This window comes from Saccopteryx bilineata, chromosome 6 (genome assembly GCF_036850765.1).
Source record: "Saccopteryx bilineata isolate mSacBil1 chromosome 6, mSacBil1_pri_phased_curated, whole genome shotgun sequence".
Lineage (NCBI taxonomy): Eukaryota > Metazoa > Chordata > Mammalia > Chiroptera > Emballonuridae > Saccopteryx > Saccopteryx bilineata.
The window spans coordinates 159,150,547-159,222,635 of NC_089495.1; positions in this window are offsets into that span (position 1 = coordinate 159,150,547).

Below are 72,089 nucleotides of genomic sequence, written 5' to 3' on the forward strand. Positions count from 1 at the left end.
GGTATTTCTCAGGATTTTTTAGGTGTCAACATATGGTTTCAATTTCTCTGAAATCTATAGCTGAGCTTGTTCTCAGAGAAAATGCTGCCAAACAGGACTTGTAAATGTATCTTGAGGTAAAACCTAACATCTCGTCCTTTCCTATAAGGCTCCTTGGCTAATGCCTGCATAACCACCTCAGATGGAAAATCGCACCATTACCCAAATGAAGTTTTTTCTACTCGAAAGGGAAACAGGTTTCCCTTTCTTATACACTCTTAACCTATACTCTAACAGGGTCTTTTTTTTTTTTCATCAGGAAGATAAAAAGGTAGACATGTTTTCTACTTTAAATAATTGCCATCATGAGCAATTTCATATAATCTACTGAACTATAGGAATCAGGCTACCAAAATTGATCAAATAGAGTATTTACAGCAGAGGAGATTTTTAAATCATTCTGAAATTTCTTTGTATGATTATTCTAAAACAGAAATAAGACAAAAAAATTTGCTTTTGATTTTTCATTAAAATATTGCTAGAACTTGTGACAATGCTGTATTTCCCGCTGCCCTAAATATTTGTATAGAATTGTTTATCTTAAAGGTACATTTCCAATTCTCTTTTTGTGCATTTACTTAATACACATGCAAAATTTTCTGTTTATCTTTAGTGTGTATGTGTGGATGCATGCATGTATTCATACATACATCGTATGCATGTATTTGTTTTTTAAAAAAAAATGTAACTCTGGAATGTAAATTTAAAAGCTCAGTTTAACATTTGTATGTTTTATCTATATTATAACCAAAATCCAAGTACTGTATGGTTCCATTTTATGCTTAAGGAGATAGCTCCTTAAATGATAAATTCTCAGGGAACATGTAGTTCTTGTTGAAGCGAGTGGGCTTGTTTTGAATTTGTGTACCATATATCCCTGGATAATATGCTCCTACCTATTGCTGGTGAAGAAATTATATGATTCTTATAGGGAAAAGGTTTAAATTTTTTATTTTTGTCTTTACGTAAACAAGGAGACAAGACGGATGAGAAAGGGAGAGATATTTGTCTATGAAAATTTCCCCAAAGTTCCAAATGATTATCCTGATGTCGTAAACAATCCAGCCATCCGTTAAACCATATCCCTCAATTACTCGAGATTGACATGCTTGGCCACCTTCACACTATTATTATTTTGTCTCGTTCGGATGGTGTTTATGAAAGGTGTGTATAGAGACAGACTAAATAGAGCTGCACCATGCTGTGCTTCACTGAGGACAGACAGGACTGCCCTCCCCAGTATTAGGAAGATGTCCTAGGAAGACAGAGAGGAAAACAAGTACTTGTATCTGTTTAGTGTTTTCTTTCTAGTGATTAAAATAGGTAGGTTACAGGTAGAAAAATACCTTAAAACACAAGTAAGCACAGATAACAAATGAAAACTCACCTAAGTCACTTCAGAGGTGTGCGAATATTCATGCGTGTCTGACCTCTTTTAAATAAATTGGACTCATGATCTAGCTGCTTTTGTTAAAACAGGAAGATGGGTCAAGAGCACCTTTCCTTTCTAGCAAAGACTTTTCAGTTTGTTGTTGTTGTTTTTTTTAACAGCATTAGGTTAAACTAATTATAGCGATGACATTTCTGGAACCTGCCACATTGTATTTAGTACAACTGTCAGATTTTAAGTTATTTCCAGTCCTGTAGTTATTTTATTATTATTATTTTTGAAAAGTCACAATAAAAACACTACTATTTATTGAATGTTTATGATGTGTCCAACACAGTTCTTAGTGCTCTGCATGGATAATCTAGTCCAGGAGTTGGCAAATGACTTATAGCAAGCCAATCCACACCCCCGCCTGTTTTTGTAAATAAACTTTTAGTGAGACACAGCCACACCGATTTGTTGACATACTGTCTATGGTAAAGTTGAGGTATTCCAACAGCACCAGATGGCCTACAAAACCTAAAATGTTTATGTGCTAACTTCTGATACAAGTCCAGCAAGGCTCTCCGTCATGATGGAAGGGTTCTATTTCTGCTCTTTCCAATATGGTAGCTGTCTGCCCCAGGAGAGAACTGAGCACATGAACTGTGGCAAGTGTGACTGAAGCACTGAAACTCTAACCTTATTTAATTTTGATTAACTTCAATTTAAACAGTCACATGAGACTTACCAGATAAGACAGATCTTTAAGTCCTGGTGTGTAATATCCCAAAGCCTACTCTTTATGTGTGATTCCTGAAAATTTCTTGAAGTCTAAAGATCTAGTAGCTCACAATGCAGTAGCTTAATCTTCTGCAGTTTTATTATTTTTGCATTCATGTTTTGTTCACTTACTGATAGGTGGCAAGTTATTAATGCTGTTCTTAACAATGGAAGTTACTTAACGACAGGTTAAACTAATTAAATTTTTTTACACTGAACAAAATCAGTGTAAAAAATATCAGTGCAACACACAAACAAAATGTTACTTCTGTTGCTTCTTTTATTCATGTTTGGTTATTAGAATGAATGAGGCACAAAGATAAAAAAAAAAACCTCTGAGTTTTTTGCAAAATAACAAATCAGAGAAATGTGAAAATTCTTACCTAGTCTCTTTATTACACCATAAATATCATTTTACAAAGAAAAAAAATCTTATTTTTAGGTTCAATTTTTTTTTTTTTTAGCACACACAAGTGCAAGAGACAGAGGGACAGATAAGGATAACAGACAGGAAGGGAGAGAGATGAGAAGCATCAACTCATAGGTGCAGCTCCTTAGTTGTTCATTGATTGCTTTCTTATATGTGCCTTCACCAGGGAGGCTGCAGCCAAGTCTGTGACCACTTGCTCAAGTCAGTGACCTTGGGCTTCAAGCCAGCAAGCTTTGGGCTCAAGCCAGCGACCATGGAGTCATGTGTTTGATCCCATACTCAAGCCAGCGACCTCAGGGTTTTGAACTTGAATCCTAGGCATCCCAAGCTGACACTCTATCCACTGTGCCACTGCCTGGTCAGGTTTAGGTTCAATTCTTAATAAGACCTAAAAGGTCTTTGTTTTTTTTAGTTTGATGTTTTCTTTTTCTTTCTTTTTTTTCCCCCCTCTTAGATTCAGTTACTTGTTAGGAGAAATTAAAAGCATGAAATTGAATAGTTATTTTTTCCCATCAGTAACCAGGGCTGCAATGTGTCTTACATAATTCTAGATCTTCTTGCCTTCATGATTTTTTTCTTCCAATAAATAAAGAAATAAAGGAAGGAAGAAAGAGAGGAGAGGGAGCAAGAGAAAGATAGGGAGAGAGAAAATAAGAGAGAGTGGTATAAAATAATATTTTATAATTGTATTGGTATGAAAATGAGTATTAGTATTATATATTGAAGCATTTTTTTTACCTTAAAGTATATTTTGTTTTTCCTGATTTCAAAATAATTTAAAACAGTTTTGTGAGTCCCTAAAATGATTATGGGTCCTGGTCCCTTGTCTCTTTTTTTCCCCATAAGCCATAGGTCCCACAAAGTATGAATTGCCTTTCATGGCTAGATTTTAGTAGTTGCCTCTACCTTCCAGAAATCTATCCTGTTATTTGTAAAGAATTCTTCTGGGATAAATTTCAATGTATCCTTTAAACTCAAAATATTTGAAAGGGTTAGATAAGCAATGGAAATTAATTAATTATGATTGATCATAGTTAATGCACAATTTTATGGAGTCACTTCCAGAGAATAGCAGTGATGGGGAGAAAGGTTTGGGATAGAGGTTGGGGGGAAGGAGGCCACAAGGGTGTGGAACCAAACTGGCGGGTCTTTGTCATCTGCAAAGGGGGGATGATAGTCCCAACTCTCCTTTGTTTGTTGAGAAGCACTCATGACTTAATAAATGATGACTTAAAAAAGTGCCTGGTAAGCACTTGATTAAGTGCTAGCTCCTATCGCTAAAAATACCCTCTCTCTGGATTGAATGAGAGGAACCCTTGCTCTTGAGGGGGTCACATCCAATGTGTGGATTCATTCTGTCTCACATGCTGATGTCAGTGGTCAGTAATAGCTGCTTGTTTCTGGTCGTTGAACATTCTGAGTTTTTTATTCAAGTTCACAGAAGAAAAAATAAATAAATAAAAGCATGTCCTGAGTCAAGAAGAAGTTATATTGCCATACCTATCATGCATTTGCATTCTTGGTTTAATAAGATGAAAAAAGACACCTAACATTCTGTTGAATTATTTTTACAATTAATGATCTCCCCTAAAACATAGCTTCATGTGACTTAATACTCTTTTTTTCCATAGGGTTTATCTAGTTGAGCTATTTCCAGAGAATATTCAGTCAATGATTTGCTCTAAGTTTGATATACAGTATTTTCTTTCCAACCCAAACACAATGTTTTTAGTTTTACAAAATCAAATTGGGAAATTATAAAGGAGACATAAAAGAACAATCACTAAGAAGTGATGAGTGTATTTGGGAAGAAAGGCCAGCTTTTCTTACAGCTGTCTCTTTCTGACTTGGCTCTCTACAGCTGTGCCCATCATGCATTTCAAGGCAAAAATGCTTGGCTTTATACTGATTGGAAAGCCCAGGTCTGTTTGCTTCAGTCTGCCGCAAGCAATTGGAGGCAAACAGATGCTTCGTAAATGAAGAATGACCAAAATGGCCCTAATACATCAGCCTAACCAAAAACAAATGCCCTCTCTGGATAGCCATTTACAAAACTACTGACAATGCAAATGTTGATCAGAAAAACAAATCTAGAAGATACAATTCTTTTAACTTCAATTAATCATCCATAAATCTATAGAGTTACCTGGCCTTGAGTATGTGCACACATGTGTACATCTTTATCAATCTCCATCCACATCTCCTATTTCATTCCCACAATAGGTAAACATCTGTTGGAACGATATCGTTCTGAGTTTCCTTGAATTATAGCAAAAAGTTTAACTTTGGGTATTATTTTATCATATTTCATGTACAAAAACATTAAAAATGGAAAATTCTTACCACATAATTAATATTTATATAAATAGAATTCCTCCATATATAACTAGACAAATAAATCATTGAAAACTTAAAATGTATTCTTTAACTCAACAACTATACTGTGCACTTTAAATTTATACTTTGTGACTAATTTAACATTACTTTTTCCAGTTTAGCAAAAAATAACAGTAACTTAGCCACAGTCACTTTACTGATGAGATACAGAGATACTAAAGTTAGATTATCATTTGATTTTTATTAAATGCATTTTAATGATTGAAATGTTATTTTGGCAAAAATACATTTATATGGATTTTTAGTGATAAAGTTGGCTAGATGTAGTCTTTGGAGCCTTAATTAGCAGAATACAGTTATAAAATATGAGTCCCTTGTTTAACGTACCACAGCCAAAGTGTAAAAACAATTCAACAGAATGTCATACAAATCAGTTTTATTAAAACATTTTTTCTAATTACCTTTCCTCTGATTTTCTAGTTTAAAGACATCTCAAGGAAGCAGGGACGTGGGTGCCAATTAAGTATAATTTCAATCTACAGTCAAGTGCTGTTAATATTTAAGCACACTTCTTTTTAGGTAATTTATTCACTTAAGTGGATTTTACATAATCATTACTATACAGTATATAACTTCCTACGGTGCTTTGACTTCCTGAACTGCAAGATACAAGCAGCTTCTATTGTCACCAAAACAAATTAACGATGAAAAACAAATTTGCACATAGGACTCTAACAGCTATATATAATTTGCAGGGCAAAAGCAGACTGGTTTCACATAAACAAATGGATGTGGTTGTGTTCTAATAACACTTTGTGGACACCAAGTTTTAAATTTTATGTAATACATGTCACAAAATAAGATTTTAAAAATGCTTTTTTTTAAACTATTGAAAAATGTAAAAAAAAAATGTTTAATTCACAAGCTGTACAAAAACAGGAGGCCAGCTGAATTTGCCATGTGGGTCTGAGTTTGCGGATGCCTGGTCTACAGCATTTTGACTTGCAATGTCTCTGAGTATTTCCCAAGCTGATCTCTCCTGGGGCAAAGCAATGCTGCTGTTTACCTGTTTTGTTGCAATATCAGAGTGTCTTATAACATCTGATAAGAGTATCAGTGGCTACTTTACTTTTAGTGGAAGCATTTAACAAACTGGAAGATTTTGGTGAAAGGAACCTCTAGAAATGAATTCTAAATTTGGTGTCTTCCAGGGTCTAAAACCAAGCTGATGTAGGGGAGGACAAGTTTTCCTCCACCCTGGCTAGAGTGAAAACTAAACTCATGAAGACAGGTTAACAGGAGAAAAGCACAGAAAATATAAGTTTTACGTGACACAGAAGCCTCCATGAAAAAAATGAAGACCTACCCTCCAAACAGTAAGACCTGTGTATTTCTATGCAAGGTTGGATAAAGTGTAGAAAGTTATAGAGCAGGGGTACCCAAACTTTTTACACAGGGGGCCAGTTCACTGTCCCTCAGACCATTGGAGGGCCGGACTATAAAAAAAACTATGAACAAATCCCTATGCACACTGCACATATCTTATTTTAAAGTTAAAAAAAAAAAAACGGGAACAAATATAATATTTAAAATAAAGAACAAGTAAATTTAAATCAACAAACTGGCCAGTATTTCAATGGGAACTATGCTCCTCTCACTGACCACCAATGAAAGAGGTGCCCCTTCCGGAAGTGTGGGGGGGCCGGATAAATGGCCTCAGGGGGCCACATGCGGCCCACGGGCCGTAGTTTGGGGACCCCTGTTGTAGAGGAATGTGATCGGTTAAGGAATATGAGGTAATTGTGGTGAACTGGGGGATATTTAGCAAGACCTGTTTGTTAGGATTCTTCTTGACATCCTTTTGTTCTCAAAGATTATGGTGTTCCTGTCCTCTGGGTACAGGGGTGTCACCTCTTACAAGAGGGTTTTATGGCCCTGATGTTTCAGGAAGGGGTCTCAGAAAAAAAAGGAAAGGAGGGGAAAGAGGTGAGAGTGAACTTTCTTCTTCTACTGTTTGCACCAACTTCTTCGGCTTAACACATCCAATATACCAAGCAACATATTTGAGGGCAGCATGTCCTGAACCCTATCTCTAATATATGAACCTTCATCTTAGATACCTATTGTTCTCTTAAGTAATTATTTTCAAAATGATAGATAACAAACAAAGAATAAGATATTCTGCTTCTGTTTAGGATATTTCTTAAGCTTAGAAATAAAAAAGAAAACATGTAGACTCCTGTGGAGGAAAGACACCAAGGGCACCGGTGTCTTCAAAATGCCCACAATGGCTGCAAACGAACATTTGAACGTGGGCTTCAGTAACTAGTGTCTTTCAGCTACTCTTTCCAGGAATAGTTGGCCAAAGATGGTTCCTGGAGGCTGGAGAAATTGTCCTGTGAATCATCAGCCAGTTGGGAGAATCTGGATTTTACCCAGAAGAACAAATAGGAAAAGCTAATGGCTATGGTCATGTGCAACAGGAGGTGAGGAGGAATGACCTTGGAGGACACACATCATGGCCATGATGGAAATGCACTGCCATACTATGCACCAGTCGCCTGTTATGGGTATTTAAATTATAAATACACCTTTACAATAATAAAGCCATCTACAAGTCTGTGTCTTTTTATTTTTCCTATTGTTTCTAAGGTAAAACAAGAATTATAGTGCTGGCTTCAATATCAGAGGAAAAGTTATTATTAAATTATCTAGTCATAAAAAAATTATCTAGTCATTATATAATAACAGGCTGATGGAATGAATTCAGCTGCAATTGATTTGATCCATGATGCAGAAATCTGTCATTAAGAATTACCAGATCCTGCTAAGGTTGTAGAATATTAAATCAACTACTTATTTTCCCAAAGCAATAAAATAACAATAACAACCTTCATAGAATAAATGCTGGTCATGTGACAGAGACTATTACCTTGTGCTAGACTTGTAACAATCCATAAACTAAAAATTATAATCCCAATTCTAAAGAAGAGGAAATCAAAACTTAAAATTTTAAGTAACCTAGATCAACTACATTGTCAATGAGAAAGAAAATTTTAACTTGGGCTAGTTTTCCCCTTACTATATTCTTTAATTAAAATAAATTTATTGGGGTGACAGTGGTTCACAAAATCATACAGTTTTCAAATGTATAACTCCACAAAACATCATCTGCACACTGCATTGTGTGTTCACTGCTCCAAGCAAAGTCTATTTTCATCCCCATTCCCTCCTCCATGGACCACTCCCCACCCCCCTCCCTGTGGTTATCACTACACTGTGGATTGCATCTATGTGCATTTCATATATATTTATACATATACATATATATATATATGGCAGATAAAATATATTATGCTCACTTTGTTAAAGATGGCACTGCCCACGTGGAAGCTTGTCTCCCAGGTGGTGATATTAGTTGCCCTTCCTGCTTGGGATGGGCATGATTGTTTTAATGTGTGTTGGTGGCAGGCTTTTGTGCCAAAAGGTTTTAAAAAGCAAGAGAGATCACATTGTTCCAGAGAAGAGTGATTGTGTTTTAGGAGGAAGGCAGAGAGCAGGGAGAAGAGCAGAGTAAGGCCACGTGGAGGAGAGGAGAAGCAGCTAGGATGGTGGAGTGATGAAGGAGAAGCCAGTTTGTGCAGAGTTTGTACAGAGAGAAGGAGATGGGAAACAGAGGTCAATAAGTCTGGTGAGCTAGAAACCTTTGATTCTAGGAAATTCGGATGAGTCAGTAGCTTTGTGAGCACTGAATGTGAGTGGGTTTTGGAGCCCAGTGTGTGTTTTACTTGCCCACCGGGTGCAAGCTAGGATTAAAGATGATGGCCCACCAGTTCTTGGCTCCATTGTTTCATTACCATCTCTCCGAATCAAATGAGAACCTGCATGGGCCAGCTGGCTGTGATGGTGGCTGTGGATACTGGCTTTACAATATATATATATTTGGCTGATCCCTTCACCTTCTTTCACCCAGTGTCCCCTTCCCCCTCCCGTCTGACTGCTGTCAGTCTGTTCCTGTGTATATGCCTCTGTTTCTATTTAATTCATCAGTTTTTGGTCATTAGATTTCAGATATGAGTGAGATCACATGGTGTTATAAAGTACTCAATCCACAATTTTGCAGGTTTTTGTAGAGGCATGTAGTTGAAATAAGTTTTTGAAAAGTTTTTTAAAGGAGGAAATTTATTAAATATGCCGGCAGCATATATCTTACACAGGGCAGTTCCAGAGTCCTAAATCGTGTGTCTCATTAATATTCTAGAGCTGGGTTATATACCGTTAATTATACATGGGTGGAGAAATAACCTGACATCACGGTGTAAGCCTATACTTTTTGTTTTCTCCTATACTGGTTTGGGGAAAGGATGAAGGGAGGGGGATGGGATACAATTCATTAGCAAGTTTATAACATTTGTCTATAGAATTCATAAAAAAATGCTTCTACATTAAAACTTACAAGGTAACACAATGGCAAAAATATCACTTTACATACTAAAAGACATTCCTATAAGTTTCTAGTGTTCATTTGCTATTCCTTTGTCTAGAGATACATACATTAATTACATGCTTTCAGGAGGGGAGAGGTAGTTTCCATGGGGACAAATGCCCATAAATGGTCCATTAGTATAAGAAGAGGTTTAATTTTTTCTTTTCTCTTCCGACACCTGGCTAGCTATTCATCCATTTCCCCATAGGTATGAGGGAAGGTCAGAGAATCCAAGTCTCCTTTCTCTTTCTGCATTTACAACACAATGTCATCGGCCATCTTGATTTTATGCTAATCATACAAGTACAGAGATCATTTGCAAAATCTCTCTGTATACCTAGCCCAAATTAATAAAATGTTCTTTAAGCTTCCTAAAATATTAATATTAATTCTGTAGCCTTTTGTACCTTACAACAATGGTATTTGTCTTTCTCTAACTGGCTTATTTCACTTAGCTTAATAATCTCCAGAACCATCCATGCTGTCCCAAAAGGTAAGATTTCTTTCTTTTTTATAGCCAAGTAGTATTCCTTTGTGTATATGCACCTGTATGGACAGAGGCCACCATCATGGCTATGCACATGCAGGTTCCCATTGGATTTGGGCAGACAGTAACAAAACCATGGATCCAAAAAATGGTGAGCTATCCCTTTATTAAAGTCTCATACTGGCCGATGAGCAAACACACAGGGAAAACACTTCCCTCCAGTTCTACAACCAGGAGAATCTTCTCCGGTTCTTCCTAGAATCAAAGGCCTCACCAATCTCAGCGGAGCTTACACAGCCCCTCACCTCTGGTTCTTCATCTGCACACCTTCTCTTTCCCTGCCAACATGGCTTCTTTCTCTGCAAAACTGGCTTCTTCAGCACTCTGCATTCTCTCTCTCACTTTGCAAACGTGGCTTTTTTTCTCTTTCTCCTTCTCCTCTCTTTTTTCAAAACATTCTATCCTGAAAACTTCTCCTCCAGCAAACATTAGCAAAACAATGGCCCTTCCCAAGCAGGAAAGTAATTTGCAATTTCACAGAGCATACATACCTGGCGCTGCCCAGCCCCCAATGCAAACTATAAGTGAACAAACATAAAAATCATATTTTACAAACTTATTTGACCGATAGTACCACAGCTTTCTTATCCACTCATCTACTGATGGACACTTGGTTTGCTTCCAGATCTTGGCTATTGCAATTAATGCTGCAATAAACATGAAGGTGCACATATTCTTTCAAATTAGTGTTTCGGGATTCTTCAGATATGTTGGTCAAATAAGTTTTTAAATATGACATATATGTTTGCTCACTTTGGGTGTGAGAGACAGACTGTGAGCTGGCAAAGTTATTATAGCCTAAGGCTTAGTTTTAAAACTAAGCTTTTGCCCACACCCTTGACTGTTGCATGATAGGGGGTGGAACACTCTCATGAGGAATCCCATTTATGCCTCAGATAAGTGACTTTGTATCAGAGACTTCCTTATTTGTATATTGGATTGGTTTTGATTTCTACACTATAAAATGGGGACAGACTGGGGGCTTGCTCTCTCGGTTCCTGCTACCACCATTGCAGGGGCCTCCCTGATCCCTTTCCTTCAATGGGAAAAGCAGGTTTTCTGCATTTCCCTTGTCTTCTCTTGTGGCTTGCCTGTCTTGGTGAGACACCAATAAACAGAATGGCCCACCATCCTCCGACTCCTCCATTTCTTTACTGTTTGCCTGAAAACAATGTGAACCTGCATGTGTATGGCCATGATGACGGCTCCTGGCCGTACAAGATATATTCCCAGAAGTGTAATTACTGGGTCAAAAGGCTACCATATTCTTAACCATTAAGTCACAGAAATAAGAATGGACCATTCATCACAGTGACTTAAAACTACTTAAACATCGCATTTGCAGAATTTATTTCCTGGCTAAATTTCATTCAATGGGCACCCATGTAAACAACAATGACCAGTTTCTCAGTATATCTAATGAATTCTTCAGAAAGCTCATCCCATCATTTTACGTGTCCCTACTCTAGTCCCTCAACATGTACAATTCAACCTCATCAGAAAATCTATCATTTCGAGAACAGATTCACAGGGAGAACTTACAGCCACTGTTATTTCCCCCTCCAGTATTAAAAGCCAAACTCTAACATGTTTTCTTTTTATACTTCCTAAAAGGAAGAGGAGAGGAAAAATGACCCATGAGAGAGCAAGAGAGAAAACTTAATTTGCATATCTTTACAGCCTCCTGGGGTGCCGGGCAAATGGAGAACAGTTGAAGGCTATAGAGTTCCTTTTCACAGGCTGGCCAGCGGAAATGAGCACTGATGTTAATTTGAAACAGAATGAGATGGCTACACTGAGAGGCCTTGAGGGAGCACACAAAGAAAGCCTTCTCTGGTCCCAGGCAAGGGGAGGCGAGGCAGTGTGGGTGTCGGTCCATCCTGTGCAGCTGATGTAGGGAATGGCCCATCCTGAAATCTCAACACCTGGACAAAGCTTGGGAGACGTGGAAAGAAAGCCAGACAGCCAGGTTCTCATAAAGACAAAATCCCCAATGCCTCTGCCTGCAGCTGGCACACTTAGGAAATGAGTTTAAAAAAGAAAAAAAAAAAATCTCATTTTAGAATGACTCATTTATCAACGTGAATAAAATTAAGCTAGCTAATAAATCTTTTCTAAATTCTTATTCAGGGTAGGCAGTTTTGCATTATTATGCAAAAGTATTATGGGGCATCGCAAGTTACTGGTTGCCATCAACCTGTTTTAAACCTAAATACAGACTGAGCACAGAGAAGCAACACTCTATATTTAAATCAATGGATCCTTCCTTGCAGAATTTTATTTGCCACTTTGTTTTTCCCCATTACAAAGACCATCTTCCCTTGAATATCTATGGAATTCAAAATGGAGTTCACTGGTAATTGTATGCAAATTGTTAGCATTTGATAACACATGTGATCTAGCTACCTTTCTGTGACCCTGACTGCACCACCCATCTCTTTGCCTTCCCAAATCATCAGAGTTGGCGTGTTCAATACACTGGCACTGGATGTCTCAGAGATGTGGGATGGAAGTACTGGCCCAGGGAAATCGCCATGTGTTCCTCCTGAGCACTGAGAGGCATACTTGGAAGCTGTGCAGAAAAGAAAACTTCCTATCTCAGAGCAGGATCTGATTTTCTCTAACCAGCACAGCCATGACATATAAACCCTTGATGCATAGGCTTGGCACGAGGTGAAACAGAATGACAATGATAGGGAGTCACTGTGTAAGTGTATAGTGCAAAGCCATTCGTTACAAAATAATGTACTATTCAGGCTCAGATCTGCTGCCATGGAAGCTACCTTAAAAATATTTTTTATAGTGAGATAATAATAAATAATAAAGAGAAAATAGTTCCTTCTGGTTGCATCATGGGTTTCTAGCCTGTATGATTCATGTACATTAAAAGACTAAATTAAATTAAAAAGGAGAAATAAAAAGAAAAAAGAAAACCTTGGGGCTCTCATCCTAGAAGCCTTTATACCTAATTTTGGGTTAAAATGATATACTTGTGGAATCAACAGTTATACACAAAAGAACAGCTCTCTCTAGACAATGTGCCATTGAGTTTGGGGCAGTGGAATTCTTCAGAGAAAGGAAGTATCTCTAAAGAAACTAACAATCCTGGCTGACCAGTCTGGGCCTTAAGGGTAGGATGGAACTTATATTGATAGAGAGGACTTGGGCAGTCCATAAAAGAATCTTTACGAGATAAGACATCCCGGTGAGAAGGAAGAAGTGTACAGGGTTGAGCCAGGCTATTGCAGGAGATGTGTGGACAATGGAGAGTTCCGTGAGGAAGGACTAAAGTTCTGTAATGGGAGTGGAGGGAATAGATGGGCAGATTAGCAGTGTTTGTGTGTACAGGTTTCTCCCTAAATTCTTCCCTTCAGCAAGCATGTTAATACAAGTAGACCTTTGATGCATGAAGAAGAAGGACAGACCTCTCATTGCACTTGATCCTCACTGGTACTCCTTGTGGAGGGCATTTTTATCTCCATCTAACAGATTCTTGTGAGGTCAGTTAGCAATGGGGGAAGGTTATGTGAGGAACCAGGCCCCAGGAACTTTGGCTAGAACCTCCTACACCCATGCGCGCCAAAAGAAAATTCCCAGGAGTCCTTTGGAAAAGAGTGACCATCTGCCAGCCAATGAAATATCATCACATCATATTAACTCGACTGCCTTAAATGACCCTTTAAATTTCCTCCATGCGGGTTCACCTATGTGACTTCTCTGGCCCCTGTCTCCCAGACCAAGAACCTCGTGGGGCAGGATGCGCTCTACTAAATAAAGCTTTTGCTTTTCCATACTTCGTGTCTACGCCCGTCCTTCTTCCTTGTCGGGGAAAAATACCTTACAATACTGAGAGTCACTCTTTCCCAGGATCGAGTGCAAGGTGCACATCCAGGAGATGGCAAAGCCCCAGAACTTGACCCAGGTCTGGCTCATTTCAGAACAATTTTATTCAGTATCAAATATTTGTCCTCAAACATTGAATGATTGCAAAATGTGGAGAACAATGGGAAATACATTTAGATAACTGGGAAGGATGCAGTTTTCTGACTGTTGAGAAAATGCAATCACAACACGTATGAGGGTAACCATATTACAGGGAGAATTCCGAGGACCTTTGTATAATCTAATTGTTTAAATCCATCAATTCTGACAAAATAATTTGGGAGACTGAAACTAAAAAATAATAATAATAATTAAAAGAAAAATGTGTTATAGGCTGCGTATTGGACCAAATTATACTGCCACATCTGTCCAGCTGAAACCTAAACTGTGGTGAATAAAATGAAGACATTAACATTTAATTACTTGCTTAAAAGAAAATGCCATAGCATGGGAAAATAAACTTTCACAAAATAAGGATTAGATTAAAACTGTAGGCTATCACCCACTGCTTCAGTGACTCCTGTGAGCTCCGACAGCTTTCAAATTGCTTAAATAGTTAGTAAGGTGACTGTAACATTGACCAGCAAATGACATAAATCCAGAATTAATTATAAAGACTTAAATAAACATCAAGAAAGTGGTTCACTGGATCCAGGTTTATTGTGAGATGTCGGCATAATGAAATTTTAATCAGTTTGTTTATTTAAGGAAGAATTAATTGCATATCATATTGCAAAAAATCTAGTACCGTAGGAACGTTACCTGACTTCAGACTATTATTTAAGTGGATCACTTGTACCTCAATTTTTTTGGACAATTTATATAGTTTTAGGGCTTTTTTCAGGCCTGTGTTTGACTTGTCACATTGACTCCAATTAAGCAATACGTAGGTGATCTCTCAGAAGGGCTCGTTCATTGTTAAGGGCACTGCCCACCTTTCCCACCTCTACATCTCCCAAAATGTTGTTCTCCCATCTAATTTGGAGTAAGTCATTATTTAGGGATTGTTTTTAATTTATGAAGCGATGAGGGGTGCCATACTTAACTGGATGCCCTTGAGAAAGTCCACAGATCAGCGCCGAAGTCCTCCACTTGCCAATTGACTTTTAACCTTCTTAGCTGACAAAACAGGATTTATTTCCACACAGAGAGAATGAGCTCAGCCTTTGACTAGAGACAGATTTTTTTGTGTGCAACCTGAGTACTCTGCATCTGAAAACCAACCATGTCCTAGAAACCCAGCATGGATCGAAGTTAGCACTAGCCACGGAAGGAACAAGTAGAGCAATAATGTTCAAAGTCAGAATCCCTGTCTTTATTACACTTCACTCAGGTCATTTCCTAACCAGTTTCCACCCAAGAAGTAATTGCCAATACACACATTATAGTTTAGAAGAGTACTGAGATTTTCTTTGCTATCAAACTTGATTCCCTTCTGGATTTGAGCCTGGAATTTAGTGTAAGTAATCTGAAAATGGAAACCAAATAGACAGAATCTTGTTTCACAAGAACAGAATTCTGTACATGACAGTAATTCTGTAAATTTTTATTTGAGCAAAGACTTATTGAAACCACCACACTCACCCACAATTTGACCAGGTAGTGCTTTTTGGTCAGGAATCCAAGAATGCATAGTATTAGCATAGTTTATTATTGAATCCTGAAGATGCCCAAGCACTGTTGTAAGTGCTTTATAAAGATTATTTCCTAGTTAGTACTCAAGGCAACTTGATAAGTTAGGTGTTATTATTATTCAAATTACAAAAAAAGGAAAAACTGAGTCTTCAAGAGTTAAATAACATCTGGGCATTAAAAATCTGTAGGAAATGGTATATGCTATTAATCATGCTTCTTATTTTCTATCCTTGATAATGTTTTGATCTTGGGGTTTGCAAGCCCAGGAGGGAAGAGACAGGCTTTCCTAGGGTTAGCTAATTCCTAGAGAGAGCAAATACTTGCCAGTGACCACACAATTGATGAACAAACCAACCAAGAGCCGTCCATGCCCCAACTGCCTCCTTTTTCAAATTCTCACACACCAAGCCATTATTTTCCCTCCTTTCAATCAGCCCAATGCCTGGTACAGAACAATTTGGGCCACCTCTGTCTATACACCAGAGTTTGACCCAATTTTTCTAACTACCCAATGCTAAACCTGCTCAGCTGTTTACCCTGTCTCATCCCTTTCATCTGGCTAGAACCACACGAAAATCTGTGTGCACCCCTTCCCCACACTCCATTGGCTCTGGGATGACCATGATGCTGTCAGGCGTGGCCTATCCCGCATGCCTACCACTCCCTCCTCTTAGGAACTGTGAGTAACAAAGCAATTTTTCAGTGAGCATCATCTCCTGATCTGTTGAACTGACCATACTGGACTACAGAATCCTAGGTCCATTATGAAACGAGTACCCAGGGTTGAGCCAAAGTCTTCTGACTGCTCAAACTTCCCCTTACCCCCTTTTTAAGCCCAAGGGCTGTTTTCTTCTTCCTCTGTACTTTTAACTTAAAAATAATTAATGCCTCACAGAAAAATCACAAAGAAAATCACAAAGATAGGTCTCATGTACCCTTCACCAAGCTGCTTCCAATGTGTACACCTTGCACAATGAAGGGATCCAGAACAGTCCTCCCCAAAATGTGTCCCTCTGGCATGTGAATATTTTGAGGTACAGGTAATTGAGACCCTGCAGGTTCATGAGAAACTGTTACTTTTCCCTTAAAGGTCTTAAATTAGGGGCCTTGCCCATAACAAGAGTTATTACCAGAAATCACTTTTTAATGGCCTATCTATAGGGCAAGGCAAATTTCTAATTACTGAACGTCTGCTTTATTTATTTACTTAATCATCCTGAGAAGGATCTTCCTCCCCTCTGAAGCCTCAAGGTTAACCTCATCCATAGCTCAGAAAGTCATCTATACCTCAGTTTCCCTTTTTGTCTCTAAACTTTTTATATCTGTGTGGCCTCTGACTATTGTATGGGGTGTTCCCATATGTATATATGTAATTAAATATGGTTATTTTCTCTTGTTAATCTGTCTCATGTCAATTTAATTATTAGAGCAGCTGAAGAAACCGATCAGGGTACAGGAAAGGTTCTTTCTCCCCCACAATATCTAGAATTCCAAATCAAAACTCAGAGATTACATTGACACAATCCACAGAATTTATACTTTGTCAAGTATTCATTTGTGTGTGTGTGTAGGTACATGCAATTTTATCACATGTGTCATTTCTCTTATCACCACCACAATCAAAATACTTTACTATATCCTCACCACAGGCTCCTTCCAATGATCCATTTATAGCCACACCTACTCCTCCCCATCCCTAACCCAGGCAAGAACTAACCCATTCTTCATCTCTATAAAATCTTATTTCACAAATATTGTATCAATAGAATCATGCAGTACATAACCTTTTAAGATTAGCTTTTTTCATTCAGCATTATCTGAGGTTAACCCAGGTTTCTGCACTCATTCCCTTGTATTGCTGACTAGTAGTCAATAGCACGAATGTTCCATGGTCTGTTTATTTGTCTGTTGAAAGGCATCACCATCATTTCCAGAGGAGGGTTGTTAGGAATAAAATAATGAACATTTGTGTACAAGTGTCAGTGTGATACATTGATGGGTCCCAGTAAAACATACCTCTTGATGTTCACACCTTGGTGTAGTCCCCTTCCCTTGATCGTAGGTTGGCTTTGTGAATCATATTAGCCAATAAAAGGCAACAGAAGTGACATTGTGCCAGTTCTGGCCTATACCTCAGACAACTTCTGCTCTGGTTTTCTTGAAAATCAACTATCCTGGGAACCCAGTGCTATAAAGAAATCCAAGCAAGTCACCCAGAGAGGCTTAGGAAGGAAGAACCAAGAAATCAGACAAAACTGTGAACCAAGGCCACTAGCCAATTTATACATCTGAGTTTGAGCAAATAAAATGGTTATTCTTTTATGCCACTAACTGTTTGGTAGGTTTGTCCTACCAAAAAAATAATGCATAACAATACATCCTTGGGTCAGAAATACACATCCTACTATAAGTTTGTCCTGAATCCATATTAGTTTTTCATTAATTTGTTACAACCATAGGCTTTTAAAAATAAATAAATGCATGCCCTAAATCATTTTCATTTTCTGTTAATCACTATTCTTGTATTATCTAAAGCTATTAATTAGTTGAAGAATCAGGACATAAATATTGTAAAAGTTCCCATTTTATTAATAATAAGCTAATTAAAAAATAAAACATTTTGCTTAAAGATAAAAATAAATAAATAAATAAATGCAGCTATCAACTACATGCATTTAAATAGGTAAAGTACAAAAATGTATTTATATAGCATAAGCATATATTCAATTGGGATATTTAAGCAATGCTTTAGATCTGGAGTCAAGAGACCTAAGATTAACCCACAGCACTATCATTAATGTGCATGGAAACATTACACATCATGGGGAATTGTCAGAATCAGATAAAAAAAAATTGATATAAATTTTTTTTGTACATTATGAGCCATTAAACAAATGTTACTTTTTATAGGCTCACAACCAATTTAGTTGTTGATTGATAAGTAAGTAAAAAGAAAACCAATGCTAATTATAGTTTAAGGAACACTAAATTTCACCTCACTATCAGTTGCATTATAAAACTCTCCCAGTGTGTTCAGATATTTTACAGAATATATTATATTTTTATTAATTTGTATAGAAATCCATGATTTTTAATACATTGGCCATATAATAAACTTCATTTGAAAATGCAAATGAATACTAATGATGTAGCTATTGAATAATTTGAATTCAACAAAGGATTCTAAAAGATAATTTTATTCTGTTGTGTATGTTTTTTTTCAGTTTAATAATATGCAGCACCAGACAAGAGAAATGAATAATTGAGCTTGATTGTACCTATACTCCTAGAATTTTAATCATTTTCATTTTTCTTTTTTTCCTGCCAACAAAGGAAAAATTGTGACTTGACATATACTTTCTAAATTTGTTTGTTTCTAGATTATTTTTGGTTTTCTTTTTGTCATTTAGTCTAAATGAAGTGTTGGTGAACGTGGTTACATTTTACTGGAGCTACTAAAAGAAGGGTTACCTAAAGCAGAAAATGGAAATAAAAGTTTACAACAAGCTTCATTCTGCTTTCTTTCTTTGAAGCTCAGTGGAAAGTATGACTGCATTTCACATTCAAGTCTTTGCATATTATTAAAGAAAAAAAATTATGAAGAACATGACAAGTTGAAAGGAAAAAGAAGGATCAGCCAGAAAAAATTCTAACTGTTGATTATTTCTCAAAGATATTCCCTTTTGTGGTCCATGGTGAAAAGCATCACGCATTCCGTCCAAAGTCATGTTTACCTAATGTCCAAAATCTGAAAAATTCAAACAGCGAGTTTCTTAGGGTTTGTATTGTGCTAACTAATCAATTTGGGGCCAATTTTTCTCCTCACCTAATTTCCCAGCTGTTTTGGTATTTATCACATGTGTTCTCTAGTCTTCAGAGTTGATTAAAAGCAAGTCAATGACACGACACAAATGGGAACACTTGATCCCATTTATTACAAAACTCATTTCAGAAAAACATGGTCACAAAAAATAGGTGAATGAAGAAAGACATTAAGGGAATTAAAATCCTGCCACATATCAATTATTTTGGGGAATTCCTCAATCTAAGAATTCCATGGCTAGGAGCATTTATTTTCTTATAGCTATTTTTTGACAAATTATACAGTTTCAAGTTTTTTTTGCTTGTTTGTTTATATCTTAGCCTGAAACTTCGTGTCTCTGAGAAAATTTAAGGCTAGAATCTATTTTTTGCCAATTTACATTGTTTATAAAAATGAGATAGTAGTGCAGAAGAAGAGGATAAAAATTATTTGAATCTGAACTAGAAAAATAATCAAATTCATTGTTCATTTGAGGGCATTTTGAAAATGGTTCAATTATAGAAGTGCTTCCTAACAATTTACCTATGCTAGCCTATGTTAAAGAAGCCACCATCTGAACATACAAATTGCATCCCATCATAAAAGCTGAGTAGAGAAATAATCCAAGCTGTTCATAACTTAGGTCAAAAGGCTGTACATGGCACATGATCGGGCATTGGTGTTAGAGGGTGGTTGTCATTAATAACTGTTTGGCTAATTGGGTAAGTTCACTGATTCGTCTTTGAATATGTAGGCATCACTACCTAGACACAGTTTATCCACCTCTGACAAAAAAAGAAAATGTCTCAAATGACCACAATTAAAAAAAAATAGCAGTGAAATTAAGATGAAAAATCTTTCATTCTCCAATAGTCCATTTATCTATCTACAACCCTAATAGATTAGAAATATAAATCTGACTTTGAACTTTAAGAAGTCTGTCTGGAGTTTAGATATATATTTAAGGGAAGTCTAGATCTCTCTTTGATCATAGGCTCTTCATTCACTGAGTGCTGTACATACAATATTACATACAGCATATTAGCACAGAGAGTGGGTGTAACTACGTGGCAATTAGCTAGTCAAAAGTCAGATCTCTTTAGTTTAATAAGATTGTTGAGTTGGAGAAATAAAGCAACTTTCAAAGAGCTAAAACTTTGCTGGATTAACTTTAAAATTTTTTGAAACCATATTTTTATACATGAATTTTAGTCATAAATATTAGAGCTATGAAGTCTACTCCATCGCTCAGATTATTAAAAAACAAAAAAGAAAATAGAAAAATCAAACCAAAAAAACTACTCACCTGTCTTTTCTCTTAATCCTTATAGTACTTTAAATTTTTTATCATCTAAATTGCTATTTTACCTGCAACTTTATGTAACTTTATTTCATTCATATTTTAAACAGTTTCTAAGCTCTATAATTAAATAAAACACCATTTCCTCAGTATTTTTGAAATGACACTTTTACTGTGAACAATGTAACTATATCTAATACCTCTCCTGACTCACTACAGGCTTTCAGCCTGTTTCTTACTCAAGTTACTGCTGTTACAACCAGTGAAATGTCATCTGTCTGCAACTTGCCTCCACCAGAAGCAGAAATCTCTCCCTTTTGGTCCCAGGACTTTTCTGCCACCGTTGCATAAGATGCTTGATGAAACCATCAGCCACTTTGACATATGCACAAACCTGGAAATGTCAATGAATAGCATCCTTGACCGAGGACAACCCTGGACCAAAGTGTGGGATGGGAGACTCAAAAAATACACTGCTCTTCTATCCTTCAATGAAGAAAATTTATCCTATGTGATTGTTCCCAGTGTCCCCAGTGAGATCAAGCCCCAGCTGCCCACTTGAATTAGCCAAATAATCTGTCCCTAGACTGGCTGACTCCTTCCTTGTTCAAGAATTCCAAGTTCCCCCCTCTTGTCCCTTGAGATGACTCCCTGCATGCAACAAGCTATCTAGACTCAAGGGTTTGCCTTAGACTCTGATTTTAAAGTGATTGCTATCAATCTGTCTGCCCACAGCTTTATAATACCTGAAAAAATAATTGTATAATATATGTTACTCTTTGAAAACTAACCTTGGCTGCTCTCAATGAATTAGCTTTTCCAGATTAACTTTGAAGCATGGAGGCAATTTCTAAGTCCTATTGATTTTTTTTTTCTTGTGGAAGAGACAGAGAGAGTCAGAGAGAGGGACAGATAGGGACAGACAGACAGGAAGGGAGAGAGATGAGAAACATCAATTCTTCGTTCCGGTTCCTTGATTGATTTCTCATATGTGCCTTGACCAGGGGGTTACAGCAGACCGAGTGACTCCTTGCTTGAGCCAGTGACCTTGGGCTCAAGCTGGTGAGCCTTGCTCAAACCAGATGAGCTCACGCTCAAGCTGGCGAGTTTGGGGTCTCGGACCTGGGTCCTCTGCATCCCAGTCTAAGGCTTTATCCACTGCGCCACCGCCTGGTCAGGCAGTCCTATTGATTTTTTTTTAAATGTTTATTGTATTGATTTTAGATAGATAGAGAGAGAGAGAGAGAGAGAGAGAGAGAGAGAGAGACAGGAACATCAATCTGCTCCTCTATGTGCCCTGACTGGGGATCATACTGGTAATCTCTGCACTTGGGGGCTAGCTCTAACCAACTGAGCTATCCAGCCAGGGCTTGATTCTTCAAATTAGAAATATAATAATTATATATTTTTATCCAATGTCACTTTCCTCCAGTTGCCAGCTGTATGGCCTTGTGTTTTTTTACTCCAATAAAGCCTCAATCTGCTCTTTTACAAACTGAGCAAAACAATTCCTCCTTCACTGGGTTGATATGAATAGTAATTGATATATATGCACACTTTAATTATTATACAGAAGATAGCAGCACTCTGAACATTCAATCAATGAACTGTATATCTGCTGACATCAGTATAATTTTGAGTTGCCTAAGCCATAAAGATAGCGTATAATTTCATAAGTGAAAGCACACCTAATGGTCCATAGTAAAATCTAATACTTTTCTTCTTATTGGTCCTACATTTTTCCCTAAAATTGTTCTAAGAACTTTTTTTTTTAATATTTCAATGGCAATTTTGGATAACTTTAATTGTACTTTCAAACTAATTAAAAATAATAGGTTATTTTTATTAGGTACTTCCATGGGAGGTAGAGTGCTGACTGCTTTATATATGCTATGTCATGTTAAATTGCAAACTATTATTAGCTCTATATTACAAACAAATGGGACACAGAAAGGTGGACTATATCCCCCAGCTAGTAAGTAACCGATTCCAAATTTAATTTAAGGCTAATGTTGATTTTTAAGAAAGCAGTTCATCACTTTACATTGTTTTGATAGCTAACCACCAACAACTTAGACCTGTTATTATTATTTTTGTTGGTTCTCCTATTTTTTTAAGACAATCCTGTTAATTCAACTATTAATAATATTGCTTCTATCTTTCTAATATTTATCTTGCTATTTTTTTAAACAAATAGAGCTTTGATAAATGAAAAGCAATATTTTTGTAAACTCATAATTTATGGAGTTAACAGAAATAAAAGACAAGTGACCCGGGGACAGAGCGCCTTCCACATTTTCCAAATCTAAAATATTTTGCTAAGTTTGTTTGCCAAGCCCTGAACACCTAGGGGGTTCTCCATCTCTTTTTTTAAAATAGGATATTGCTACTACCATACAATGGTCTCAACCTCATCTTGTAGACATTTTCTGATACTTGGCTTGTACGTCACACTCTAAGATGCTTAGGACAACATGCCAGGCTAAGGTGTTTGTGATTCAGGTTAACCATCCTTCCCACCCAGGACACCACACTTGGCTCACAGGTCCCCTCTGGGTGCCTTCCCCAACCCCAAGGATGGGAATCTGGAGGCTAAGCTCTGAGTGAGCAGTTTAAGATTTAAAGGGCACATGACTAAGAGGTGACTTAATTTTTCCAATAAGTCCTTCAGCTTCTCTTTGCTTCAAATGTATAGATGGGGACACTGAAATGGGGTGCAGGCAGGATGGTCTCGCCGTTAAATGAAACTTGATTCACAAACCCCAAGGCATTGTGGTAATAACCTGTTCTTAGAAAGTCACCATGTCCCCTCCTGGGAGCCAGAAAAAGCAAAGAACACCAGCACCCAGATGTCAACTAGGAGTAGATGCACCCTGAAAGCTGAACTGGATGAAATGGACAAATGCTGTCAGCAAGAGAGGATTCCAACAAGTCCTCAAGGTCATCTCATGCTCACTTTTTGAGTGGTTGTCCCCTGATGATGCATTTGGGTTGACAAATTAGGCTGAGAGACCAGAGTGTGTCTTGGTTACACACTTGCATAGTGTTCTCTAGTCTACTCCTTTAAAGACCATTCTCAGAAGGGTATGGCAAGTGTTTCTACAATAGCAAGAAGATTGAGTTTACATAGAGTTTCTGAATTAGAAAAAAGTTGGTGTTTTATCTGAACCTTGTGAAGTGACATAGCCAGAAATGGCATTCTGAGAACATTCTTCATATTGGAAAAAAAGAAGAAGAAGAAGATTGTCCACTTTGTACTGAATACCTATTTCCTGATAGAAGGTACATATGTGTGGTTCCCAATATTTACAATCCCTTGCCACCTGATTTTAAAGAAACTTCCATCTTACAGAGAAAATATTATAGAAGTACAGTAAGGTTCACTAATATATATTCACACTGTAGACACATAATTCATTCTATATATATTGTCTTCTGATAAAGAAAGAGCCCAGATGCCATAATAGCCAGTCTATCATCCATTAGTCTTGCAATAAACAATGTATGAAATTGACCTTTATGTCTACAATCCCCCTATGATAGGAGAATCTATGAACTGTAAACAAATACATGTAACAACAGAGCATTTTTATTCTATACCAAAAAAGAGCAACAGTAAAACTACTCAATTCTTTTATGGCAAGTTCCCGGACTAGTGATCATGCTTACTTAAGTAACAGTGGATTATCTAGTCGCTGAACGAGGTAACATTCTCATTCTTTCTTTCTGGAACATAGTGATTTGAGCTCTTTGGAAAAGATAAAGGCACTTTGAGAGACGATCAGATAAGACAGAATGACAGCTTCAGAGACACCAGGAACACGGAGGGGGAACCGGCTCGGGACAGGGAGCAGGGGCTCTAGGTGAAGAGTTTAAGTGAACATACAACTGACAGAGAAAATACACGGCAGCCGTGAGTTTTCGTGAAGGACATGGTTTTCCAAAGAAATAATAGTAGAAAGGTGGCACAGCTTGGTTTAAGGACTACCAGAAGGCCCAAATTAAATAGCATTTTCATTAGCTTTTTAAGGGTAGTGACTCAATAAATGGCTTAATTTAAAAACATAGACATCCAATTAACCCGACTGCTGAGATGGAGGGTTACAGACCCACGAGTCTTAGCAGGGGATTTCCCACAGGCTTCTAGACGGGGTACTCAGCTGTCCGTGCGAGGACACACGTGTGTAACGGTGGGGTGTGGACATTCACGTCCAGGCGTAGACACACACCTAGACCATGAAATTGACCTGTTTCCAACAATGGACCACTGATCAGAACTCTCCTCCAGCAAGTGGGTGAAAGTGAATTCCTGGTTAAGAACCAGGACACAGGAGGGGCTGAAAGATGCTCAGGGTCCTCCCAGCGTCCCTCCAGCCCCCCTCCACCTGCGGTTTCTGTCTCCCCGGGCCTTCCCCACAGAGCCGCAGTTACCTGCGGAAATAGCCAGGCTCCGCTCTGAGCACCAGGCTGTCTCCGGGAGTCCCTGGGTAGCCGAGTGGAGCCTGAGGGTTGATCCCCTACTCCCCATACACAGCCTTCCTTTCACCACCTTCCGTTTATACAAAGACTGGCTTATCCCAATTTTTTTTTTCTGTTGCCTTTGCAATGAAAAGCTCTCCACGCGCAGCCTAATAAAGTTCTCCACCTACCCCACCCCCCTCCCAAAAATCCCTGCCAAAAAAAAGAGAGGGGAGACTTAAAACCTGGAACTCATTTAGCTAAAGGGACTTTAGTTAACAAGAAAGTTACCCATCATGAACTGCAGGTAACACCTCCCGTGATCCTAAATCCATTACCTGGAGACTTAGCCCAGGCTGAGTTTGATTTTATGAACTGTGAGGTTGCAATGTTGAAAGTCTGCAAATTGGACATAAATTGGACGCAAAAGACTAGGGGAGCCGAGTGATTTTCTTTCTAATGGTGTAGCAGGCTTTGGCTCTTAGGAGAGATTCCTTATAATCAAGGATGAGTGCCTGTGTCTGTAACTCTCTCAATCCAGGGTTTCCTTCTCCCCCTCCCTCCACACACAAAATGTTGGATGCCTACGGAAGCAGCTCTCTCAAGAGCAACCCCCTATACTACTGTGTGAGTTCCTCATGATCACAACGAAGAATTTGGCCAACGAGTGCTTGCACGCACACAGATGGGAGCACACACAACATTATTAGATCAATAACACAAAGTGAGTTCTCTCCTTCTTCTGGCCCCTCACTGGCAACAACATCCTTTAATGTTTGTCTATTGAATCATTTTTCATCTGGTCCCCTTGGCATTCTTTCATAATCCTATTCTAGAGACAGCAGCTGATGCCATGACTTAGTGGTTTCTGGGTGTAAGAAACACAAGCACTACTTTAACAGTATTGATATCGTCGTCTCCTCTCTTTAAGCATTTCTTGATTTTTTTTTAGTTTTATTCATTTATTTATCCACTTATTTTTACTTTGTGAAAGGATCCCTTGGTGATTGAAATCTGGATAGGCACATGTGTGTCCTAACCAAAGTGGAAGGTCAGGTCAAATTCTATAATAGAGATGACAATATGACAATGCAGAGGAAGGGGGTTTCAAGCCAACCCAGGACTGGAGAAAAAAAAACCAAAAACAAAACAGTGACAATCTGGGCTTCGAAAATTGAATTGTGACTCACCAAATGGATTGTGGTGTTGGTCTAGGGTGAAGAGGAGAGATAGGTACCCCAGAAAGAATGAAGGATTTCAGAAAAAACCAGCAGCAGAAAATTTCATGGGAAAGCCATCTGAGTGGCACAGACATGGTCTGCTGGACACTGGGAGGAAGAGGAACCGTGGATTAACATCTAAAAGTGGCATTGTAACCAGTGCCGATGCCAGGCTGAATGGTTTGGGCTCTAGTTCATGTATAAAAGGAGTTTCTGAACCACTTTGAACATGGGAAGTATACCACTTGTATGTAAAAATTTGCTCACATCAACAATAATAGTATATATGTCAGTGTCTCAAGCACATAAGTTAATTAAAGCTCATTCAAATAATGGCATACTGGGCAACATTTTAAACAAAATAATCAGATTAAGTATTAAAAAAAGTGTAAAAAATTTGAAATTTGTGTACATTATTTTTAAAATTAAAAAAAAATGCACTTAATATTTTTTACAGTCACATATATAGGCTCCCTGATGGGGAAAATTGGTGTCTCAAGAAATAAGACAAAATATTAATGTCTCTTTCATCTGGGTCCTAGAAACTTGGATTTAGTATCTTTTGAATTTTCCAAAGGATTTAAGTATTTATATTTTGTGACTTTGTAACCTGTGAATCCCCTTACCTCTCGCCCTCTCCGCACTCACTCAATACTCGAGCTCCATCTAAAGCATCTTCAATTATTTTTCTGATTCTTGAGAAGCATGTCACACACACTCACAGATCCATGTGGTCAGCCCCCAGTGTTATCCTATAGCAGGGACCCAGGGCTGCTTCCAGAGTCTCCCTGCCTTCACTGAATGCCGCCATAGGGCAGGGACATCTCCTTATTGCTACCCGTTCACGCTGCTTTGCAGGGAAGCTGTCCTGCTTTGCTTTGAGCACTGCAGGTGTTCCACCCAGACACTGAAACATACTCACTTCTAACGTTTGTCATGGACCACAGAGAAATGAGGACAAGTAAACTGTTACCCTTGTCTGTCACCCCACAGTTTTCAGGATACCAATTAATGATCGTCTTGCTCTTAGAGTATACAGGATGTTAGTAAAATATTTCTCCCAGCTTCAGCCACACAGCTCCCCTCTGGCAGCAGACTCAGACTCCCGGAGAATACTCCAAGGCTCCTGGCTGAACTCAAAATCATCTCTCACCTCTGACAACTAAGGTTTTATGACTTGATCAAGCTTTACTTTTTAATTCTCTTTTCCCCTCCAGATGAGTTTCTCCCCAAAGGCTCCCTGAGCCCTCCTACAGATAAATGTCTTGTTGTAACTGTCCATCAGTTTTAAACGACATGCCCAGACGGAGTTTAGGCTCAGGGTAGGTTCTCCACGCCACTAGGAAGTTTATTCTGGCAGGAGAATGGGGGACAGGCTGGAACAGGAAGAGGCTGGAGTCAGGGAGACCAGGGAAGAAGGAAGCCACCGCAAGCATACAAGCAAACTTTTATTTTCATATTTAATCATTCACAGCAGTCTTTTTCCATGATGTATTGTGGATGCTCTACAGTGTGTGTGTGTGTGTGTGTGTGCGCGCGCGCGCATGTGTGTGCGCGTGCTTGCGCATGCGTGTGCATGTGGTATTCTCCCTGCAATATATATGCAAAGGTATGTTCTCTTGTTTAAGTCTTAAAATCAAAGCATTGAGAAACTCAGCCTTCCTATAAATACCTCAGTATATGACCTACAGCCTTGGCCCTAACACAAAACTCTCAGGAAGGTAAGAGAAAGGTGGATGAAAGGGTTACATAATATTTTTTGCAAACATTTGATGAGTATTGCCTTTAAATATGCCTTTATTTATTGAACACACTTCTGTATTCTACCCAGAACTACCACTTTTAAGGTAACTGAACAAGAGCAAACAAACAAAAGAATCATGGAACATGTTTAGAATCAAGCTCTCATCTCTTGCAATTTATTAAAATTTTGAGTTCGAAAAGCAAAATACCTACAGTCCTCATGAATGAAGACTTGAACTTCATTGGTTTCGGCATGGTACAAAAGAAAATAAAAGAGAATTTCAATATTATCTTGAAGTAGATAATTTCATGATTAGTTCCCATTATTACAAAAGTAATGCTTTCAGAGAATGCTATTATTATTATTATTATTATTATTATTACCAATATAGTCTAGGAATGTTAGGTTTCTCTAGTTTTGGATTTTCACAGAATTTGCCTGCAAATGTTGGTAGCCAGAGTATAACAGGAGGAAAAATAGATCAGCCATTGAATAGAATAGTGGACAGCATACATCTGAAAGTAGTCTGTATTTTATGAAGTGAAGGGTGAAAATTCAATCTTGGTTGGATGGGGCAACAAGAACACACTTTTATCCTGAGTATAAGTTGTTCAGAGATAAGAATGGATTGGACAGGCCCATATGAGTGGTTCCAGTCTTCAGCATATTTATGTGGATAGCACAAATAACTCTTTGCCCTGATTCTCCTAATTACTATAGAACAGAATATGAAAGAAGACCTTTCCTATTGTTTATAATGACTGTCATTCCTACTGCCACCAATACAACAAAAATGCACTTCAAAATGGTGCCCCCATGTCATAGGTTGCCATAATATCAATTTAGGGAGGGCCTAAAACAGGGTTTCTAATAATCCCCATTTTCTTTTTAAACTTTAGGAAAATGGAAGCACTTCATCCACCTAGCATGAGAATAATCCTCCTTCACTCCTCCCTTTAATTTTGACCAGGTTAAGTCGATCAGTAGAGGTCAGTCATTGCTGATATCTTCACTGTAAGGGAAGAGCACTTCGCTCTGATAATAGAGTTAGTCATTTGAATGTCTTTGTGTCCCAAATGCAGTTGGAAATAAAGAATAACCAAGAGCATAGGACTCTACAGTGAATTTATAGCTGTACAAGAAGTATATTTGCTTACCTCTCCCCTCTCCCCCTCTACCTCACAAAGTAAAATAGTGTTTCATTCTTATGTAAAGACATTTTAAGGAATGAGATGTTATGGGAGGTCAACGTGATGACTAACTTAAGTACACTTGTTAGTGAGTACTGGGTTATTGTCTAAGCAATTGCCAGCTAAAATAATGATACAAGTGAAATCGAGTCATCTGCTGAGGGGTATAAGCTGAGCAGTAGCAGTGTAATGAGAAGGTATTTCCTTCTGCATTATTATTATTATTATTATTATTATTATTGCTATTAGATCCTCCAATTGCAGGAAAAGCCTAAGGACATAGGAATAGCTATATGTGGTTTCACGGAAAGGATCTTTTTTAAAAATCTATCTTCCTTCCTTCTTTCCTTCCTTCCTTCCTTCCTTCCTTCCTTCCTTCCTTCCTTCCTTCCTTCCTTCCTTCCTTCTTTCCTTCCTCCATTCCTTCCTTCCTCTTCTTTCCTTTTTTTCTTCTTTCCTTCCTTCCTTATTTCTGCATCTTACAAGGCCACAGAAATACAGGAAATGCTACTGATCAACAGTACTTTTGTTGCTTGACTTGGATTATAGGATGTTGATCTGTATTTATGTGGATTTTTCATCACCTTAAGAATGCTAAGGGCCAACTTTCATGAACACCATGTGTATCTGCTTGAAACTTTATTAGGCTTTTATTGTCACAGTACAAACTCTATTATTCTTGGCTGAATTAACAGAGGAGAACATAAAGAGGAATCCATGAACATATGTAAAAAGAAATAACATCCTCTGTTTTCCATGCATGTATTTTGGTTACTGGAGATGATATAAAGCTGTTGTGTAATTTTTACAGGTGTTGAATAAAGAGTGTGAAATTATAAGATTCATATTGGGACAGTACGGTTATGACAAGGCACCACATGGTCTCGTTCATGTGGGGCACAACACTATTCTGATGAAGAAAAACTTTCTCTAAGATTAGTTTCCAAACAGTATTTATTATATTCCATGGACCCTCCTGATGCAGAAAGGGCTCTCTGTGAGATCAGCAGCCACTGTGTGTTCCACTTTAGTTGGACAGGCAATCCATTCGGCAATTGGAACTTGATGTAGAGTTTGAAATGAAGCCCCATAGGAAGGTTCCTAAAAGCATAGTCCTTAATGTTAGGAATTTATTAAGGGCAAAAATTTTAATCACAGAGGTTGCCAGGGCACTAAAGCAGTGGAGGTCTAGTTTAGTATTCTGATGACCATTAAGCTGTACAACATTATCAGATACCTGCATGTACATAAGTGTGAGCATCCGCATCTAAGTCATTCGTGTTCCTCTTTATAATTTTCTACTGCCCAACCTGATCCTCATTTCTACAAAAAGTCATTAAATGCTGCAACCACTCCCAATAGAGCACTTATGATTTTTTTATAACAAGTAATTGCATAATTTAACTATAATTTTGGGGAAAATTGCCTAAAATAATATTTTCAAAGATCAATGCTAACAGTAGTTGAAAACATGCATATGCAAATGAGTCTTATTGTGGCCCTCACCTAGTTTCGAGTCCTAAAAATGGAGTCTACTCTATCATTGGTTTCAAAATGTCTTTCAAACAAATTTTATGTTTCAAACATTTCCCTTTATCATAAAGAGATTTCTCTCTAACATGGATTTTAATATGAGTTATGTAATTTAGTTCAGCAGCTATAAATTTTGATATTCCCAAATTTTGGTTAGCATGATGTCACTTTTCTGAACAGGCCTGTATGCATTACTGCTGTTATTTCCTGGAAATAGATAACCAAGATTGGGGACTACCAACTCAAGTGATTATTTGTATGGTCTTCAGTGAAGACCACCAATGCAAGTGTAAGACCACATGCATTTTTTTAACCTCTGTGAGCTTCAGCTTGCTCATGTATTAAATATGTATAAGTTTTCCTTTGTATTATCTTTATTTTTTAATTTATAAGGATTTGGGAAGATAAAGTGTATTTATTATGAGCTGAATGTGAAATAACACATATAATTTTGTAATAAAATAATTATTAGAAAGAAGTGTAAAACTGCATAGAAATGCTAAATATGAATGTATTATTCTAGTTTCTTCACAATGTTCTTATTCATTGGCAAATTCCAAGTTTTAACAGCATACCTGGTGCATCACAGAGCCCATTAAATAATTCATTTAGTTTGATTCAAATCTTCAATGATATTAGAGATAAATTGTCCGGGCAAGGTCTTAGGGTCATAGAGATAAATAGCTCACAATTTTACCGTGTGAAGCACTGTTTACTAAGAGAACTAATATTTAGTGTTCATTTAATAACTGTCCAAATACAGGATGAGGCAAATGTATGTTTACAGTTGTGAGTGTACAAATACAGAGTTTATTCTTGTATTACTCCTTATTAATTATTGTAGTATTTTCCATACAAACAACTGTAAACCTACTCTTGCCCCACCCTGTAGAGAAAAGTTCTCATCTCATTTATAAACCATTCGTGAGTTAATAATCAATCACTGCTTCCCAGTCTCCTGGTTTCTAGACTAAATGCATCTAACTCTTTGTCTTTTATCACATGAAATCTACTCAATTTCTCTCCTTATTGTTTTGGGCTTACCCTGGGCATTGGGCTTTTGTTTGGAAGACTAGCGTGTCCAAGGTACATGCCCCACTCTTTAAGACTTTGGAAGGAATTCTTAGTGATCTGGGAATAAATCACTGAAATTAAAGATTATCCACAAGCATTCCAATTTTAAATTCATATTAGCATCATCATTGGTTTAGCTAATTATACACTTTGTAGAAACAAATGGGATATTTACTTAAGGTTAGACTAGCAAGTAAAAAATAATTTTCAAATGCCAAAATAAGTATTTCTTGTCCTAGATTAAAGTAGGAAGGAGCTAGATTTGCAGAAGGCTGCTTTTCTTCAGGTTGGTGGTTTGGAGCAATCCATCTCAGAAGTGACGTAGAGAATGCCTTCTCTGAAAACAGGAGAGAAGAGCTAAGCATGGAGGCAAAATGACAGGGTGACTTCTCTTCATTAAATGTCATTATATGAATCATGAAATTATTTTAAGGACTGAAAAATTCTACATAGGACGTCACTGTCCTCATATGAAAATAAATCCTTCCAAAGACCAAATCTGAGGCTAATTCTCTCTCCTGAGTCCACTGGTGCATTTTTTGTTCCCCTTCTTTTTTTTCTTCCTATTAGGGCTCATACCTGGCAGTGGATTGTGTGGCATGTCAGGTGGGATCTGGCTGAAGACTTATCACTCTCCTTGGCATATAAGTGGGCACATGCATGCATGGTGACAAAGGAGGCATTTCTACTTTGTGTTCTGTGACCTTGCACATAGGAGAAAACTTTGACCTTCCAGTCCTCATCTTGTGAGAGGGACCAGGATAGGGAAGTTCCTTTCTTTTCCCCTCCACTACTGGCTCAGTTCTCTGAATACTAGAGCATTGTTTGCAGGGTAATTTATGTTATAGATGTTTGAATTTAGCTTCTTTACTTTTTTGCAGTGTTTCCTTAGGAGAGATTGAACAGAGGAAGGAAAGAAAAAGAGAAAAAATACACACTTGGGTGAGTAACAGAATTAGCACACACTGGACCCTTTGATAGGTGGCAGCAAGGGTTTTCATGGCCAATTCCCCTGGAATTTTGAAAAGGAGAGAAACACTAAGGTATTTCTGGTTAACTTTCGGTGGCATGTTAATTTTCAGTTTCTAATTAATTTGGGGCCATTAACATTATGTAGAGAAAAAAATAACAATATCATCTGACAGCATCTCAAGTGTCCTTGTAGGAGTATATCCCAAATAAATGCTGTCCTTTGGTACTGTGAAATATGTTTCTAAGAAACCTTTGGCGCCTTTTCCTTGAGTTTCCAACATAGTCTGCTAAAGAAGCTCTTCAATGAAAGCATACAGGTACCACCTCAGAAAGAAGAAAACACACACACACACACACACACACACACACACACACACACACACACACACACGGTCCCAGAGAGCTTTTACCAGCCAGTTAGATGGATGTCTTCACATTTTTCCTATTAGCCAAGAGATGTTTGGGATCTCATCTGTACCATGGGGATTTCATCTAATACATATTTTAGACATATTTTTCTAATGAGATTGCATCTTAACCCCTGTATCTTTGTCTCTCTGCGTCTCTGTATACATTTCTCTCTATCTTCCTGTGTCTCTCTCCTTGACATCGGGGTCTCTTACACAACTAGGAAGGGAGGCATTCCTATACAACCAGCAACAGAATCAGCCATAACCAGGATTAGAGAGTGTTTATCTTAGTGCTGCTTTATGATATCATTTAAATACATTATTTAATAGCACTGAGTCTATTGTTATCGATTCATTTTACAGAGGTATGAATCAGGAAAACCTACCATTTACAATGGAAGACATTATGCAGGGAAAGGGTCTGAGCATATACTAAGAATATAGAGCCTGACCAGGTGGTGGTGCAGTACATAGAACATCAAACTGGGATGCAGAGAACCCAGGTTTGAAGCCCTGTGGTTGCCAGTTTGAGTGTGGGCTCATCTGGTTCAAGCAAGACTCACCAGTTTGAGCCCAAGGTTGCGGGATGGAGCAAGGGGTCACTCAATCTGCTGTAGCTTCCGGTCAAGGCACATCTGAGAAAGCAATCAAGGAATTACTAAGGTGCCGCAACAAAAAAATTGATGCTTCTCATCTCTTTCCCTTCCTGTCTGTCTGTCCCTCTCTGTTCCTCCCTGTCTCTTTCAGTCACACATGCACGCATGCGCATGTGCGCGTGCACACACACACACACACACACACACACACACACAAGAATATAAATATTTACCACTACCTAAAGTAAAAACATGCAGATGTTCCATAGCAAGAAAGAATTCTTTCTCAGGTAAATTTAGTGCAGTTGGTCAGAGGAAAAACAAACAAATAAACAAATAAAAACAGAACAAAAGTCACAAGCAAATGGTATTAATTACATGCCATTTTTATAAAAATGAATCACAAAAGAAATGATACTGGTAATACTAAGTTATGCTCTCTTTTTATCTACAGCTAGTACCCAGAAAGCCGAGGGTCCTGCCCTGGACCTTGAGCTTCAAGGTCCCCACACTTTGAAATAGCTTGTAAGCGTCAAGTTGTGATAGCCAGAAAGGGAAACACTTCCTGCTTTCCCACTTTGAGGCATGTTGGGGTTCTCTGTTCAAATGTGGGGTTGAACAGGCACCTCCACAGTCATCTGGGCCTTGGTTTGGGGAACACTGAATCTAGAAGAGCCTGGCCAGCAGAGCTTCAGCACTGGGATGACTCTCTTCCACCCCTGTGTCTATTACTGTTCTTGACCACGTTGATATCTACACAGATGGATCATTGCAGTTTGTCAGTTCTTTCACTCCTGCAAATTCCATGGCATTTCTTCACTCATCGGATTTACATGGCTGTTTACTTACATGGTATACCCAAGACGTTGTCATTATCGATGACTAACCAATTCTAAAATGTGAATTTCAAACGAAGCTGTCTTTAATTACCTATCAACTGCCAACTTTCCAGTTCCCTACTCCAGCACTGACTGATTCTCCTACTCTGACATTGACTGACCCATCAATACCTCTAATATGTCTAGAGCATTGCATTTTTGTTATTCATAAAAATCTCTTTGCATCTAAGTTTTTTTCTTTACAGTGATACCTTTATTCATTTCTTTTTTCATTCACAGGTCAAATGGAAAGCTTTATTTACAGCAGTAAATAAAGTCCCTGTCCATGAGAAGCTTATATATTTTATTTGGTTTGTCTTTCCAGCACATAGCAGAGAACACTGCACATAGTAAACATAATAAATGGATAGAAAGGACAGGTTAGGTGGATTTGTTATTGATTAGGAAAACTCTGAGAACAACCTTGCGTGGGGCTAAGAGTTGAGAACTTTTTTTCATTTCTCTTCTTAACCAATCTATATCCTTAGTACCATGTCCAACCCTTTGCATACATTCTTGAATTTGCCCAGCAATACCTAACCCTGGTTAATCCACTCAGTTTACTCAATGCCCAGATCTGAGGGTTAGAATACTCCTTGAAGTAACACGGGTGACAAATGCATGATCACAAATAAGCCTCAACCTAGAAATACACTATTTTAACATTTTCGTTTCATTTTTTCCTTGTCAAAAATAACATCTTTCTCCACTGTCTCACTCCTGAAATCTTTAACACCTTTACTCCTCATTCTCAGATTCATACTTCATTCATACTTGGTTCATACTTCATAAAGAAAATAAATCCAGTCAAGTAAGAATTACTTTATCTTATTACAACCACATCTACATACTACTCCCTTTAAAATATATAAACTTTCCCTGATCTTATATAAGACCTTTTATATATTTTGGATTTATTACCCCATACCTTGTTAGGAGTCACTCTTGGAATTTTCTCCTTTCCCTCTTCCTACAACAACCTTCCATCACTCCAGTGAATCATTCCTATTAATACTCAAAATGTCACTTAATGTTACCCATCTTTAAAAGGAACTTCCTAGATCCCGTACCCATCAATTCCAGTGCCATTTCTCCATTCCCTTTGCTAGCAAGAGTCATCAGAAGAGTTGTCTATAGTCTGTGTTCCTACTTCCTCAAGTAGGAACCACTATCAAGTCCGAATGTCATTCCAGTTGAACTTTCATCCCATTGTTCCATAGATATTTCTCATATTCATTAATCTTTTCAAAGATGTTCAATTCTTGGTGTCCATTTTAAACCACCTTTTAGCATCAGTTGACTCCCTTCTTCCTTTCTGTTTTCTAGGAAATATTTTCCCCCAACATCAACACCTTTCTGGTTTTATTTTATACCTTGTCTTATCACCCTTACTTCTTTTCTTTAACTTCCTTTTTTCCCTTCCTGGACCTCAAAGCATTAGAACGCCCTTGAGTTCCAGCCTCAAATGTCCTTTCTTTTTAAGTGTTAGCTGATTCTCAGGAGATTTTATAGAGCCTCATGGTTTAAAGTCTCCAGTTTTCATCTCCAGAGCTGTCTCTTGAGCTCGAGAATTACATACTGCACACAAGAATTAGGGGATATTTTATCGCTTCATATTCATTTTTGAATATCCCTTAATTTTTGTGAGCAGTACATATCAGACTGCCTATATGAAGCCTCCACCAGAATACAAAGTTGCCATCTCAGCAGAATACAATAGAAAAACAAAAGTACTGGTTTTGCTCCATGAATCTATTCCCAAGTTTTAGACATTTTGGTAAACAATGTCACCACCACTTTTTCATTTAGAAATAGAATCTAAGAATCTCTCCTGGTTCTGCTTTCTTCTTTATACAAAATATCACTCCATGAATAAGTCATGACAGCTGTGACTTTAAAATAGTCTATAAATCCAAACTCTCACTATCTACTGCTTAAATTACATTGCAAGGTGAAAGTTAACCCTTGTCCGGGTAGTTCAGGTAGATCTCTAACTGGTCTCTCCACCTCTAGTCTTACCTTCCTGCCAGTGGTGCGATTCAAGTAATTTAACAACCAGTTCTCTGTCCTAATGACCATTTTAAGTATATAAAAAAAATCAATATACCAAAAGGTAGTTTATGATTTCATGCATTTAATACTTAAATAAGAACAATAAAAGAGGTAGACAGAACTAGATTATAAGACAGAGTTTTAAAATATTAATGAAAAATATTAAATAATACCTGACAAAAGTAATAAAACTGTTATTTAAGATATTTTCATATGGATTCTTGATTGGTGTCCTCAATTGCGTTTTTTTCTCACTTATGGACAAATTGAACATTACTATGAGCGCTTAGAATATGCTGTTTTGCAGATGAACATTAAAAAAGAGTAAGGAATGTAAATTTGTGATTTCCATATTGGGCGGCTGCCCCGGTGCCCACTTTAGAGAGAACCCTGATTACAAGTGCCATTTTAACAACCATTTTGCTGAACTCAACAAAAAATTAGGTATCGATTCTGCAGAACCGGTGCAAACCGGCTGAGTCCCACCCTTGCCTCCCACTTAACCATGCCTACCTGATCATCCTCTCCATATAGCAACAAGAATGTTTTGTTTTGTTTTCTTTTTTTTTTTTTTTTAATAAATTTTTATTAATGGTAATGGGATGACATTAATAAATCAGGGTACATATATTCAAAGAAAACATGTCTAGGTTATTTTGTCATCAAATTATGCTGCAAACCCCTCGCCCAAAGTCAGATTGTCCTCCGTCACCCTCCATCCAGTTCTCTGTGCCCCTCCCCCTCCCCCTAACTCTCTCCCTCCCTCCCTCCCATGTCCTCCCTCCCCCCCCACCCTTGGTAACCACCACACTCTTGTCCATGTCTCTTAGTCTCATTTTTATGTTCCACCAATGTATGGAATCATGTAGTTCTTGTTTTTTTCTGATTTACTTATTTCACTCCTTACAATGTTATCAAGATCCCACCATTTTGCTGTAAATGATCTGATGTCATCATTTCTTATGGCTGAGTAGTATTCCATAGTGTATATGTGCCACATCTTCTTTATCCAGTCTTCTATTGAAGGGCTTTTTGGTTGTTTCCATGTCTTGGCCACTGTGAACAGTGCTGCAATGAACATGGGGCTACATGTGTCTTCACGTATCAATGTTTCTGAGGTTTTGGGGTATATACCCAGGAGAGGGATTGCTGGGTCATAAGGTAGTTCTATTTGCAGTTTTTTGAGGAACCACCATACTTTCCTCCATAATGGTTGTACTACTTTACAGTCCCACCAACAGTGAATGAGGGTTTCTTTTTCTCCACAACCTCTCCAACATTTGCTATTACCCGTCTTGTTGATAATAGCTAATCTAACAGGGGTGAGGTGGTATCTCATTGTAGTTTTGATTTGCATTTCTCTAATAACTAATGAAGCTGAGCATCTTTTCATATATCTGTTGGCCATTTGTATCTCTTCCTGGGAGAAGTGTCTGTTCATGTCCTCTTCCCATTTTTTTATTGGATTGTTTGTTTGTTTGTTGTTGAGTTTTATGAGTTCTTTGTAAATTTTGGATATTAGGCCCTTATCTGAGCTGTCGTTTGAAAATATCAGTTCCCATATAGTTGGCTGTCTGTTTATTTTGATATCAGTTTCTCTTGCTGAGCAAAAACTTTTAATTCTGATGTAGTCCCATTCATTTATCTTTGCCTTCACTTCTCTTGCCATTGGAGTCAAGTTCATAAAATGTTCTTTAAAACCCAGGTCCATGATTTTAGTACCTATGTCTTCTTCTATGTACTTTATTGTTTCAGGTCTTATATTTAGGTCTTTGATCCATTTTGAATTAATTTTAGTACACGGGGACAGGCTGTAGTAGAGTTTCATTCTTTTGCATGTGGCTTTCCAGTTTTCCCAACACCATTTGTTGAAGAGGCTTTCTTTTCTCCATTGTGTGTTGTTGGCCCCTTTATCAAAGATTATTTGACCATATATATGTGGTTTTATTTCTGGGCTTTCTATTCTGTTCCATTGGTCTGAGTGTCTATTTTTCTGCCAATACCATGCTGTTTTGATTATCGTGGCCCTATAATATAGTTTAAAGTCAGGTATTGTAATGCCCCCAGCTTCATTCTTTTTCCTTAGGATTGTTTTGGCTATTCGGGGTTTTTTATAGTTCCATATAAATCTGATGATTTTTTGTTCCATTTCTTTAAAAAATCTCATAGGGATTTTGATGGGAATTGCATTAAATTTGTATATTGCTTTGGGTAATATGGCCATTTTGATTATATTTATTCTTCCTATCCAAGAACAAGGAATATTTTTCCATCTCATTGTATCTTTTTCGATTTCCCTTAACAATGCTTTGTAATTTTCATTATATAGGTCCTTTACGTTCTTTGTTATGTTTATTCCTAGGTATTTTATTTTTTTTGTTGCAATTGTGAAGGGGATTATTTTTTTGAGTTCGTTTTCTAATATTTCATTGTTGGCATATAGAAAGGCTATGGACTTTTGTATGTTAATTTTGTATCCTGCGACCTTACTGTATTGGTTTATTGTTTCTAATAATCTTTTTGTGGAGTCCTTCGGGTTTTCAATGTATAGGATCATATCATCAGCAAAAAGTGATAGCTTTACTTCTTCTTTTCCGATATGGATGCCTTTTATTTCCTTGTCTTGTCTGATTGCTCTGGCCAGAACTTCTAGCACCACGTTGAATAAGAGTGGAGAGAGTGGACAACCCTGTCTTGTTCCTGATTTAAGGTAGAAAGTCCTCAGTTTTATGCCGTTTAATAGGATGTTGGCTGATGGTTTATCATATATGGCCTTTATCATGTTGAGATATTTTCCTTCTATACCCATTTTGTTGAGAGTCTTAAACATAAAATTGTGTTGTATTTTATCAAATGCCTTTTCTGCATCTATTGATAAGATCATGTGGTTTTTGTTCTTTGTTTTGTTGATATGGTGTATTACGTTAACCGTTTTGCGTATGTTGAACCATCCTTGAGATTCTGGGATGAATCCCACTTGATCATGATGTATTATTTTTTTAATATGTTGTTGTATTCGGTTTGCCAGTATTTTGTTTAGTATTTTAGCATCTGTATTCATTAGAGATATTGGTCTGTAGTTTTTTTTCTTTGTGCCATCCTTGCCAGGTTTTGGTATGAGGGTTATGTTGGCCTCATAAAATGTGTTTGGAAGTATTGCTTCTTCTTCAATTTTTTGGAAGACTTTGAGTAGAATAGGAACCAAGTCTTCTTTGAATGTTTGATAGAATTCACTAGTATAACCGTCTGGGCCTGGACTTTTATTTTTGGGGAGATTTTTAATAGTTTTTTCTATTTCCTCCCTGCTGATTGGTCTGTTTAGGCTTTCTGCTTCTTCATGACTCAGTCTAGGAAGGTTGTATTGTTCTAGGAATTTATCCATTTCTTCTAGATTGTTGTATTTGGTGGCATATAATTTTTCATAGTATTCTAAAATAATTCTTTGTATTTCTATGATGTCTGTGGTGATCTCTCCTCTTTCATTTTGGATTTTATTTATTTGAGTCCTGTGTCTTTTTTCCTTGGTGAGTCTTGCCAAGGGTTTGTCAATTTTGTTGATCTTTTCAAAGAACCAGCTCCTTGTTTTATTGATTTTTTCTATAGTTTTTCTGTTCTCTATTTCATTTATTTCTGCTCTGATTTTTATTATCTCCTTTCTTCGGCTGGTTTTGGGTTGTCTTTGTTCTTCTTTTTCTAGTTCCTTAAGGTGTGAAGTTAAGTGGTTTACTTCGGCTCTCTCTTGTTTGTTCATATAGGCCTGAAGTGATATGAACTTTCCTCTTATTACTGCTTTTGCTGCATCCCAGAGATTCTGATATGTCGTATTTTCATTTTCATTTGTCTGTATATATCTTTTGATTTCTGCGCTTATTTCTTCTTTGACCCATTCATTTTTTAGAAGTATGTTGTTTAGTTTCCACATTTTTGTGGGTTTTTCCCCCTCTTTTTTGCAGTTGAATTCTAGTTTCAAGGCTTTATGATCAGAAAATATGCTTGGTACAATTTCAATTTTTCTAAATTTGCTGATATTGTCTTTGTGGCCCAACATATGGTCAATTCTTGAGAATGTTCCATGTACACTCGAGAAAAATGTATACTCTGTCGCTTTGGGATGAAGTGTCCTGTAGATGTCTATCATATCCAGGTGTTCTAGTATTTCGTTTAAGGCCACTATATCTTTATTGATTCTCTGTTTGGATGACCGATCTAGAGCCGTCAGCGGTGTATTGAGGTCTCCAAGTATGATTGTATTTTTGTTAGTTTTTGTTTTAAGGTCAATAAGTAGCTGTCTTATATATTTTGGTGCTCCTTGGTTTGGTGCATATATATTAAGGATTGTTATGTCTTCTTGATTCAACTTCCCCTTAATCATTATGAAATGACCATTTTTGTCTCTGAGTACTTGTTCTGTCTTGTAGTCAGCATTATTAGATATGAGTATTGCTACACCTGCTTTTTTTTGGGTGTTGTTTGCTTGGAGTATTGTTTTCCAGCCTTTCACTTTGAATTTGTTTTTATCCTTGTTGCTTAGATGTGTTTCTTGTAGGCAGCATATAGTTGGATTTTCTTTTTTAATCCATTCTGCTACTCTGTGTCTTTTTATTGGTAAGTTTAATCCATTTACATTTAGTGTAATTATTGACACTTGTGGGTTCCCTACTGCCATTTTATAAATTGCTTTCTGTTAGTTTTGTATCTAGTTTGATTCTTCTTTTTTGTTTTTCTATCATTTGTTTTTGTTTGTTTGTGTTCCATACTTCTTTCCTCTGTTGCTACCTTTTTTAAGTCAAGTGTTTTGTGGTGGTTTTTTTAAGGGTGGTTACCATTAAGTAATGAAAAGGGTACCTACCATATTCATTGTAGTACCCTATCTTATAAGTATTTCTGCACTTCATCATCCTTTGCTACTGTTAATCTCCATCCTCTCCCCCCTTTTTTTCCTTTGTTGTCACAGTTTAAGTTTGGTTTTATTGTGTTCTTGATGGAGCTGTTACTTGTGGTGTTGTTTTCTTTTGTTCTTTGAATCTGGTTGGAAAACCCCCTTTAGTATTTCCTGGAGTGGGGGCTTTCTGTTGATAAATTCTCTCATCTTTTCTGTATTTGTGAATGTTTTTATATCTCCTTCATACTTGAAGGATAGCTTTGATGGGTTTAGTATTCTTGGCTGAAAGTTCCTCTCTTTCAGGGCTTTAAATATTGGGGTCCACTCTCTTCTAGCTTGTAGAGTTTCTGCTGAGAAATCTGATGATAATCTAATAGGCCTTCCTTTATATGTTGTACTCTTCTTTTCCCTGGCTGCCTTGAGAATTTTTTCTTTGTCATTGGTTTGTGTCATCTTTATTATGATGTGCCTTGGAGTGGGTTTGTTGGGGTTAAGAAAACTTGGTGTTCTGTTTGCTTCTTGAATTTGAGGCTTTAGTTCCTTCCACAGGCTTGGGAAGTTCTCGACTATTATTTGTTTGAGTATATTCTCCATTCCATTTTCTTTCTCTTCTCCCTCTGATATACCTATTATTCTTATGTTATTCTTTCTGATGGAGTCAGACAATTCCTGTAGGGCTTTCTCGTTTTTTATTATTTTTGAGTCTCTTTCTTCTTCTCTCTGTTGTGCCTCAAGTTGTTTGTCTTCTATTTCACTAATCCTATCTTCAATCTGCGCTGTTCTGTTAGCTAAGCTTGTTACCTCATTTTTCAGCTCGTGAATTGAGTTTTTCATTTCTGTTTGATTTGTTTTTATAGTTTCAATTTCCTTGGTAATATATTCTTTGTGTTCATTGAGTTGTTTTCTGATCTCCCTATATTGCCTTTCTGTGTTTTCTTGTATATCTCTGAGTATTTTTAAGATTTCTATTTTAAATTCTCTGTCATTTAGCTCCAAGGCTTCCAATATGTTAAGTCTTTTCTCCATAGATTTTTCCACATCTATTTGTGTTACCTCTCTTTCTTTTGTATCCATAATATTCGATTTCCTCTTTCTTATCGGCATCTGAGGGTGGTCTTATTGATAGCACTAATTAGAATTAATAAAGAGTAAAAAGAAAAAAAAAAGAAAAAAAAAAAAGGGTAAAACACCCCACAAAAAAAAACAGTTATAATTTATTATTTCCCCCTTTTTTTCTCTCTTCTCTTTCCCTCCTCTCCCCTCCTCAGGGAAATATCATGCCTATAATGGAGGGCCTGATTTGGGGTGAAGAGTTCAATGGGCCAAAAAAAGGGAGTAGGGACCTACTAAATGCAAAAAAAAAAAAAAAAAAAAAAGGAAGAAAATCTTAGACAAGTAAAAGATGATTTGCTTGTATGTGATGGTCAACTAAGAGATATAATGAGAGGGATAAGAGGGAACCAGAAAAAAGGACCAAAAAAGAATAATAAAGAAGAAAAAATAAAAATAATAAGTAAAAATCTGTTGTATTAAGTGGAGCGAAGACTAAATACAATGGAGACCTTGGGTTGGGAGGACCCAAAATGCCACAAAAATAAACAAACAAGAAAAAAAAATAAAAACAAAAGCCAAAAAGAGAAATAAAGCCAAAAAAAAGCCTTGAGTCCCAAATTAACTAATTTGTTCGTGATTGAGGATTATATGGGAGGAAAGTAAAATGAGAAAAGAAAAAACGAATAGAAAGGAAAAAATAAGAAAAAGAGAAAAACGAAGGAAGAAATAAAATAGGAAGAGAAAAAAACAAAATAAAGCAAGACAAAAAAAACAAAAACAAAAGAGGAGAGAGTGAGAGTTAAGTGTTTTGGAGTATAACCTTAAAGGAGGGTGAGGATGAAGAAGAAAAATAAAATGCAACACTCATGGGTAGTGTAGTTCAAGAAAGGGGAAGCATAAGATGGGCAGAGAATAGAAGGACCGAGGTGGAGGAAATAAAGGCAAAAAGATAGAAGAAACAAACAACAACAACAACAAAAAAATAGTGGATCAAGTTGTAAAGTCTGTGGGTTTTTCTTGATTTTGAGAGGTTAACTTCTTCCTTTTTCTTTTCTCTCCCTCTTCCTGGTCGGTGACTCTGTACCCCAGGCTCTGCCCCTGTGTCACTCTTAGGTAGGGATTTGCAGTTGATGGGATTCTATGGCAATGTCATATAATTGGCTTTAGTCTTGCTGGAAGTAAAGGCTTGTTGGCGTTTGTAGGGTCCAACTATGAGAGAGTTTGCTTTCCTGGATTCTCTCTCCTAGTCCCCCCTTTCTGAATTAGCAGCCTGGTGATCCAGCTATAAGGCTGCAACTGCTTCTGCCTGGGGAGTAAGAGGCTCAAAGAGCTGGGAAATCCCCACTCTATCCCCACTCAGTGCAAGGCTTTGGGAAAGGCTCTGACAGTCAGGGCCTCCAGTGTAATCAGGCGGGGGTGGGAGTCAATTGTTGTCAAGGTGACTGTTCAGCGCCTAGCATTTAGTTGGACCTCTCAACCCAGGCTTTCCACACTTTGTAGCCTGTTTTTGCAGGGAAGAAGAGGCACTAGTCTCTGCTTACGACTAGTGTAGTATAGACCTTATTATCTGCCATGTCCTTCTTGTTAGCGTTTATCCCTAAATATGGAGGCTCTATTAATCAGAAGTTGCCCCCGCCCCTTTAGCGAGAGGCACTAAAAAATATCACACCTCTTGTCTTGGAACGCTGAATTGAGAGAGATCTTATCAATTAGAACCGAGGGTGCACAGATTTCATGGGTTAAGCTAATTTCAGTGATTGGGTCGCAGCTGTGCTTCCGAAGGTATTTTAGGCTGCCTGCGCGCACCCCTCCCCCAATGCTTGATTGTTAGCTTGAATGGCTGGGTGAGGTGCCCCACCCACGGAGAGAATCTCCCAAGCCTCTCCCGCTCGCCCCGCCGCTGGCAGCTGGACCGCACCAGGCGCAGGATAATGGAGCCCCCTGGGTGTGCGGGCCAGCAGGGCGCCCTGGGCGTGTGGAATGCCCAAGGCACGCGCGTGAAAGGGGCGCTCCGGGCACCAGTGGCCGGTGACCCCCACTCACAGTGTGGTGGCCGGTGACCCCCACTCGCAGTGTGCGGGCCGCTGGGAACGTCAGCGGTGCTCAACCGGACCGGGCGCGCGCGCGGCTGCTCGCGGTGGCTCATGGCGGCCGCTCGCGGCTGCTCGCGGTTCCCAAGTATATGGGCTGACTTACCACAGGCGCACTTCCTTGCGGTTTGAAAGAACGTCCCTGTGGTAGATTCCTCCACACCCTCGTCTCTCAGATTCAAGTGATAACAGTCCTTTCGCTATCAGTTTGTGTGGAACTCTGGAATGCTCCAAGGATAAATTTTTCTGTTTCTAGTTGATAAATTTGTTGTGATTTAGGGGAGAGCTGTCAGACGCGCTGCTCACGGCGCCATTTCCGTGACGTCACTCTGTTTTGTTTTCAAATTGTGACTCTTCTCACATCCTTCCCCTGCTTAAAACATTTTGCCTGCAATCCCATAATCAAACTCCTTAGCATGGATTACAAGTCTCTGATCTGAAACTTGCCCATCTATCTGGTCTCTACTATCTCAGTTCTTCCCATGTTTCTCTTGCATCTGTACAGGGTTTCCCTCCATCTCCAATCTGACACGCTTATTACTGTTGGATGACTTCACAGGTGTTATTCCTCTGCTTAGGGTATTTAATGCCTTGGAATTTTCTTCATGATTGCTTCTCATCATTGAGGTCCCGAATTATAAATAACCTCCTTTGCATTCCTTTCCTGACCACCTTAGCTACAATGGACACCTGATCTCTATCACATTACCCTGTTTCTCTTTCTCTCTCTCTTTTTCTGTATGATACTTATCAAAAGCTAGAAGTATCTTACACATTTTATGGTCATTTTTAGGATCTCTTCTTAACACCTACTAGAATACAAGCTGTTAAAATGCTTTGTTAATTGCTGTATCCTGAAACCTACTATAGGTATTGATGTTTTGATTTTTTTAAAACCTCGTTACATTTGTATACCCACCTCCACTGAGATACAAACTGCTAAGCACCCTTCACAAATTCCAGCAAAACTAATGCACCCTAAACAGCTACTTATGGACAAGTAACAAGGTGGCTATCACCTCAGACCCATGTTCATAGATTAACACCAGACATGTTTATGTCACAGGGAAGATTGGCCAGGCTGGACATTGTGAGAATCTGGTCCAGTCCAACCAAAATGTCTGGATTTCCTTTATTTCTTGTGCAGAAATGCTGATAGTGCACATCAACAGAAGACCTCAGTGGCTTGGGGTCTTCGGCAAGCCACTGGGTCATATGAAAGCCTCCTCTGTCTCTCCTTTCTTGAGTGTCAATCTTTAATTTAGAAGAAAAGAAAATTACAGCTCTCTCATTTGGCTGTATTAAAATTTATGGGGCAGGGTGGTTTCCCAGCGGCTGCTCCTGCCGGGTACTGTTCGGATGATATATGACCGCGAATTGTCACCAGGGCAGCCAGGCTCTGATGATCCATTGCACCAACAAGTCATTTGTCATACATCAGTGCCCCAGCAGCTGCCCCAGCCCGGCCTCTCCTGTCCAGTCCAGCAGGGAGTCCTGGCGAGAAACAAGCTCTGCGTCCTTGCTGCTCTCCCTCTGTGCCACAGTCACTGTGCTTACTGTTAGTGGGAGACAAGAAAAATCGTTTTTAGTAGCAAACTCTCCTGGAGTGTCTCAATACTTCTAAAAGGAAAGGGTTCATATAGTCCAGTGTCGTACACGACTAGCAATGATGACTGCAGGAAGATGCTTATGCTTTCCGGATGCCATGCTAATGCAAAACACCAGTAAATAGTGATGGAGCATGCATTCACTGACAGCCATTCTTCTAAAAGCCACATGCATTAACTAGCTTAATCCTTGAACAGCCCTATAAGGACAGCTTTATCACCTATTTTACAGATGAGGAAAATGTGATCAATTTGCTCACCATCACCAAGTAAGTAAGGAGAAGATGAAGGATATAGATCTGAAAACTTTGCTCTCAACCACTAGGTCATTCTGCATATACTTTCATATACAATGCAAGGGGTACTTCAGATAGGTTTATATCGAACCCCACTTCCCAGGGTCAAATAAACACACAGACACAGCACAGGAACTTTATTCAATTTTTATAATTTACTTGTTATTTCAGCACAAGGAATGAGCCTTTAGAAATCATTGAGGAATCTCAGGATGTGGCCAAACTGCATTTTAAATGTATAATACAACCTTATTCAACAAGGTAGAGGGAAGAATTACCACTCCAAGTAACTTTAGAAACAAGTGAAATCTGTAAAACTAATGGCGAGAAGGACTGTTCTTAAGTACAGCATCCTAGTTGATAGCATTGGCTAATATTGCAAAGTACAAAAGACATGCCCATGAGTGCACCCTGATATAAACACGTTATTTAATAAATAAGCCACATGCAGAATAGCCAAATCTTCTATGCAGAAGAACTCCAAATAATTTACGCGGGTACTCCACCCTCAAGGAAGTGGAACGTAACGCCCACTCCTAAAATATGGGCTGTCCATACTTCTTTTCAGAAAGTACAGCAGGAAAAGGAAATAATGAGTAACTTGACCATGGAGGAAGCTGACAAACACCATTGCCCCAGTGATCTAGATTAATAATAATAGTGACATATTCTGTTGATAGAATATACCCTTGATATAATGGGATGTTAACAGTTCTTCACTGATTCAGAGCTCCTGTCAAAAATCCATTACCATTACATAAAATTTAAAAAAACAAAAAACCAAACCAAGTAAATAAACAAACAAATAAACAACTTTAGTGAAATACCAGTTGAAGGGCATTCTACAAACTGCTGATGTGTATATTACTCAAACTGTTAAGGTCATCACAAAGTCTGAGGAAGTGCCACGACCTGGAGGAGCCTAGGGAGTTAGGACAGCTATGTATATAGCATGGAATAGTGGATGGCCCCCGGGAACAGAGAGCACATGATTAAAAAGTGAGCACATACAAATAAAGTTGGGATGTTCCTTAATCATAATCTATCAATATTAGTCCATCAGCTGTGACAAACGTATAACACTGAGATAAGATGTTCCTAAGAAGGGAACAGTGAGGAATACAAGGGAGCTGTGCTATCTTCACAATTTTTCTGTAAATCCAAAGATATTCTACATTAAAAGGTCATTAAAAATGGATTAGCATTTTCCGACTTACTTATTTCACTCAGTACAATGTTCTCAAGGTCCATCCATGTTGTTATAAAATGACGGTATGTCATCATTTCAATTGGCTGAGTAGTATTCCATTGTACAGATGTACCACATCTTCATTATCTAATCCTCTACCCAGGGACACTTTGATTGTTTCTATATCTTGGCCACCGTGAGTAAATCAGAAAAAACTACATAATTTCACACATACGTGGGACATAAAACTGAGACTCATGGACATAGATAAGAGTGTAGTGGTTACCAGGGTGAAGGGGTCATTGAGGGAGAGGGAGAAGACAGGGGAAAGGGTGTAAAGAGAGACAGATATAAGGTGAGAGGAAACGATTTGACTTTTCATGATGGGTATACAACATAATTAACTGTTCAAATACTATAGACATGTTTACCTGAAACCGATGTACTCTTATTGATCAATGTCACCCTGTTAAATTAAATTTTCTAAATAAAAAAAATGGATTAGCATTTCTCAAATTTATTGCCAATAAAATCATTAACAAGTTATTTTGCAGAACACAAAACACACAGAAAAAAAGTTCCTGACTGCTTGGCTTGACAGATATTATTTTTTTAAAAAACATTTTAGCTGGAAAAAATTAATGTGTGAAAGGAACACTTGAAAAAATGAGCATTTTTCAAAAAGGGTAGAATAAGTAAAATAAAGTCAACTCAATCCATTTGCCAAGATAGTCTGTTATGGAATTATATTCCAAGGAAAGGGACTCACAGTCAAAAGCAGAGATGTTTTCCTTGTCTCCTGGTAAAAGGTTAAATCATGAAGTTCACTGCTGTCTAATTAATGGGATTTAATTACCAGAGGGGTTTGGCATTTGGGTCGCGCTGCAAACCCCCTTTCAAATGGAGAAATGATTACCATGAGCCATTAGGAGAAATCATTTTAAAGAGAGTGTCAGTAGGTGATATTTTTACTTGGCGTCCTAAAATTGGTAATGAATAAAGAGCAACAGGGCAAATTCTATTCTGCACGTCTAGAAACCCTTCCGCATTTCCCCCAGGGACTTTCCATGCTTCATGCATTTAGTTATCAGTGTATCTGACTCATTTGGGAGAAGGTGGGAATGTTTTGTCAGGATAATACAAACACCCCTATTTTAATATGCTTCACATATTTTAAAAATGTTGCCCATTACATGTTCCATATTATTCCATCTGGTTATGTAGATTGGCCCATGGCATCCTCATTGGGTACATGACCTTCCCTCTGACCACTCTCACCCAAGAAGATCAGCTCTGCATTTGAAACAAAAAACAAACAAACAAAATTTAAACAGATCATGGTTATGTCTTAAACAGTACGGACTGCTGATTTTATCGTCTTTGTGTGCCACTATCTGATGGAGAAATGACAAATTCACCCTCCATGTCTTCAAGGAGGCCTTTTCTAATGGGACAGCTAGCAGACTCTTAATATCTGTGTTGCAATGGCCTCCTGAAGTCTGCATTCCTCCTGAATATTCCCTCAGGCCAGGCCTTTTCTTCCAGGGGAATACAGGGGCCAGCAATCAATAAGTTGGCTCTCCATCTGCCTTTGACAGAGGAAACACCAGGCTGACACCAGCCAGTCTGGGATCAGCTGTTTTGCTGCCTTTGATCTCCTGGGTCAGGGCTGTCGAAACTCCCTGGGCATCTGCTTCAGCTTAGATACAGGCCACGTCCTGCTGATAGCTCCTCCAAGGCCTATTGGAGCCATTGTATCTGAAGAGATCACCTGTCAAAGTGACGGGTTACAACCCCTCCTTGACTGCGGGAAGCCTTTTTGATGCGGGGCAGATGATAATGAGAGTCTAATTGAGTGATTAACTACCTCCACCACTCAGAGGTTTTAATGACACCTCCTACATTAAGGTCTGCTTCTCCCAGTGGCCCCGTGGGTAACTGCATGGCCCTCATACTCAATTAGAAGCCTTTCCTTTAACCAGCAGGAATTTAACAAATGGACATGGTTAATCACAGCTTGATGGCCCTCACATCTGACTTTGTTGTGCAAACACATGTATAAAATTGAGCACATGATGGAATTATGAACACAGACCATTCCAGATCCACAAGTAAGATAACAGCTGAGCTTCAGAAGATGAGGGAAAACTCACCAAACTGTATAATAATCAAGGTCAGCTTCAATCGAGTAAACATACCTGAAAGTTGAGAACTGGTTTTTAAGAGTTGCCATATACATGATCATTCTCAGCAACGAGAGTCTGCCTAGATATACTGTCTTTAATTAACTGGGTCTGAAGAGCCTATTAATGCAATGTTAAAAGGAACCAGACTCAGCGGGTTCTCACAGTGGGAAAGGTATCCAGGACTTTCAATTTACAAGGTCTTATTACAAAAGTGCCCTGCTGTTCTGGTCCACGGTCTTTCTGCCTGGGAGCAATTTAATGATCTACTTTCGAGCAGAGGAATGGTCAGAGAGAAAATGTTCAGTGTTATGTGTTAGTGATCAAATACCCAATGGAATTTACAATGGTAACCAGACACTTCCTTTTCATATCAAAGTGGAACAGGGACAATGACATCAATACATTTGATTTAAAAGAAGAAGGAGAAGAAGAAAAGAAACCCTAATTGAACAAACGGGTAGTCCTCTGTGATTGTGTGTTGATAACATGAGGCTGGTGTTGAGCGTGATGTCCACACAAAGGATGTGGCTAATGAGGACAATGGAAAAGAGAAAAAGGGAAGAGAAGAAAAAGAAGGAAAGAAAAATTATTTAAGGATAAGAATATGGCATTTGATTAAAAATCTCTTCATAAATTATTTTCTGTTTATTCAACACCATTTAAGAAACATTTATAGTTATCTATCATGTCCCGGGCCTGGGGAAATGGCTGTGCACACAGCACTTCGGGGCATGTGTTGAATTCACTCATTTTTCTTTTTCTTCCTCTATTCATTTAGGAAACTGTTGATACATGGCTATAATTCGACAGCTATTAAGGTACTGTGTTGATAATATTTCAGCTATCTTTATCATGCAGATCTAAGATGCAAAGGCTTAAAAAACCATTGGTGAATGAACAAATAAGTGAACATTTACTGAAAGATCTCTAACTCAGTCAATGTGGTTCTCACTGAAAGCAAAGACGTGCTTATGGTACAATGCGACAATATATATGTATATGTGTGTGTAAAATTTGTAGACAGCGTTGAGGAACCATGGATGGGAGGTGTTAGTAACTCTCTAATTGAAGTAAGAAAGCACAGAGCATGTGAAATTTCAACTGAATGTGTTGAGGTTAGGGCATTGTTAGAGATGGGAATATTTTGAATCTGGGATGAGCTTTGGACAACTGTTCTTTTAAAACACAGATTCAAAAATGTGTGAAGCTTGCATCTTGCAGACTGGAAAGGTCATACTTGACGAAGGAACTAGCATAAACTAAACAGCATAGGTAGTTTCAGAATCTTACATTTTCAGCCCTCAGACTACAGCTACCCCTCAGTGCTTTGTCTTATCTTGGAATAACATATTAGAATAACAGGAACGTAGGTGGATGAAGTGACTGTTTACACTTTGAAATTTAAGGAAGCACTGTAAAATTTTAACTCTGCATTCTTATCTGGCCTACACTTTCATCACTAGAATTATTCTTTCTTCCAGTAAAAGTGAAAACGCTGTCTCAGGCATGTTTGTACAACCATCCAAACAACTTGGAGGTTTCCTCCAGTCTTGTCCCAAAATCACAGTCTAATTTCTCAGATTAACCTCTTCTGATCTTTGAATGTATTATCTGGCAGAGACAGTTCTAGAATAAGAGGGTTGAATCCACTGCCTTGAAGGTTAACATGTCAGGCTTCTCTCCAGATTAATGGCTTCCTCACTAAACACTTTCACCAAGCTTAACTCAAGAATTCTTCGCATTCAAAGATGGTTGACACTTTAAATAATGTGCATAAACTGCATTTTACCAATGTTTAAGAGTGAATATAATATATTGGAATATCAAACTCGCTGAGGTCACTGTCAGGTCTTTATTTGAAATAAGTAGAAAACATTACATATTATGTAAAATAGAAAATATAAAGAAAATAAAACACTGCTTCTCTACAAGAGCAGTTATTGCAACCTTCTCATTAGAGAATGAGCATTTCTAAATGTTTAGGTTAACCAGACAACTTGAGAATTCAACCCTGAGGACACTGCCAAGCTCTGACCACAGGTTTGCTACTCATATAAAGTACTGTTTGATGACACTATAGATCAAAATTCTAATGACATTTTATCAGCTAATGCTGTGGCACCACAGCAAGGACAGACAGTGAATAAGCAAAGTGATGATGATGGTACCTCCACACATTTATAAGGTATGATTGTCACATAAAAAAATAACACCTTCCAGTGGGAAAGTTGATAAGGGCAGATACTTTCTACCAGGTGAGGCAAAAAGGTCAACATTGATAGCTTTGGGGAGATGCAAAATGATTGGCCATTACTTTTGCTTAAGGTCTCATTTGTGCTGGCACTAAGAGAAAATGGTGTGCAGCAGATCAGTTTTACCAAGTGAAGGAAAATATTAATAGATAAAGAGTGACCAAGACAATTATGGGTTTCAAATAACTATTTTGTTGCAGAAAATATTCCTGAACTTTCTTTGCTTTTTCTCAACACTTTCTAAAAACACATTTACTTCTATCCTGGATATCTCTTATTTGAGACTCGAAAATGTCTGATAACACGTCTTGCCTTACAAATGTACCCAGAAGAGGATTCTATTACATATGCATTTTCTGTAGTCCTGTGAGGTTTTCTGTGGTTAGATTTGACATCTCTCTAGGTTCCCCTAAGAAGAATGAGGATGAATAAAAATTAAGTTATTGTAATGGATACACATATCATAACTTATAAAGTGTTTCTTTTAAGAAGCACCCTTATATTCAAGCTTTGCATGTAAAATATTTTATCCTTCAATGATATTAGGCTAAAGCATGTGCTAGATTCAATCTAACTATTTTGTCTATTCAAATATTAAACATCCATCGAGGCAGCAACACTTCTCATCTCTCAGTGAACCCTTGTCAGGATCCTTAAGAAAAGGAAGCACTCATATTAGTCTGGACAACCTTGGGACTGACTCATACTCTAGCACAAACTAATAACGATATTAAAGCAATAATTTCAAATGACAAGGACACATATTTTCTCTTTTAGAAGTACAGCTTGGAGAAGCACATCTGGAAAATTATATGCACACACACAGACACACACTGGATAGGTGATTCCATGATGAGACGTCACACGACAGAAAACATTCAAATAATCTGTGGTGGGAATAATTAAGACATAAAAGATTTTAGAGAACATTCTTTTTTTATAAATAAATTTTTATTAATTTAATGGGGTGACATCAATAAATCAGGGTACATATATTTAAAGAAAACATGTCCAGGTTATCTTGTCATTCAATTATGTTGCATACCCATCACCCAAAGTCAGAGAAAAAAGTGAACCTCCATCACCTTCTATCTAGTTTTCTATGTGCCCCTCCCCCTCCCCTCCCCCTCCCCTTCCCCTTCCCCTTTCCCTCCTTCCCTCCCCCCCCCATAACAACCACACTCTTGTCCATGTCTCTTAGTCTCATTTTTATGTCCCACCAATGTATGGAATCACGCAGTTCTTGTTTTTTTTCTGATTTACTTATTTCACTCCGTATAATGTTATCAAAATCCCACCATTTTGTTGTAAATGATTCGATGTCATCATTTCTTATGACTGAGTAGTATACCACAGTGTATATGTGCCACATCTTCTTTATCCAGTCTTCTATATATATATTTTTTTTTACAGTAATTAAAGCCTTTAAGCAAACTCTTGGCCAATACAACAAGAATCCATAAAAGAGTAGTGTCCTTAACATGTTCACCAAGTTGGCACCAACACCATTCCAAATCCCTGTGAATGCAACCCAATCCCAGTTCAGTCCATTAGGAGCTATCACAAGGAGCAGGAGTCCAGAAAAAGTCCACATCCAGGAAAAGTCCGTGTGGCACTGGAATTGTTGTCACAATAGAGAACATTTTGTAAGAGATTAAAACCACTGACTATCCATTTCTTTACCCTGTAGGAAGAGAGGGTGAATATTTTAGTTCATTAGGCAAATCACCAGCCATGACTTTTTGTTGTAAAACCATGGATTGCTACAGCCTTGAAGCAGTAAGGAAAGACCTTGCACAGTAACAGTACAGAAAGGACCTGGGATATTTGATATAATAAATGGTGAAATGAAAGCCCAAGGAGAGAATGTGACTTCTCTGATCACAAAGCTGTTTAGTGGCCCAGCTGAAATGAGAAACCAAATGTACTTGATATACAAACCTGTTGTTCTGTGTTCCTCATGCCACCCTGACTTCCACTGAATGTGAACCTTGTGGGGGAGAAATAGCATTTCTTTTGGAAGTAAGACACTGAAGTCCACCAGCAAGGTTGCTACTGATCCAGGCTGGGTTCGATTGGAAGATGGTGGAATGCGGTTTGCTTTATTTGGCTGGAAGCATTTCTCTGTAACCTGAGGATTCATTAGTTTGAAGTGCTGGCCTTTTGCCTCTTTCCAAGGCCATTTTCGATGCAAATTGTACCCCAGACATCATTTTTAAGTGACAGGGAAATCTCTGGAGATAACAAGAATCAGTCTGTTAAATTTATGGACCCTTTGCATTTTCTAATCCTTCTTGATAAATAACTCAGTTTCCAGCCAGGGTTTGAACTTGAGAGTTGATAAAGCATCAGTTTAAGCTGCTGACTACTAAATCAAGGTAAGCGATGGCTTAATCAGCCTTCCTCCACTCTCCACTACCTTCCCACAGAATCCCATCAGACTCCCATGGATCCAGGTCAACAACAGACAGATATCCAACTGCCATTTGTAGCCATTAATAGCATGGGAAGAGGATGAAGTCCAGCAAAAACGATTTGCTTCTACTATTAAAGATGTTGGTATTCTGCAGAGCAAGATGGAAAACCTTAACTTAGAGCTTGCTGCAGTTGGGGGAGGGGCTGCAGTTGGGAATGTGAGGAGCTGTCATGACGAATGAAGAGGAGAGAAGTTACAGTAGAAGTCTCACAACTTGGGTCGTTTGTAGAGAAGACACCTTGGGTGACATCGTGTATGTATTTTGCTGGCTTTTTAAAAGCCATATGAAGAATTCAAGCCTGGGAGCAGAACACTCGACATATTAGAGGGGCAGTCTGTAAACCCTTCTGAGAGCAGACAGAGCAGGAGAGTAGCTTTAATTTTCCTTTACAAGATTTGATGATGGACATTTTCCCCCACAAAGGCCTATCTTCTTCTGGCCAATTAAGACAGGTTTTACCTCTCCTTAAATGAAAAAAATTGAGCCAGTAGTTCTATGTGGATGTGGATGTAACAGACAGAGAAATCTCTACTGCCACTGACTAATCATCAGTGTGATCACTTGTTGTAGTGGAATTTTGTTTCCTATATGTGTGTAATAACAAAGGGGCCCACTGTTAAACCGAATAGGTGTCTCTCTGTTCCCAGGTCTATGAAGAGGCATCAGCTCTGCTCTGGCCTTTCTGCTCTTATGCACGGGGGAATTGAGAATGTGTGACTCTGCAATTACTTTTGAAGCCAGGTTCCAGGACAACATGAAGACCATGAGGATGAACTGTCTGAGCTGAGAGATGGAGTCATTATGCTAAGACTGTGAGTTTTGGGAATAGGGGTGTGGGTTTCTCTATTCTGTTTCTCAGGTGGTTGTCAGGGAAAAGCCTCTTAGTAATAAGTGGGTTATAGGAAGCACTGTACTTGACTAAGAACCCACCCACTGTGAGGGGAGAGGGTACGTGTTTCCATCTACCCTCTATGCAGAGGTTCACCTGCCCTCCTAAAGTGCTGTTTCTGCAGGTGAGGCCCACGGACCAACAGCAGTAGCATCTCTTGGGAGATTGTTAAAAATGCCAAGTCTTGCCTTGGCCAGTTGTCTCAGTAGTAGAGCATCAGCCCGGCGTCTGGAAGTCTTGGGTTAGATTCCTAGCCAGGGCACACAGGAGAAGTGCCCATTGCTTCTCCACACTTCCTCCTCTCCTTTCTCTCTATCTCTCTCTTCCCCACTGACAGCCAAGGCTCCATTGGAGCAAAGTTGGCCCGGGTGCTGAGGATAGCTCCATGGCCTCTGCCTCAAGCACTAGAATGGTTCCAGTTGCAGCAGAGCAACACCATAGTTGAGCAGAGCATTGCTCCCTAGTGGGCTTGCCGGGTAGATCCTGGTTGGGTTGCATGCAGGAGTCTGTCTGTCTGCCTCCTTGCTTCTCAGTTCCGAAAAAAAAAAACCATTAAAAAGCCAAGTCTCAGGTGCCAAGTCAAACTCACTAAGTAAGAATCAGCAACGTAAGATTTTTCAAGTGGTCCATAAGCACCTTAAACCTTAAGAAGGACTTTTGTAAGGACAGCACCAAATACAGCTTTTCTTCCTCAAGGGTGTGAGGTCTCTTGTGGCAGTCCAAGGTCCAATGGTCAAATTCCTCTCTTTGAAAAGCAGTTATGTTGTAATTTAAATTTTGCCTATCAGTTTTCATATGCTTGAGACACTGTGTTTTTAAAATTATTCAGGTGGGTTGAAACACTCTCTCCCTTTCTCTCAGTCTCTCTCTCCCCTCTTTCCTCACTCCCTCCCTTTTTTTTATGATATAAAAAAATAAAATCTATCAGTCCATAAACCTTCAGTGTTTTTGACAGAAGACAAAACCATTTTCTCTTACTGGTTTTCGGACCTCCATGGAGGTCCAAGTTTGAGAATCTGTCTTCTTCAAGCACAAATGTAAGATTTTACTGGAAGAGTAATTGTTGAGTGGCATCTATAATCCCCACCTGGACCAACATGCAACATCCTCAAAACTGTATCTATTGCTTGGCAAGGCAGTGGCGCAGTAGATAGAGCATTGGACTGGGACGCGGAGGACACAGGTTCGAAACCCTGAGGTTGAAGGCTTGAGCGCAGGCTCATCTGGTTTGAGCAAGGCTCACCAGCTTGAGCCCAAGGTTGCTGGCTTGAGCAAGGGGTCACTCACTCTGCTATAGCCTCCGGTCAAGGCACATATGAGAAGGCAATCAATGAACAAACAACTAAGGTGCTGCAATGAAGAATTGACGCTTCTCATCTCTCTCCCTTCCTGTCTGTCTGTCACTATCTGTTCCTCTCTCTGTCTCTCTCTGTCTCTATCACAAAACACACACACACACACACACACACACACACACACACACACACACACACACCAACTATCTATTACCAAAAACTTAATACAGTAGGATCTGTTCTAGAAATGTAAATACTTTTTTTTCACAATTAAGAATTTAACATTTTTAGTTTGGGTAGTGTTAAGGTTTCCCTAAATGGGTGGACTTACAAAAACAAAACTTATTTTTCATCTTTTTTGGGAAATGTACTTAAGTAGGTACAAAGAACTTTGTGGCCAGATGGGAGTTTGTTTAATAAACCGAAAACTTGCTCTAAAACCCAAGTTCCTTTTTTTAGTAGATTTTAAATAAATTACTGAATAAACAAATATTTACTTTTAGTCAATTGCTGCAGCAGGAGAGAGAAATGATAGGTTTTTCTAGTAATAATTTTTGGATTTTCATGTGCACACTTAGATCTGTACTGCCTCACTTCAAACTCAGGGAAAATATCTGTGACTATAGATATAAACCAGCTTCCCTGAGGTTTTCCAAATATTTTCTTCCAAATGATTTTCCACATCTAAATTTAGAGAGTAAATTATTCAATCCTTACTTTTGATGGCAAAAGAGAAACATTATGTATAAAAATGCAAATTAGACATACTCAGAATCAAACTTTTTCTGAATAACAGTAAACAATAATCATTATTAATGATAACAATATTTAGTTAAAGAAAATATTATAACTTTAGTATTTTATCCATATTGTGTCCTTTGTGGTTAGAATAGCAACAGTACTCTCCCTGGAAGAGAAGTAATCTTATGTATCCTTTAGCTAATTCAATTACAAAAAAGAAAAAAAAAAGGAGGAGGAGAAAGAGGAGGAGGACGAGAAAAAAGAGGAGGAGAAGAATGGGAAGAAAGAGAAGGAGAAAGAGAAGGAGAAGGAGGAAGAAGAAAGGAAAAAAGAAAACGAAAAAGAAGCAGATCATCTTTCAGTTTCTCATTATAATGAGTCTGCATATTTTGTCATTTATGATTCTCCTATGACAAATGACACAGTGACAAATCTGGAATGAGACAATCAGATCAGTAGTGAGATGGCAACTCACCTCATTCTTGTTTATGTCTTATCTCTAAGTATTGAAATTCTATGGTGGCCAGCTGTGTAGTCAGGGAGCATTCATCTCTCCTTTCTTTCTCTCTCTCCCTTTCTTTCTCTCTCTCTCTTTCTTTCTTTCTTTCTTTCTTTCTTTCTTTCTTTCTTTCTTTCTTTCTTTCTTTCTTTCTTTCTCTATCATTCTCCTCTTTATTTTTAGGAGCCATAATTGGGTACTATCTTGATCTTCAGGAAAACCCAATGAACTGCTTTTGTGTATCTACTGCCAATAAGGAAACTGGCTTTGTACAATGTGCCTGAATAATCAAATATAGAATGATATAGTTTTAATAAAGATGCATTTATGATTATTTAAGCATTCTACACCTTCTGCCTGTAGCATTGAGTTTTAAATTTATTATTGACATTACATTACATACCCAACAAAGTTCACTGGAATATATTCCACAATTTGGAGGCAATGTATTCTGTAGGTTTTAAAGTATGGGGAGAGAAATACCAACATTAGAGAGTTACTATGAGAAGCAGAGAAGAAAGGACAAGGCAGGAAGCAGCTGTTTTCATGAAGTGAAAAGCCATTGGTTCAGTATCACTGGCCAGCATCTTAGACTCACTTTCTCTCCTAATCTCCAAACTTCCTTCTGCTCCAAAATTTCACCAGGTCTTGTCTTTGAATTTCTAAACAGCATTGTGGTTAGGATATTTTTTCCTGAGAAATTCTAATGAGAAAAAAGATAAATTAATACTTTAGATTGACCAAAAAAACCCCAAAACAAAACCTCTTTTCCAAACGAAAGTTTATGGTAGCAATCCATCAGCAGAGAGAAGGTTAGAAGAACAAACAGAAATAGAAAATTCAGAGGAGAGGCAAAAGTCAACAGCTCTGGAAGAGTCTAGAACCTTGAGTTTTGCTGGGAAGCATGAACTCAGCTAGAAGTCCGGAATTAGCTCCCCAGGGCTGGCGGGAAGGTTTATAAGTTTCTCAACACCCTGAAGTAGGGCACCGGGAGACGAGCGTCGCTGCATACAGGGCTTTGCCATCGCCACCTTGACAGAAATACACAAGAAGAAAAGTGAAGTTGATGAAATGCTTTCGGAACAACCTGGTTCATAGGTTTTGAAATAGTGCATTCATGTGCCACCTTTTTAGTCATTTCTGGCTTTCAAGCCTCTGGGCCAGTATGACTGATCACACAGACGGTACACAAAGTAATAAATGTTATGAAGGACGAGCGAGTCACTGTGGTTTGTCTTCTATGCAGTGTCTACTCCCCAGTGGCTCCACCTGAGGGTGGTTCCTGAGCCATGAGCCTCCAGGGCCTCCTCATCCAGGAGCTGTGCCTGCGGCCAGCTGCCCAGGGATCTGAAGGACTTCTGGGGTCTTCTCTTATCACAGAAAGGGATGCAGACATGGCTTCATAAATAATTTGGAATTGGAGGACCGCCTGGGTTGGCATTCAGAATTGCTGCACTAAGAAACACATTGACACAGAGATCATTGAGCTGCCTGGCGTTGCAGAGACACGGATGCAGAGATGTCGTAAAAACGACTTGCTTCTTGGTCTATCTCTTCTCGCTGGCTTTACTCAGAAACCCTGGGAAGCACTGAAGCAACTTGAATTGTATCTAAATAGATCGTAAAAAGTAAACTGGTTCAGATATTTGGAACAACCTTATAAGGAAATGTATAGCCTCTGTTACACTTGACGAGAAAGTGGTTTTTTTCCAAAGGGTTAATACAGATGAGTCATCTCACACTCCAATGCCAGGTCTCTGGAGGCGGGATTCCTGTAAACAGCCAGACACTTTGAACTTATGGTTTTCACTTTATGTCATATTCCAACCACTAAACCAACACACCACGACGGCGTTCTCCTCTGCTAAACCAAACACACCCACCTCATGGAAACTTACTCTGGAAAAATGAGAGAGAGAAGTAACTTCCTAGAGAAAACTCACGTCCATCTTCTGGACATTGATTAATCATCTGCTGCAAATAGGACCTGGCCACACCCAGCCCACAGGCTGGACAGGGCCACAGGTCCTGGAGGGACAGGGAGTTGCTTTGCAGTGTGACGTGTACCTGGAAGACGCAGTTAACTCTTCCAAGAATGACCTGCTTTGAAGATCTGACGACCTTGCAACTTGGCTTAAGAAATGACTAAAAAAAAAAAAAAAGATTTTAAAGTTCTTCAGTGTTCTTATTCACCTAATAAATGGCTTTATTATAATGCATTAATTATTTTTTCATTCACCTCCCCCAATTGCCTCTATGCTGCTTAAAGGCAAGAGTCTTGTCCTATTAGTTTTCAAGGGTCAAGTCCAACATGGCACTCTTGCTCAGTAAGCACTCACAAGTCTCTGTTGAATGCACGAATGAATGAATGAACATCTTTTCCATGAAAGAATGGTAGTTGGTGTTCTATTTGAGGACAGTTAGTTTTTAATCTAAGACTCCCACTTACTACTTGTATAACTTGGAATGACTTATATAAACATTGGTCTCAGGGTTTTATTACTGTTTTTTGTTTGTTTGTCTGTTTGCTTGTTTGTTTGTGTTTTCCTCTAGAGCACTGATAGCACCTAGTGGATGGCTCCTCAGAGCATGGTCCCTGTGCAGCAGAAGTGCACAGCAAGTCTCCACGAAAGTAGTTTGGTAAAAATGGAAATTTTCATCTCCTGAGGAGACAGTGTGAAACCCTGAAGTAATTGTTGGCCCAGGATGAGTGGCTGGGAACACCGGAGTGCAGTGTGGAATGTAATCCCCGCCACAAGTGCAGGAACACCCTGGGCATGGTGCACATTGCATTTTATTTGCGTGGACAATGATTTTATCTAGACATTTCAAGTGATGAGTTAAGGCAGTTAATTAAATTGTTCAGCCCTTCAATCAAGCTAGAAAAGAGGCAAGATAAAGAGAGACAGGGAAGGGGTGTAAAGCTTGAATTAATCAGGATTTACTGCTTTTCACTGCCATGTCCCTACCGTGTTTTAACCATTTGCAATATGGGTCAAAGGAAAACACTGATGCATAGATGTTTGTGAATGATTTATTGACAGCATAGATAGAACTGATCTAAAGCTCTTTACAAAAATCTCTTCCTCTAATTTTCTGGGGGTGGGAAGTTAGTTAAAATAAATTCTTTTACATCTTTTACATTTTTTATTCGAGATTATGTTCCATTTACTCTGAAATACACAGATCTCAAGTTCAATGCATTTTGACAAAAGCATCATCCACAGGTCCCATATTCCTATCAGGAAATGGAACATCATGGTTACCAGCACCACAGAAAGAAGTACTGGTAACTACCCCCCCAACCCCACTTATCACCATCTTAGAGAAATCGCCACTCTGACTCCTTGAACTGAAGGAGACTGTCATTTATATACAGCTTCCACTCAAGGGCTACTAAGTAAATTGCAGCTGGTGTTTATAAAGTGAATGGGTTGTTATATAGACCTTCCAAGTAAGTGACTTCTAACCTATTCATGACCAGGTATGCCATCATGGTCCTAAGCACGGATTATTCATCCGTCAATGGAGGAATGAACAAAAAGATGTGGAGTAGGTACAATGGAATAATATTCAGCCATGAGAAAGAAGGAAGCCCTGCCATCTGTGATAACATGGATGGACCTTAAGGGCTTTATGTTAAGGAAGATAACTTGTCTTTCTCAGACAGAGAAACACTAGTACTGTACAATAGCTCTTACAAGTGGAATCTAAATAAAAAAGGTCAATCTGTCAGAAGAGATGAGGGTAGGGGGCTGGGTGAATAAAGGTGAAGGGATTAAGCAAAAAAAAAAAACCCTCATAGACACAGACAACAGTACGACAGTAGGGGGATTACAAGAGGGGAAGGGGGATTGGGGAGCTAGAAGAGGGGGGTTACATGGTGATGGAAAAAGACTCGACTTAGGGTGGTGAACACACCATACAATATACAGATGATGTATTCTATATAGAATTTTACTCCTGAAACCTATATAGTTTTATTTGCCAATGTCACCCCAATAAATTCTATAATTTTTTTTTTTTTAGAAAAAGTGAACTCATACGAACAGAGAGTAGAATCGTGGTTACCAGGGGTTGGGGTTGAGGGAACTGGGGAGATGTTGGTCACACAGTACAGAATTCCAGTTGAAAGATGAATAAATTATGGTAATCTCATGCACAGCCTGGTGACTACAGTCAAATATATTGTATAATACTTTTACACTGTTAAAAGGCTAAATCATAGATCTTGTCACCATGATAAAGAAATGATAGTTATGGGACACACTAGCGGTATTAGCTAACACCGGGGCAGAAATCATATGGCAGTACGTAAGTGTACCAAATCAGCATGCTGTATACCTTAAACTTACACAATGTTATATGTCAATTATACCATAATTTTAAAAAGTCTTCGCATGGGAAATAAAATCTGTGCAGATTTAAAAATTCAATTTCAAGAGTTTTCTTTCCTAGATGTCCTTCCATCATTCATTGTTAAAATCCTTACAACAACCTTTATCATTTCTTACATTTAGCGACAACTCCATTCTCTATGGAAGGACAGTTATTCTTTAAGCCTTTTCTGTTCACTTTCTCTTTGTTCATAGAAGAAAAGGATGTACTGAGGGCTAAATCATATTAAAGAAGGGTCTAATAATGGCAAGAGTTAGTTCCTTTATGCCAGCAAAGAAAGATACCTGGCTTTTGGGGACCTTTTTACTTACCTTTTATAAGGTAACTAGAGGGCATTTCATTTTCAGGTGTTTGATAAACAGTCAGTAACTGATTACCTAGGTTTCAGTTACAGTTTATGCCAAAAAGGGGCTGCTGCTTTTCTGCACAGTGAATATATCTGTGGAATGCATATGTGAGTATATATTTACTGATGTACCTTTCTCCTGGATTTAGAGGGAACTTGAGATGACTGTATACTTTCTTAACAGGTAGGCTGTATTGTTTTGGCCAACACATCTTTTTTTTTAGTTGACAATAATTTAATATCTCTATTTCAATATGAATTTCTTAATTGTCAATTTTAAGAAGATGTTGCTACACATGAGTGATTAAAGAGGAGGAGTAATAATTGAATCTTAAATACAGTTATTGTAGAGTTCATGACTTCTTTTACCTCAAGTTTCATTATAAACACTAGCTCTTTCCACTATTTTGAAATGATTTTAAGAGTTAAATAGCAAAAATAGTATGTACATCAACATTAACAAAGAAAGCAGTAATAATAATCATTTATGAGTGTCAGATACGTCATCATTGTGAATGAGTAGTTATAGGAATACTGTAGGAGGGATGGCTTATCCTGAATATTTAGATAAAATCTATTAGTACATAAAACATATCAGTTTATCTTCTCTCTCCATATTAACTGTAGAGCTCGTGACATGTAGAGGAGTCAGAACACATACACACTCTAGGAGTGAAGGTAAAGTGATGCAGCCACTTCGTAAAAACTGTTTGGTAGTCCCTCAAGAGTTTAAACATAAACTTGCCATTGAACCCAGTAATTCGTTTCCTAGGAATAGACCCACGAGAAATGAAAATGTATGCCCACATAAAAACTTGTACACCAATTTTTATAGTTCGCTGTATATATAATAGCCAAAATGTGGGAACATCTCAAATGTTCAACTGACAAATGGGCAAATAAAGAGTAATGCGTTCATGCCATGGACTATTATTTGGTAATATGAAGGACTAAAGAATTGATATGTGCTGTAACAGAAAGGGATCCTACAGAATGCGTTCCGTAGGAAAGTCAGCCAGTCACAAACCACACACTGTGTGATTCTATTTATTTTCAAAGCAAAAGCAAACATCACCTTTAGCTCAACTTATGCTGGAATCACCACACATTCTGGCACTTAAATGTATAGTTTTTCTTTAAGCTATACCTAGGAGCGACAAAAGGAAAGGCATACTAAATTCTATTGTCACATTCTCAGTGGTTGAACTAGAAACGGAAGGATAGATCTTTCTCGAACTCCCCCCCAAACCCTGTGACCGCGGGAAGAGCTCTCAGAAAGTATCAGTGTGCGTGATGGAAGTGCTCTTGACTTCAAGTTGTAAATTTCTCCCTGACCTTGTTCCTATTTAAGTAAATGCACCTTCCATAACAAAATTTACCTAAGAGTTTATTGCTTTCCTCAATACTTGGGAGCTGCTATGAACTACTGTTAGTACCCGATACTACAGATGTAATATTTGATAGACACAGAGCTAAAAACATAAAAAGTATAATAGGGTCTCTAGACTAGTAGATTAAAAATTCTCTGGTTGGGTACAAGCTGTGTGAGAACAGCTACAAAGGTTTTAGGAGCTCAAAGACATGAAGCTAACACAGTTGCTGCTGGTCAGGGAAAGCTTCTAACAGGCTTACAGTTTTTATCTTCAGGACCAAGTAGACTCTAACTAGGAAGGAGAGAGGAATAAGGCAAAGGAAGGGCATGCTTGGCTGGACAATGAACAAGATGCAAAGGCAAGATGATGGGAGAATACGCAGTGTGGCCATTGGTGGGTAGTGGGACACCAAGAGAATTAGGGTACCTAGTGGGTGGGGCTGCCGTGAGCTGAAGGAAAAGATTGACAACACTGATGAACTTTATTCCAAGGAGCTCAGAGATAATGCAAAACTCATGTGTGAGTTTTGGACAGACCACATGAACTACAGAATCGAGGATGAGAGGGAACTAAAAATAAGGCCAGGAAGAAAAGTGAAGTCTGTAGACTTATTCAAGGGAAACTTCAGCCTGAACTGAAGCAGAACTAGAGACACACAGCCAGGGAGGGATCCTCGAGCAGAGAGTAGACATAATTAACCTCATGGTCATCTGGATCAGGGGACATGGGAAAGAGTTAAGGTGACTTGTGGGTTTCTAGCAGCTGAAAACAGGATTCTATAGTTTTCGAGGAAGAAAGGTGGGAGAGGCAGTGCATTTTGGTACACCTTGCTGTGTGAACACACTGAGCTGTGCTCTGAACCTGTTTAGTGGGTGGTAGCTGTCAGAGGTCAAGAAGTTTGTTGAGCACAGGACGCTGTCATATAAGAAACTGGACCACACTCAAGAGAACACTGGAACGTTATTAGTATTTAACAGATTATGGAGAAGTGTTGTCCATAGAAAATACTAAGGGTGACCAGAGAAGTTTTGAAAAGGACCATAAGTGAGAATTCAAGAGTCAATGGAGTTCCAAGAAAGGAGGCATCAAGAATGTCAAATCACGGAGCTAAGTCCTGTTACTGGAAAACTGAAAAAAATGTCCACTATGTTTTTGGCAGCAAGTTCACTCCAGAATTTTGTGAGGACTGTTCCATGGAGGTGCTAGAGTCAGGCTGAATGGATGGAGGTGAGGGGCGTGGACTGGCAGATGAGTCAATGAAAAGTAAGTAATCATCCTAAAAGTTTGGTTGTAGAAAAAAAGAAAATTATGGTGGTAGATGGGAGTAGTGTGGACATCATTTCTTTCTCTTTTCACATTTTAATATCTATTTAGATTGTTTAATATTTAGAAGGAACTAGTTGTGGGAGGTAGGCACTTTTGTTTCAAGATTGAAAAGAAACACCAGAAAAAGTCCAAGAAGAAAAATGCCACAAAACCCAGCAAGGTCTCTTAAAATTTGCACAGAAGAGAAACCATTTTTTCTTAAGGAAGGGAGGATATATGGAAAGACAGATAACAAAACTGTCCTTCCTTTCCTTTGGAAATACCAAGCAGTAAAGAAACACAATTTTACTGACCAATAATTGATGATTCCATGTCGAAGTGTCTCCATGTGGCAGGAAGAGCCTATGATTTAAGAGAGAGAATCAGCCTCCCTGTTTGCTTTGGGACCATTAGATGGGGGAAAAATAGGTTTGTTGAGTGGGGGAGAAAGGGGGACAAATGAACTCTCCCTTGGTCCAATCTCACTGTTTTTTATTCTCTGTGGAAGAGAACAGATGTTCGCTTTTTCACTGACAAAGCACCGTGTTTCCTCCTCGACTTCATTTTAACCAGGAGGTTTCCAGAGAGGCCACCCACAGCTACGAGTGTTCCCACTGAGAGGAAAAATAAATGTCAAACCCATGTGCACTGAGCAAGGAGGAGCAGCTGAAAAAAAAAATGTACTCCAACTCTCTAGCCAGACATGCTTAACTTAACTGGATTAGAGGCAGGGATTGAGTTTATCAAGCTTTTATTTTTTGAAACCACTTGTAGTTCATCGCCACTGATAACACTGGGGAACAAAATTTTTGTTGCATCCACAAAAACACTTGTTCTTACCTAACTCGAGTGTGCTGATCTCAAATCTACTCTAGTTTTTCTCTGTAAGCTACTGTTTTTTTTTGCAAGTCATGACTTTAGATTTCCATCTCATTGTAAATTTTTCAACATTTAGTTTAACATAATAAAGTAAAATGTCTTCTTGGGTATCATCTTTGTGAAAATATAATAATTTATATAATGCAGTAAATACACTAATACACTAAAAGATGATTGCATCAGAATTTGTCTACAATTTCGAAATAGAACATATTAAAACACTTATTTTAATCATAAAATGTGCGCAAAACTTACTTAAATTCTATTCAGGCAAAAATTTGTGTTTGTAGCTCTTGCATTTGTGTACTTGTTGAGGACAATCTCGTTTGATGCTCCAGCAGTAGTCTGCTCATCACTAACAGCTCCAAGATTTTCAGGAAACTTATCAAGGTGACTGTTCAGGAAGTGAATCTTAATGCTCATGTTACATCCAATGTCATGGAAAGCCAACAGCATCCTTTGAACCAGAGTTCATAGTTTTCTGCTTTTTTGTTGCCAAAGAAGTTCTTTGTAACTGCCACAAAAGACTGCCATGCTGCTTTTTCCTCCTTATTCATCTTCCTGGCAAATTCTTCATCACGTTAGAGGATTCGAATTTGAGGTCCATCGAATACACCTGCTTTTATCTTCTCAAAAGACAAGGCAGAAAAAGCAGAAATAATATGTTGAAAGCATTCACTTTCTCTATTCAAAGCCTGAAAAAACTGCTTCATTAAACCAAGTTTGATGTGAAGTGGGGGGAAAATGATCCTGTCTCGATTAACTATAGGTTCATTCGCAATATTTTGCATCCCTACTTCCAGAGCTTCACATTTCGGCCACTCCTTCTGTGTCCAGTGTTTCTCCCAAGCTCAGCTGTCCCACAAACACAGAAAGCGAGATTACTTCGTGAAACCTCTCTGTTGTCCTAGCAGGAAATTTACCATTTTATTTTTATTTTTATTTTTTTATTTTATTTTATTTTATTTATTCATTTTTAGAGAGGAGAGAGAGAGACAGAGAGAGAGAGGAGAGAGAGACAAAGAGAGGGAAGGGGGGAGGAGCTGGAAGCATCAACTCCCATATGTGCCTTGACCAGGCAAGCCCAGGGTTTCGAACTGGCGACCTCAGCATTTCCAGGTCGACGCTTTATCCACTGCGCCACCACAGGTCAGGCCAGGAAATTTACCATTTTAAGATCTACACAAATGATCCAGTTATGCTCCTCATACTTCAGAAAGTCAAGGACAATTTTTATGTCATTCTTACTAAGTCATTCAATTTGGGTTGGCTAATCTGCTGAGGGGTTAATGACTGCCTGGTATCAGAAGAAGACCCTTCAGATTCTACAACCATTTCCTCATGCATCTTATCAAAATACACTTGATCACCATGTTCACTTTCTTCATCCTTAGGAGAAATAAAACCATTGAAAACTAGAGTGTCTCAGAGTGTGGGATAGGTAGTATTACTGAAAGAATATTAGGATATATGGTCATATGCCTTTTTTTTTTTTTTTTTTTTTTTTGCTGATTCCCTTTGTATGGATCAGACAGAAATAACAGTCACTGCTGTGGTCCTTAGGTTCACGCCAAACCTTGGGAATATCAAAAGGCATTCCTTTGCATTTTCCTTTTGTCCAGTCATGAAGCATTTCCTCACAATTATGACACACAATATGAGGAGCCCAATTCTTGTCTTGATCGCCAAAGGGAACTTGAAAATAGGCAATATATGCACGTGTCACAAATGATGAAATATTGAGCCTTTGACATTGAAGTGTGTAACAGCCACATATATAACAGAAGGCGTCAGGACTATTCTTACATTTACGCCTACTCCAAGAAGCCATGATTCAATCTTAAAACAAAATAAGAGGGTGTTTTTATCAGATAATAATTTTTTTACATTTAAAAACAACTACAATTATGTAAAAGTGATGTTTGTAAAACATTAATTGCTATGTGGTTATGTTCAATCCAAGAGTCATTGCCCTTTAACTCCAATTTAAAAACCAATGCATGCCATTAATTGTAACAAAAAGAAATTAAAATTGTATAAAACCTGGAGCATGCACCAAAAAACGAATTTCAGATTTAGAATCAGTGATGCAGGAATATATAGAAACAGTTCTAAAACCTCATGCAATAGAAAATGAAAAAAAAAATTGTTCCCCAGTGTAACAGGCAACTTAACACATCAGTAATGGTCCAGTTGACTGAGCCCAGAAAGCTGGAGGTTCTTAGAGAGTATAATATTTTTGTTTGTTTGTTTGTTTGCTTTCTTAGGGATTAATTTGGTATTGGGAATGGTATAGAAAGAACCCAGATTATAAAACAATAAAAAATTATGAGTATGAACACTAGTGACCATGGGTTTTTTCTCGTAGGAGAGTAACTGGGGACTGAAAGTCTCTGAATGGAGGGTGGAGGGGATGTGAGAAAGAACCTGGGTTAGAATACCAGCTACTGACTTTGCCAAATAGAGCTCTGTGTAATTTTGGAGAAATTATTTAACATTTTTGTGCATCAATTTTCTTGACCATAAGATGCTGGGCCTAACAGCACATTCTTTATAGGATTAAATAAATAAATATGTATGTTACATACATGTATATTATTATAATTAATAATATTTATTTGTATATGTATTTTATACTAGGCTTATTTATTTATTACTATGTTTTAGTTTATCCAGATCCTGCCAGGAAATCGAATTCACAGAGAGTTCAAATGAAGACACCTTAACAAAGGGACTACTTATAGAGAGGTGAAGGTGGGATAAGGGCACGCAGAGGGAGAAGAAAGTATGAAGAGACTTGGTGACCAATCAGGGGAAGTCATTACTACCCTAAGAGACACACAAAGAAAATAGTGTTATCAGAGGTAGAAAAGCCCTTGAACAACTGAAACCCTCAAACAGAGGATACCCTAGTGGGGTCACTAGTCATGAAAGCATATAGCCCCCACCAGAGACTTAACATCTATGAAGATTTGAAGCAGAAGAAATTTCTGATCTTCCTTCCTTCCACTCTACATCCTTTTTTGATTTCCACCATTGGCCAAAGCCAACAAAGGGAATGGCGACACTCTCTGTGAAGGTCAAAATCCCAGAGCATAGAGCAGGACAAAGAAGAGCAGTGTCCTGGATCAGAATAACACTAAGTAAAGCACTATTTTCTAGACAGTTCCCAGAAAATAGTAAAAGCTTAATAAATATCACCTAAAACTACTGAAACAATCAAACTGATTTTATAGATAAAGCAAAAGGTGAGGGTAGTGATGACAGTGACCACGTATTATAGAAAAACCCAAGGATGGCAAGTGTGAAGTATGCGTATATTGGTGTTTTTCCTTATGTTTTCAAAGAAAATATTTAAGTACTAGGCATGAGCTAGTACTTATTTTGAAGGATTATTTAAGATGAGGGGGACAGATATTAAACAGTTGCAATACAAAGTGATATGTCTTTTTGGAGAAGTATATGTTCAGCCTTTAGGAGAGTCAAAATTAAACCATCAATGAATAAAATAATAATTAATCTGCCAGGAAAATTTGGAGAGGATTTTATATAAACTCGTTTACTATGTTAGTTTGAGATTAACATTATAATTTATTGATTTAGTAATGAAAGAATTGGTTGACATGGAATTGGGTACAGTTTTCAAGAGAAATTCCAATATAATGCATATCACTAAAATACTGGAAATAATAAAATAAAAACAATATTGAACAGAAAAGTAAGAAAAGTTTCCCTTTTTATTTTTTGAATAAAACCTTATCTTCCTCATGTTTAACTTACAAATCAGAACTATCTAAATTGTTATTTTTTACTTACTTACGGCATTATCTTCCTTTTGTATTACTTACTAACCATAAATAAGCAGAAAAAATTTTTTTTCACACTTGCTTAATTTAAAATATTATAAAGGAACAACAATAGATAACTATTCAAATAATATTTAGTAAGGAACTTTCATACATATAACTAGAAACATTTTTATGGACATTTAAAATATGATTGAATTTATATTTAAAAATGTATATAATCTAAATAATAAGGATGAAAGATAACTAACAGTCAACTCATAATTTTTTTTTATTTTAGCAACAGAGAAAATATAATAAGGAATCCAAGTACCCAGGATCTCATAAATATTTACAGACATAATTAGAAGGCAGGTTTCATGATTCTATGTCAATGGTGACATAAGAAAGAATTTTTGCTGTATTTTCAATTGTCTCTTCTTTTATTTCTCAATGTCTTCCCGTTGGAAAACAATGGCTTATCTGCTTATTTCCTGACAGTTTTAGTGCATCTACACAGTCAGGTAACTCTACCCCAGGATCTTCTGAATTTATTTCCTGTGTCTCTTCCAAGCTGCACACCCTCTTGTTTGCCTGGGGAAAGCAGAATAAGGTATTAAAGCCACTGAACAGTGCTACTGTCTTCCTGCTTCGCAGCTTTGCTGAAATCAACTCTTCTACATGAGGTATTTCATGGATGTGACTGGCCAGCTGGGTGTATGCATTCTTCCAGAATACTTTATAGAGGAAAAAGTTAATGTTACACTACAATTAAAACAGTTGTTAAGTATAGCTGGATAATGAGACACCAAGGAATCCCAGGGTCTTTGTTCAGTCCTTTGGAGAGTTTTGGAGAGTAGTCTAGAAGAGTTCAAAATTTTAGTCACTCAGGAGTTCACAGGGCAAAAAAGATGACAAAGGCCAAAATCTTACATTCTAGCTTTTTATACCCTGCTGCAAATCTGATATTAACACTGTTGCTTTTCATCATATTATCCCTTCTCTTTGCTTTTCATCATATAAATCCCTTGTATATGAGTAGCAGACATGTCTTCTATACCAACATTTAATGCAGACATATTGCCTTTACTTGAGACAGAATTGAATAGTTATAATTAACCTTAGGTTTGTCATGAAGTTATAACATACTCTGAGCAATATATGTTTTGAAAGATACCTTAAATCACAGATAAACTTATCTACTTAAAAAGATACAGTAATCTACTTTTAAAGTAACCAGTACCTTTTAAAATTAAATATTTCAATTTCTAAAACTATGATTTGCACATAGCTTTTATTATGTTTATAAAGTCAAAGTTCCTTTAGTGCCTCCAGTCTGTCTCTCCCTGGCCAATTTCCTCCCTTCAATAAATAGAAAAATAAATATAAACCCCCAACACAGTGGTAATCTTTTATGGTTTAGTTTCATTAAGCGTGATATTTAAATAAAATGTATTATGCTACATTTACTATACATGTATATAATATATTTATTATACTAAGTTTAATGTGCTTTCAGAATCAGAATATGTTTATAAAAAATCTTCAAACTATGACATCAGCTCAGAAATAAAATTAGAATGGGAATTGGCTTTAGATATTGACCCTTAGTGTATCAATAAATGTTAGAAATTTCTATTGTGTGTTAGAAAAATACATAGAAATATATTTTGCATATAAAGCAATTCTTAGATAATATTTTCATGAATTTCTGTATAAAATTAAAATAGGAGGTAATAACGACATCAGGATGAGGTTAACATCTTATTTATAAAAAGTCCTTATATAACTTTAACTGGAACAGATCTTG